At 32.1% G+C, this 66982-nt stretch overlaps 2 protein-coding genes and 1 pseudogene across 4 annotated transcripts; 2 read left to right on the forward strand and 1 right to left on the reverse strand.

Moving 5' to 3' along the window:
- The first annotated feature begins 4320 nt into the window (after positions 1-4320).
- On the forward strand, positions 4321-6071 carry LOC139510929 (uncharacterized; annotated as a pseudogene).
- Positions 6072-6608: 537 nt separating this feature from the next.
- On the reverse strand, positions 6609-8394 carry LOC139510930 (uncharacterized). Its single transcript, XM_071297482.1, has 3 exons — positions 8316-8394; positions 7527-7923; positions 6609-6928 (listed from the first exon to the last, which is right to left on the reverse strand). The coding sequence occupies exons 1-3, from the start codon at positions 8367-8369 to the stop codon at positions 6609-6611; spliced, it is 771 nt and encodes a 256-aa protein (XP_071153583.1). The 5' UTR covers positions 8370-8394.
- Positions 8395-14883: 6489 nt separating this feature from the next.
- Positions 14884-59418, forward strand: LOC139510616 (uncharacterized). Of its 3 annotated transcripts, none has more exons than XM_071297165.1 (4): positions 14884-14999; positions 46539-46683; positions 49269-49413; positions 58762-58841. In XM_071297165.1, exons 1-4 carry the CDS (start codon positions 14985-14987, stop codon positions 58805-58807), a joined length of 351 nt encoding a protein of 116 aa, XP_071153266.1. In that variant the 5' UTR covers positions 14884-14984; the 3' UTR covers positions 58808-58841. The 3 variants fall into 3 exon arrangements, with proteins under 3 accessions (XP_071153266.1, XP_071153267.1, XP_071153265.1); XM_071297166.1 differs by lacking the exon at positions 14884-14999 and adding an exon at positions 24368-24752 and having other exon boundaries at positions 58762-59418; XM_071297164.1 differs by lacking the exon at positions 14884-14999 and adding an exon at positions 43531-43630.
- The last annotated feature ends 7564 nt before the right edge of the window (positions 59419-66982 follow it).

Raw genomic sequence — 66982 nt, forward strand, 5'->3', positions numbered from 1 at the left:
TTTCATCCGAAAGAAATGACCAGTCTGTTGGATAGTTGTTTAATAGCACATCTCCTTATGAAATACGCGGTACATACAAATGTACATCAGTAAACGGACTTAAACTATGATCCTTCAAAAACGTACATGTATAGTGCTAATCTATTTTTTTTAGAACAAACGAAATCTTGCTTTTTTCTCCGTTTTTTGCAAGATTCGACTAAATGGAACTTTACCAGTGCTGATGTAATGCGTGCATATATAGAAAATAATAGTGCATTGACTTGACATATCAACGATATAAGGATGAGACTTAGAAACGGGGAAATGCGAGGCTGTGCCGAGCATTTTCCCCGTTTCGGGCCGAATCCTTATATCGTTGATATGTCAAGTCAATGCACTATTATTGTCTTTATACTGCAATCTAAAAAAGAAAACATTTTCAATTGTTGTTTAGTGTGTTAATGTTATTTATTTAATTTAAATATTGGGAAAAATCCCCCTTTAAAAAGGCCTCATATCACACAGGCGGAGAAATATACAACACGATGAAATGTACATCATTACCATTACATTATGGTGAACGAATTCGTTTGTTTACAGACTAAAATATCAACAATAAACATAAAACATAATGATTTATTGGTTGCAAACAAAAAAATATTAATAAGTGAAATATGTTTTCCCAAAAATTGTAAAAGAAACAAGTTTGAGTCGTTAAACGCATCGTTGTTTACATTGGAAACAAGAACAGGTTGAAGAGGTCGTAAGAATAATTAAATATAATTTCGACAATTTCTATTTAAATATTCATGAGGAAAAGTGATATCAGGTCAGTGAGTGACTGTATATGACATAGAAATATACGGTCAACGCATTTTGACTGCTCAAATAGAACGAGTGCAGTATAAATATAAATTCAGTCACTTATTATAATGTTTGCATAGGATGGATGGTGGATTTGTTAATATACCTCAGAGTATAGTAAATTAGTTATTCCTTGCTGTCCGGTTTGCAAAGAATTGATTGCTGGTAGTTCTATAAAATTCCTGAGGATTTTGAAGAATGTTAACCTCAACGAAAAACAGTTTGAAAGTTGAATAAAACATTACAAATTTTGATCTCGGTGTTTGAAATTGATTAAAAAGCTATAGCTGCCGAGGTTTTTGTTTGTTTTTTTTTCGCACTAAAACCGTTCGTCTTTCTTACAGTAACAGATATTACGAAAAAACTAAAATATATGTACACTTTAAAATAGCTACACTGTCAGCAACCGATGATTTCTAGCGCTTTCTTATATATGTAGTTGTATGAAACTTTTTTTTTGTTTTGTTAGTACTTGATTGTATCTGAAAGCCCAAATCCTATTTTGAAATTTCAATTTAATTCGAGTTATTAGCCTTGTTGGAAATCATTCTGTCAACTTCGAAGCAAGGACCGAAGCGTATGAACTCGTCAATCAAACGCAGGACCTTTAGAAAGTTCTGAGAGCCGGCAACCTTGCTTCGGGTGTTGGCAGTCTAATTACAAATAACTGAAACCAGTTCAGAGCAGCGGTCATACCATAGAAAGTTATATGTGATTTTGATCTTCATACTGAAGATTGGATTCAAGTGTGTTGGGTAGAAATAATGCATGTCTTTTATTAACGAAGGATATATCTTATTCACATATTACATCCATTAAAGGAAAGATCACCAACACAAAATCATGACATACAATGTACGCGTAATACGCTTCTCATTACTAAAGGTATTCAGTGATGAGAAACAGCTCATTTCTAAGATAACATTGGAGCAATCCAACGATGTTCACTTCAAGGGTTTATTTTATATTTCAAAGTTTACCAGTAGCTTTAGGAAAATCTCAAAATGTATGGGCTTATTGACTTTGATATGTATGATCATCTATGTCACGTTACAACATATATATACTATACTCAATTCAAGGATTGTCCTAAAAAAAGAAATTCATAACTATATTATTAATATCTTCGGTCTAGACTTTAGTCGGTTTGTAACCTTTTTATTTAACTTTTTTTGTTAAGCCACAACAGGTTTTCAGTATTATATATCGTCTACAAAGCAACGGATAACGTATATCTTTTTTGATATTTAAATACGAAGCAGCAGGCCAACATACGTCAGACAAATTACAGCAGCAGCAATATCGTATTTAGACTAACATTACATGCAAAGATCTGGGTTCAAATAGACAAATGCATCTACGAAATACAAAGCAAGAAATAATAGAGATGATTCTGTTATAAGAATTACATGTAGAAACTTAACCTTGCTATGTATAAACTTTCCAGCAGCATCTGTATATGGAGTATATATATTCTAGGGGTTGCTTTTTCAGTCATGGAAATCTTATGAACGCTATCAAAATTTGAATGACCACAGTGGAATATCTGTGTCGGAGATGCCAAAACATTGGACAATAACATCACCGTAACAATTAAGTAAATTATAATTTTTCAACAGCCAAAATTTCAAACCAAATCTATGTATCTATGATTTTTTTTATTGAAAGTGTAGAGTAATTTGTGGTAACGAAATGCTGGACTTAATAATTTATCAGTATACATATAGGGACAGGGCCGTAACTATACTGATGAGGCAGACAAGGTAATCGCCTCGCTTTAATTTCTAACAAAACAAATTTAATGACAAGAAGAAACAAAAAGCAAAATTGAGAAACCTAGGCATACAGATACTATCCTTATTTTATATCAAGAAATAAGTTATGCGGATACCTTCAATAGTTATTGATGTTGACGTGTAGCTTTTGTACGACGCTGTGAAGTTTCTGTCTGATTAAAATCGCCAGTAATGCAGCTTTTGGTTCTGTGTTTATTAATTTCTAGTAAAGATGATAATGGAGTTTTTTCTCACATTATCAGTGTGCAAAGTAATTAAAATTTAATTAATTCGAATTCTTCAACTTGCTAGGTCAATGTAATTAAGGAAGCAATCACAACTCGCGCATGAGTATCAAAACGCCCCACAATTTGTGCGATTTGAAATGAAGATTTGAGTTATTTTCAAATATTTTGCTACAAACCTGACTGCTTCTCGTAAACGAAATGTGTATTTCGGATGGACGGAGAATTTGTTTAGTTTAACTCCAAATGGGATTTATTTTGACTATATAATCGAGAGCAGGTTATGAGATTATTCCATACGCTTCGAATGTTAAATGGACAGGACAAGACCATAGCAGACTGACGAATATAAATTTCAAGAAGTATTGTTAGATTACTTCCGGCTAGTGAAAAGAGACGTTCACACAATTAAACATGGTAAAGGTGGCTCGATAGTATTAAATTTGTATGCTTATCGATTCCGAGGTGTTATGCCTTTATAAAACTAGCTAAATAAGTTGATTATTTAATTCCAAGAAATAAGTCAAACGATGAATCATAGTGACACAAGAAAGGTCAAACTAGTTTTCATAGACAGCAACTAGGTTCCACACGTTGGGCTTTAATAAAGTGTTATTGAAAATTTGTGTTATTTTTAATGAAGCATTGATTACACATACTTGTCCCGCTTTTTCTACAATCTAACATGTACCCTACTGTGATACATGTTTGGTAGTACAAAATTCGAGGCAAACACCTATCAGCCGGCTCTGCCTAGCCTAATACAGTTCTTCATATTACTTAACTATAAAACAAAAACTGATGTAAAAAACATATTCCGAACCCTAATATTAGAATGTTCGGTCATTACACGGGGGCTTCAATCGGCGGTCCCAAACCCCTGCTTCGTCTGTTGCCGCGGCCTAGTTACTTTTATTGAAAGAGGAAATTTCATTACAGACAAGGGTATAAAACAAACGAGTTGGGATGTGTAAACACCGTTAGACCATAAAGCCTCGGTCACACCTTACCGGATAGCTAGCTCGAACGGACGCCTAACGGATAAAAAAAAGTTATCCGTTGACAAAATTTTTATCCGTTGGGAGTCCGTTGATGTACTAATGGACATGTAACGAATGCCTTACGGACACACAACGGACATTGAACGTACGTGAAACGGATACGTACCGGACAGAACGGACGTCGAACGTACATCCAACGGACGAGTACCGGATAAAACGGACACCTAACGGAAGCGTAACGGATAAAACGGATGAACAAAATAATCTGAAAATTAAAGGCAATAAACCATCTAAAAATTAAAGGCAATAAACCATCTGAAAATTAAAAGCAATAAACCATCTGAAAATTAAAGGCAATAAACCATCTGAAAATTAAAGGCAATAAACCACATACACGTGACCTTAAAATGATTAAAAAGTTTCCGTGTGACTGGTTTTAGTTTATTCTTAAAAATGCCGCCACGAGGTAGAGGTGGAAGAGGAAGAGGAAGAGGAAAATTCTAATAACGCTGCCTGATAATGATTCGGATGCTGCGTCAAATACAGAATATGATGCCAATATATTAAACACACAAGAAGACATTCCTCCACAGGGACGTCCCTGTCCTCCATTAGAACCGAGAATAGAAAATAAGGAAATACGTGAGGATCCACCCAGGGCAGAAACACCTATCGACGACGAGGAGAATCGCAGAACTCCAATAGAATAGACTCCGTCTGATAATGAGGGCAATACTGCAGAACAGAAATCAAAGAAACAAAAGAAAAGTTGCAGATTACGAGATGACCAAGAGGAAGCCGAAGTCCTTGAATGGGTTGAAGAGCATCCAATATTGTGGAACAAAAAGCACAAAGAATATAAGAATAAGTCGGTAAAAGATAGAATTTGGCAAGATAAGGCAGATGAAATCGATACTGATGGTATGTTTTATCTGTAGTAAATGAACTTTGAGTACACGTGTTAATTGTGTGATACGTCAACATTTTCATTATGTAGAATGTTTCTATGCTCATTTAGACAGCAAACCAGGAATAAAAAAAAAACTAATGAAAAAACGATTATCAGCATCAGGACTACGATGCGAAATGTACCCAGCAAAAAATGAGAAAATTATTTTGTTGCACTTCATAATGGACCGCTTTTTCGTGAATCAATTTAGGTTTGTGTTATTCAGTAAAATAAGACAAGAACATAGATAAAAACACATTAAAATTTTATTAATGATTTTCATTTATTTTAGTCGAGAATTTGAAGAGATGGTACACCGATTTATGAGACTGGAACACCAAACTTCACTCAAGTCGTTCAGGGGACGGGAGCAAAGATCTGACCGACAGAGAAAAATGGGTGATGGATGAGCTCGAATTCCTTAAGACCAACATTCGTCATCGCAGGGCCCCAGTTAAAAGTGTAATAAGTTTGCCTAAAAAGTAACTTTAAATAAAATGACAGACAAAAAAGGAGAGTCAAAAATATTTTCATTTGATCTGCTGTCGTCCATCTTTGACACTGTCAAAAAGATATTGTTTTGATAGATTATAGGATCCATCAAAGTCCAGTGCGTAAATATACAAATTGTGTATAATCCCGGTCCGTCTGTCTGTGTGTCCTCATTCATTTGTCAGTGTTTCTTTTACCGTTTTGGAATCTTTTCTCACAGCTACACTTTTTACTCTGAAGAGCTGAACTCTACTTTATATTTGATTATAGTCTTGAAATAATTACGAATTGATTATTGCAGGTACAGCAGGCACTTGCAGTAGCACGTGGTGATCTTGACGAGGCTGAGCGTATAGCTGCCGAGGACAGACTAGCAATTATATCGACAGACGAAAGCATAGAAGAAGGGCAAACCACAGATGCAGATGTTCCTGTACCCAAGACGAAGAAGCAGAAAAAGGCTATTGAGGATCCAATTATTGGAGAAGTCAAAAAACAGTTTGCTGAGGCACAAGAGGACTTGCGATCGGTGAAAAGTGCTCTTTCTGTAGCAGAGCCTGTAAGTGAGAGAACAACATTCCTTGATTGGGTTCGCGAAGTATGTAAGAACGTGTCAGACGATCAGTTTTGTGAGTTTCAGACAAGTTTCATACAACTACAAAACAGATGGAAACAATAGAAAAAACAACAAACATCCCCGGTAAATACTAGTACTTCGTTCACCGCTTCCGGCCCTTCAGGAATTCGTAGCAGTTGTTTTCAACCCATGCCAAGTCTTTGGAAAATGCCGCCACCGCACCTCCAAGAAGTGTCGCCATGGCAGAGACATTTGTTAAAATGTTGGTAACATGTTTTTTTTATCATATTGAACTGGTTATGAGAAATAAGCCAAAATGTTTTAATTTGTATTATTTTATAAAATGTGTATCACTAAGATGATCTGTTGCTATTTGACTGTGATCTTTTAAGATGTAAAATTATATTAAAATTGGACTATCATACTGACTACTTTGTGGAAATGTAAAGGTTCAGAACTGATGTATGCAACCTACGATCAATAAACATTATGTGAATATATTGCTCCTATGATTGTATGGTTTCTCCGATCGATTGTTTGGTAGTTGCCTCTTTAGAAACAGGCTCTTAACCTGAATTTCTATTACAATAAACATTCATAAACATAATGAAGATGTATTTTTAATTTAATTAATTTTAATTAATTAATCTTGGATACACTCTGTAAACATAAACATGTTTATATGTCTTTTCTAGTGTTACATTATACTTCTAAGTTAAATGCTCAGATCATGTCGTGCTGCCAAGGAACAGAACCAGCTTCAGAATTGATCCAGTGTTTCAAGGTATTGCGTAACTTTTTCCCTTCTCTATTGTCTCTGTTCGGTCCCTGTACAACCTGACAATCGCGCATCTGGCGTCCATTCCGCCATTCTCCTGGGACAATTTTTTGATTTCTACCCTCGTGGTCAACTAGACGGTTCTGTAATCTTGGGTATCTAGTCCTCATCAGATTATGAAGGACTAGAAATGTTGTTACTATCAAACGAATGGTTGATGGATGATGTTGCATTGTACTCATAAGGACCTGGAACCTATTGGAGAGAATGAGTCATCACCTGTAAATAAACAGACTAGAAATTGCATATTAAATTTGTAACTGTTGCAGTGCACCAGGCGATTGTTGTCAATAAAGATCATATCAAGAATCCAGAAAGCAAACGTATGTTCGTACTTCTGGCACTCTCAAAAGCGGAAAGTTATTTGCTATATCCTTATATGTGAAAACATTTATTTTGGGTAGATTTTGGGAGATGCTGTTGCTGTTTATTGTCATTTGCCTTTTGCGAAAACACGGTAAACAGAATTTTACTCACCGTCTGTCCGTCTGTTCGTCCGTCCGAAATTGGCTTCGAGAGTATAACTTGAGAACGACATGCCGGGTTTCACGAAACCTACAGATGAATTGTATTGGGTATACTGAAAAAACTAATTGGTTTTCGGGTCATCAGTCAAAGGTCAAGGTCATGCGAACTTAGTGAAATATATATATATATATTTTTATCCAAATTTGGTTGTACGACGGGGTACATTAAGCACTGCTCTTCTTTACTTTCAATTTGTAGTTGTTGTTTTTTATTTTAGGTTGTTGTCTCATTGATTCATTTTCCGCTACGTACCATTTTCAGAGTAGTACACTTACCAATATAAAAGTACGGTATATCTTCAGTATCATGTGGTAATGGTTCAGCGTCTGGAAGGTCAAGGTCTCCGTCCTCGATTGCAGATTTCAGATCTGATGCATTCCATAGCTGTGCATCAGATGCAGCACCACGACCTCCTATGTCTGCCCAGATAAATTTGTAGTCCGAGTCTACCAGGGCAAGAAGTACTATTGAGTAGAACTTCTTGTAGTTGAAGTAGGTTGACCCAGAGCCAGGCGGACATTTACATGCCACATGTTTACCATCTAAGGCCCCCAATGCATGGGGGAAGTTCCACTTCTCCATAAATCCTTCTGCGATCCGCTTCCAGTCATCCATTGTGCCTGGGAAGGGCATGACTTCATCTACATACTCGTCAATGATTGCCTGGCAAACCTGAAATAATATACATGCAAACAACTGATAGAACCCGACTTGTAAAAAAGATTTCATCCCTAGCGACGACATGAGCGCGTCAGACGGACATGGTATCTAGTGATAGTATATGTTATAATATTTGCTTCTGGGAAAGTGTGGTCAGTAGGACAGGTATCAAGGTCACACGTACCAATCAAATAGAACAATTTATCCGATTTTTTTTTAAAAGTTTTTACACACGAGGGTCACTTTAGTTAACTGGTTTAATTGATTTTATTTTGTATTGCGTCTTGTTTAGCATGTGTGCAAATATAGAGCTACTCTGATTAAAAAAATCAAGGTAGAAGCAGTGTGGTAGTTCAGTCTTATAGAGTTTAAGTTGATTTTCTGAAGTTGTTTATATTATGTACCTCTGGTATGAAAACGGATATGGTGTTATGCGGAACTCTCCATCCGTACTGCATGCTACGATATTTTGCTCCAGAAGCAAAGTGTAATTGCTAACTTGAGTCCTGTTCCAGTGGATTTCTGTAAAAGGTATTATGCTTGGCTATACGAGGTCCAACCCGCTGCAATATCTCGTCGAACATCTCTGTGGGCATTCGAAGGAAGTGTACAAAGGACTGCCGATCCTCCCGCCTAAGTTCGGTCATGAGTTGGTCATATAGACCAAAAGAGCGTCGTCTTTCATGACTAAGCCATGGTCGTGTCCACCATCTCTTTTGTCTTCTCATTCTTCTCCTTTCGACAGCTATAAGGTTTATATTTGCTACATTTAAGTTGAGTCTGGCCTGAATACGAGCTGCTTGGTAGCGAAGACGTGCTCTTACTCCAAGATCCATCACGAATAATAAATATTCATGACACTCAAGAAAATCTGACATACCAATTATTGGCATTTCTGACGCGAAATTTCAATTGGCATTTGTCCGTTTTACATCCGGTAGGCATCCGTTTTATCCGGTATCCTTCCGTTAATGTCCGTAACGGATACAAAACGGACGCCTAACGGACGCCTAACGTCCGTTCAACATGCTCAAAATTTTCCACCGGACAGAACGGACGCTTAACGGACATGCAACGGATATGGATGGACGCCTAACGGATAAGAACGGACGTCTAACGGACATGAACGGATTGAAAAAAAGTTATCCGTTAGGCGTCCGTTCGAGCTATCCGGTAAGGTGTGACCGAGGCTTAACCGTCCAAAATGGAAAATACGCAATATCGAACGAAAATTGATATTCGTCTTTGTTTTGCCTTGAAAACAAACTTTCTTGCTTTTCCATCCTGTATTATAGTTTGAAATTATTTTTTTACCGATGATACAAATTGGTAATTAATAATCTCTACCATTCCTTTTTGTTTCATGTCTTATCAAAGAATAAAAAAGTGATATTATATAATAGTATCATTGTCAATGTCCAAACACTAAAGTAAAAAGATGTGATCGGTTACATGTCAACGTTCGGCCCTTTTAATAAACACAGTCACTTGTCTATGATTGTTTTCATATATGACTTGACATAATCTTTCCTGAAAATTCCTTTTCACTTTTTTTTTACATTTGTATCCTTGTATCCTGCATAATTAAGATGTTGCAGAATACTTATTTTCATCTAGTCTATATTAGTCATATATTTTATTTCTTTTTAACAAACTAAGCCCACTTATTTATTTTCAAAAACCTCCTTCCCCTAGAAAATCAAATAGTTGTCCATACCATCATTTAAAGGGTCATTAGCTGTCATCAAGTTCACCAATTTGTTCTCAGTATTTTCGTATAACATCAGCCTTATTTGTAAAAGGAAACAAAAATTATTGATTTTCATAACGTGTCCTTTGCTATTAAATATTTGTAGGTCCTTCCCATTTGTATCATCATTTAATTAATTAAACAAAAGAAATTGTTTGTCTAAGTGTACACTAAGATTAACAGTGTAGGATTTTTTTGGTTAGCAGTGCCTACATGTATGTGAAAAATAAAGAATTTGATCAATATACGTTTTAAGAACACGTACGCCTTTCAACCCACTAAATCTTATTGCAGTCAATACCTGAAGGATACGTCTTATTTCGTTCTACGTTTTGATTCTTAACTAATAATTATAATTTCAAACATGGTTTTCATTGATCTAAACATTATTTTCGACTTTGCTTGTGGCCTAAATAATAAACCCACCAGTAACTTTTTAAAGATATATTTATGTGTGGTTCGCGTATGATTTTTGAAGTATGTAATTTATTCTATTGTGTTTTCACAATAGTTGTAAACCGGTTTTGGCGGTCAGTATATAATGAAAGTTGCACGAGATTTAACTATTGAGGTTTGGGCAGTGACCATTGTCGTACGTTTCTTTTGTATTGAAGTTTAATTTTCATTAAGAATTCTATTTTTTTTTAATGTATTGAAGTTGTATGTAAAGCATTTATGTGTTTTGTATATATTTTGTAGATGTTTGATTGCTGTCTTTTACCGGTATTGTTGATTGTGCGATGTTTATAAACGGGATTTGTTTTCGTAGATGTATGGGTTCTGTATTCAAAACATGAACTGTTAATGATGTTTGATATTAGAAATATTGTGATCTCTGGATCTATATTTATTAAAATTGAGATGGTCATTGCGCCTAACAGTACCTAAATATGTATTTAGTTTTCTATTATGCCTTTATCGTATAAAGGTACATATCTGAATGTGCTCAGATATGTATGCTTTACAAAATTCTAGAGAGATTTAGAACATAAATACTTTATGTTCGTTTGCACATAGTGAATTTAGAACATAAGTAAATTTTTATTGGACAGTTGTTAATATATACTGAGCAAACTAAGTTTGCTTCCATGTGAAACAGTGATATTTTGTTACCCCATGTAGGAAAATATATAGGCCATCCGCATCGATTGATTTTTTTAGTTCATTTGAACCAGTTTTCGTTTAACCCTCCATTATTTAAAAAAATCAAAACTTCCTTCCTCAATATTTCATTTTATCATCAATTTCAATTACTGACAAAATGAATTACAGACTATCCTAAGCAATCAAAGATTAAAATATTTCCCTCGATATCCCAATGGAATTTGTGTCTTGATATGATCCTACATGTGTACTATTTTGTTCAGTACGTATAAGACAATCGGAAATTGATGTCTTAATATGACGCTACACTTTTGTGTTCGGCATCACCGATATACCGTCTGATACGACCGAATAATACGGACTACCCTGAGAAAAGAAACTTTTGATTAGTAACCATGGCAACTGTGAAAAGTAAACAAACGGTCTTAGATTTCATGAGAAGAATTTGAAAGCGTTGTATCATGTATGATCTTGTTATAGCAAGTAAAAGGTAAACGGACGGCTACGATTTCATGTGAAGAATTTTCAAAGCGTAATACCCATTTGATCTTTCAATTGTCCATTTAGAGGATTGTCGATGAAAGTGTTATTTAATTGCATGAAATGCTAAGGAAACACCGGAAATGTATAATGAAAACATTTTGTCATCAGCTTGATTTTATTACATCGACACTGCTCCAACTTCCGGCTCGTTATTGGTTCCATTTGCGTATAGACGATAGTTCTAACAACACAAACATCGATCATTCATCAATTCAAAATAACGGTTTTATTGATATTAACTCGTATGAAGACACCGCTCATGGTATAACGTTTCCATTGATATGTATGAAGATACTGTCTTATATTCTGTATTCTGTATAATGTTATATTTTGTATACTATTAGTACTTATATTTATAAGATTTAATACAAGGTCACTATATATACCAATGATATCTAACTTCTATGTCATTTGGTCTCTGGTGGAGAGTTATCTCATTGGCAATCATACCACACATCTTATATTTATATATTCTATCGATCTTTTACTCTAAATTAGACAGTTGGTATTCTCGTTTGAATTGTTTCATATTTTTTTAATGTCGAAGCCGACGCGACTGTCATAAAAGTGAGAGGTTTAGCTAGCTTTAAAAGTTTGGTCCACAATTTTCCACATAAGAAAATGTCTGTGCAAAGTCAGGAATATGACAGTTATTCATTTGGTGTGTTTGAGCTTTTGATTTTGTCATTAATTTTGATTAGGGACTTTTCGTTTTGAATTTTCCTCGGAGTTCAATTTTTTGTGATTTTTTTTTATAGCCGACTTTACGTATAGGATTTTCTCATTGTTAAAGGTGGTACAGGGTTCTGTAATTGCTATTTTCCACTGCATTTGAACCCCATCTGCTTATTTTTACACAAATCTTTTCTAAATCTTAATTTGCCAAAAAGTTTAAAAAAAGGAAGAAAACACGCTAAATAAATGTAGAAATAAACGGATAATGATGAATGTTGGATTGGAGTTCTAAATGTATTGGGTTAATATTATTTTCATGCATATCAGGACGAGCACGCATCTCAAGTTAACGTAAAGATTACTGTCAAGAGAAAGACATGACGATCACCCTGCCAGGACACATTATTCTGACTCCGAACCGACCAGTCTTTGCTCTTTTCCATACATGACGCGACGCGGCGTGTTTATTTTAATTCAATTACTACTAAACTTTTAAGCACTGATATATCAAAATGAAATTCTGGTAATACGTGTATGGAGCTTTGAGGAGTAAAACGATTTTTCCGAACAAAAAAAAGATGCGTTATTTCATGTACATTTTCGAAATTGTTGGCTGCTGTTTTGTTATGTCAGACTCTTCAAGTACAAAAATGTACATGTATAATTACATATCTTGAGACTTTCTTGCGTGTGATATGTCTTCAATAAAAACTTTAGTCCTGATAATATCTTGAACATAATTTGATAATAAGATTAAAATGTCCAACTAACTGCTACATTTGTACTACAAAACCATTTATTGAATGTCAGTGAGTGTGAAGAACTTGTTTATGAGTCACGGTTGAACGAATTTACTGCAAACAATCAGAATCTAGAAGGCACTTTTAAAGTTTAAATGATTTATATGTTTCTACTGTGTAAACTGCTCAACAACCTTGAAGTTTCTTAACTTAAAAATGTTCAATGCTAGACTATTTTGGCTTTTTAGAATTGAGAACAGAAACGGAGAATGTGAACAACCGTATCAAAGAGCAGAAAATATCCCACATTAAAACAAAACAACACAAATAATAAAAAAAAGAATCAAGGTTACCGTCTTAAGATATACGCTAAAATGCGGCGGAATGAGATATGTTTTGTGAGATCTCACCGCATCCTCCTCAACCTTTAGCCAATGTAGACTGGATAAACACACAGCAAAACGCCATTCCATTTTAAACCGTAGAAAACCATGAAAAAAAACGTTGATGACGTCACGGTCACATGACTAAATTATGTCTATGGTTTGATAACAAAATAACGTAAGCCAATCAGAAGACGCGTTATATCCAAAATTAAATTATTTAAGGAAGGACTGTAATATTTTTTCTGTCTATGAAGAAATAACATTAAAAATTTGGTGCACACTGAATAACTCGCGTAGCGGGTTATTTAACAGTGTGCACCACATTTTTTATGTTATTTCGAATAGACAGAAAAAATATTACAGTCATTTCTTATAATTTAATTCTAAATTCCATTTTAAACCGTAGAAAACCATGAAAAAACGTTGATGACGTCACGGTCACATGGCTAAATTATGTCATGGGCTCAACAAATAACCTCAGCCAATCAGAAGACGCGTTACATCAACAATTAAATTATTACTAATTGTTTATAACATATACTGACATATTTGAATTTCAATTCTCGTTTCACAACTAAGTACTAGAAAAGAAATCTTTGTGTTTAAAATTTATATCATATCAATGATGGTAGCCTTAAGCGTACAATAAACAAATCCAACCAAAAACACTCGAAAAACAGAAACCAGCTGCAGCCTGGCACCTCAGCACTATACCTGCTGCGTAGGTATTATGTTATCATATGAGTATCTTTAAATTTATTGTTCGAAAAACCTGAGGGTCAAATAAAACAAAACTATATTGGAATAGAAATACGAAATCTGCCAAACGATAAATGAACAGATCAACAATAAGACGGAAATACAAATTTCAAAATACCCAAAAAGATAGTCAAAATGAATGTCATAATTGTTCAAAGAAGAAAGGCGACGAAAAGACAAACAATACAGCACACGAACAATGAAGAAACGAGGGAATGAAAGTGCAAAAAATCGAAGGTGATTTTTAATACATGTATAAGCATTATTTTGAAAAAAATTGGTTGCACTTATATGTTTGTTTTTTGCACTGGTGATGACCTTGTCAGTTAATAATTATCGACCTTTCTCTTATCTTTTTAATTTGTCTCTCAAACTCCTAAAGCATAAAAAATGTATATGCACTGGTAATTTCCCTATAACAATAAACAAAATATCGGGGGAGTTCGTAGTTGCATTAAAAACTTTGAAACTAATTGTAATTACAGCTGTCCTTCGGTTAAAACACATCTTACATAACCACCAGACCAAACATAAACCAACCATTTATAAATAACGATTTTAAAATACATTAAAACTGAAGTACAACGTCTCAGATTTAAATTGTGTATCTTCAAGAAGGTCAACAGGTCTGTGATTTGTAATTATACACGATGATTAAACACAAAAAACGGCAAACATCAAAAAGAAAATAACCGAAAAAGCTGCTTGCGAAAGGAAACTCCGATCCCACTCGAACGTGTATAAATCCTCTCAATCGCAATTACAACTATAAAATTTTAATGAGCGATGTACTTCGGAGGCTCTTCTATGCTTTCTCGGTTTTATTGTACACCATTTAGCCAATTTTCATGTTGCATACAGATATAAATGCCGACTTAAAGTGAGCGGTTAATCGGAGTCTTAAGAGCCGGAAACTGTAAATTTATCGTTACGTTCAGTTTTATGAGTTGGGAATGCCTTTACGGTGACCAATTGTGATTTGACGTATATGGCCCAAGAAACTCAATTCGCAAATTAGTATATAAATATGCATAAGGTTTGAATCAGTCTTTTGAGAAACTTATTACACGGATTAACAACAAAGGTCGTCAACTAAAGAACCATCCAAATTCAAAAATGCATTATACGAAGGTAAGTTTTTCTTGAATGTATTAATACTTTTATCTTTGCTTTTTGCGATCTTATTTTTTGTATATACATGTACAAGCCAATGTATCTTAATTAGAAACCAGCAGTTAAGAAGGTTATTTCCAGATTTGAAACGTGGAATTCAATTATGGTAAATGCGAATCTGTAAACATGTCTGTGTGGTTATTGATCTTATTTGGGACTGTTATACTATTATTAGTTACAGTGTGCAATTGTCCTAATACGAGAATTTATCGGGTCAATAAAATTCATATCGGGTGAGGCGAAGCCAAACCCGATATGAATTTTATTGACCCGATAAATTCCGTATTAGGACAATTGAACACTGTGTAACGAATTTATCCTGATTTTGTTATATTACATATTATTATATTCAAATTCAATAATAGGACAATATCAACCAAATATATTTTAGATATCTAATCTAAAACTGTGAAAAATTAAAAATATTAGGACTATTTAAAGCAACTCAAATTATATATTTTTTATTAGGTCAGTGGTATAAGGGAGATAATTTCAATTGACGTAATAAATAAGGGAGATAATTCCAATTGACGTGATAAAAAGTTGTACTGAAATTTATTAGGACAATATCAGCCAATCAAATTGCGAGAAATTACTTTAAATCAGGATAAATCACAGTCCCGGATCTAATTATTGGTGAAAATAAAACCGACACACTAAGAATGAAAAAGTTACAGCCGCATTATTTAAAAAATTCTCATCTTATCATTCGCAAGCCCTTGCTAAATGATTGGTGTATTTTCATATACAACTTATGAATATAAAAAGAATGTGGTATTATTGCAAATGAGAAGCTGTTTTTTGTCAGATACCGGACATTATCCACATAGCAATGCATTCTATGTTAAAAAGTGGGTACACCAAATTCCAATGTTTCGGTTTCATTCTAAACCTATGACTTCTTCAAATAAAGTTAACGTTATACTGGATCCTCCCAGTCAGTGTGGGTCAGGTATGGAAGATGTTCATGATATATTTTTCGTTTACTCAAAATACACTATGTGTAGAGAAACTTTACTAAATTGGCTTTCCAATAAATAATATTCTTAACTGTTGTCTTGCAGACACTTTGAGCTTTCGAATAAACCAAATCTCGTAGTTTTCAAACATGTTCATGATTTAATTAATTTGGTACTTCTTGCACGGTCCATCATCATCGTCGGCGTCATCATCAAAACCTAAGTTTTCATCATTTTTTCTCCTTCCTTTTCATGTCTTCTTCTTATCTTAGTTTGTGTTCTATCCAATACATTTGTTCGTCTTCAAATTACACCCATCATTATAATTATAATATAATGATATGTTATCATAGTGTATATTGATTCAATAGTTTATCAAACTTTACGTCTAAACACTTGTATAACATTATACATTCCAATATACTACATATAAACCATTGCGTATAACATGAAATATTGGATAACATATTATATAACACATATTGTATATTAAAACTAACAGTAAAATAGCATTAGCTTAAAAATACAAAACATATGCAAGTGCCATTCTATTAAGAATTAGGGACGACATCAAAAGATCGATGTAGGATAAAAAAAACTTAAATCAAATAGCTTGGGGGTGGGGTCAAAATTCTGCAAGTTTTGTATATCTAAAATCGATTTTTACATATTTCCCTATCCCCCCCCCCCCCCAAATTAAGTTAAGAGAGTGGTGGTGGTGGTAAGGGGGGGGGGTTAGTGAAAAAACTATGTGAATTAAGTTTTTTTTATCCTACATTGAACTTTTGATGTCTTCCTTTATGAGAGACTAATATTAAAGAAGGTGAAGACTCAAGTGTACTTAGATGTAGCAATAGGATATTCTAAAACTAAAAACTAAAAACAAATGTATGGAGGCAGTTTCAGTTCAATTACATGTAATAGTTCTAGTACATGCATATATGTAGTTGGGTTAGAACTCGGTTAATATAAAATAATGTTCTCGGATAAATGTGTAAAACTGCGGTTTAAACTATTTGTAAGATCGATTTGTAATCGTATACATTAGAGTCTGTCAGAATGGTGTTTACAGACTAGAGAATAATGGGGGGAAAAGCATGCAGAATAAAGATCATACACATAAAGAAAAGAAAATAATAGAATGTTAAAATATAATGTATATAAAATTGAGAATGGAAATGGGGAATGTGTCAAAGAGACAACAACCTGACCATAGAGAAGACAACAGCAGAAGGTTACCAACAGGTCTTCAATGCAGCGCGAACTTCCCGCACCCGGAGGCGTCCTTCAGCTGACCCCTAATGTATATGTATCTTTCTTTTCAATAAATCATCATTTTGACAAGGTGTAGCGAAAATGAAAAGGGAACTCATAAAAGATAGAAAAAAATAATAATAAAATAAAGAATAGAGCAAAATGGTCGGAATAAATATGTTTAATTAAATGACTAATATTATAATAGATTTCGTTCAATACTAAAACAGTTAATTCATGTAATGTTGTTCATAAATAATTAATGTCATCTTGATTGTTATATCATAATCAAGTACTTATATTATATATTGAATAAATATTTGAGTAGAACTCTTAAGTTAATAATCATACATGTAACAGTCAAAGTGTTATGAATAGCCGAAGAAATCTCAGTCACCTGGTCTAATTGAAAAAAAAAAATCACAAAAAGACTGAACTCCGAGGAAAACTAAAAAAGGAAAGTCCTTTATCAAATGGCAAAATCAAAAGCTCAAACATCAAACGAATGGACAACAGCTGTCATATTCTTGACTTGGTACAGGCATTTTCTTATGTAGAAAATGGTGATTAAAAACTGGTTTCATAGCTAACTAAACCTATCAAATGTATGAATAGGTCGCATAAAAGAGATATACCAAACGGATAATCAAACTCATAAGTCGAAAACAAACTTACAATGTAATGCCAAAAAACACAACAAAAGGACAAACAACATTATACAAAACACAAAGTAGAAAACCATGGAACCTTTTCAAGAATTTGGGCTGGTATCCTGGGCTCTAGAAGGGTAATCATATTCGGCTCCCCATGTGACACCTGCGAGTCGTGTTGCTCAAGTACTAACCCGATGAAAATTCGGTAGGTCTCATTCGAGGAAAAAATGACGGGATTGTGGTAACGGCAGTTAGAACATATCCGTTGTCATCTGTGTAACAAGTATTCCATAACGGTCAAACAACTAGTGATGGCTTCCGTAAATTTGAAGCGTCAGGATAAGATTGATATGTTTTTTCAGAAGACTTTTTCATTTAGTGACATTAGGGTAAAAATAGGTACATTGATATGACGATATAACTATACATCTATTCCTTTGACTAGTGGACGTAAAGGTTCCCTTAATTACAATCGTTTCAATGCTCTTACAATAAAGCGTTTTATTCTATTTGCAAGCAAATATATAATGCAACTCATTTGAAAATCTTACGCAAAGTCAAGACGGAATCTAAAAAAAAGAAGAAAAAACCCAAACAAAACTGATTATTTCATATTGAGAAGATAATTCTATTTGACATCAAAGAATAGGATTGTCAATCAACTGTTTAGGAATACGAATAAGATATTACCACTGTCTTTGTAAAGTTACACTCGGCAGCATGAGTTGGCTTGAACAAACAAACTTGATATCGTCAACCTGTGAAGGTAATAAAAAGAAGTGTTATGTAATTTCAGACTGTCTGTCTGACAAGTCGCATAATCTATTAAGCAAAAATATAATATGACAACAAGTAGTGTAAATGACTTTGTTATATTAGAGATAAGAGTCGAAGACAAATAGAACGAAACGTGCGACTAGGTTATATACGATACGTAGAAACTGATATTCATATACATGTACTATAAATAGCTTATTTTTGTCCATCTGATGAGTTAAGCCTTTTCAACTGATTTTTATTGTTCTTTTCTTATGTTGTACTGTTATACCACTGTCCTAGGTTAGGGAAGGGTTGGGATCCCGCTTACATGTTCAGTGGCGGATCCAGGGGGGGGGGGGGGTTCCGGGGGTGCGCACCCCCCTTTATTTTTGCCGATCAATGCATTTGTATCGGGACATATGTTTTGCACCCCCCCTGCACCCCCCTTTGCCCTGGGTTAGCAACCCCCCTTTCGAAAATTCCTGCATCCGCCCCTGATGTTTAACCCCGTCACATTATATATGTATGTGCCTGTCCCAAGTCAGGAGTCTGTAATTCAGTGGTTATCGTTTGTTTATGTGTTACATATTTGTTTTTCGTTCATTTTTTATATAAGTAAGGCCGTTTTAATTGTTTTACATTGTCATTTTGGGGCCTTTTATAGCTTACTATATGCAGTATGGACATTGCTCATTGTTGAAGGGTGTACGGTGATCTATAGTTGTTAATTTCTGTCTCATTTTGGTCTCTTGTGGACAGTTGTCTCATTGGCAATCATACCACATCTTCTTTTTTATATAGAATGATGGTGCTTTTCATGCTTATTATGAAAGGAAAGTCACTCGACCTGTGTTGAAGTTTCAGTGTATACGCTTCTCTTCTGTGGTAAAGACCAAAAGAAAAACAATAGTACACACACTACAACATAGAAAAATTAAAACTGAGCAACACGAACCCCTTGTAAGTTTGTGTACCTTCCTTATCCGTGAATTCTGTTGATATTGAATATTTATTAAGATCTGACTTACAATACAAAAGTTTAGTCTATACATGATAGTGTGATTGTAAAATAAGTACTTTTATTTCATGTATAGGTCGCTTCGTTCTGCGCAGATTTGATCTTGTACGGTTTCCGTTCCTCTATGGCAGGCCGTTCTCAAAACTATGTTTAAACCATTTTTCGAAAAATTTACACACTGAGAATTACAACAAAGCACACTTAGATTTAAAAACTTTAAAACACACACTGAGAATTAAAAATTACACATTGAAATTTCATAAAGTCGCACTGAGATTACAAAAATGAAAAACACACACTCAAAATTGAAAATTACACACTGAAAATTGAAAATTACACACTCAGAATTGAAAATTACACACTCAGAATTGAAAATTACACACTGAGATTTCTAATAGACACACTGAGAATAAATAAACAGAAAACACACGCTGAGAATAAAAAAACAGAAAACACACACTGAGAATTTGAAATTACACACTGAGAATTTAAAATTAAACACTGAGATTTGTGCGCTCTTTTTATGAGCACATATCTAATTAGCATACTTAATCTGAATCTATTACAAGCTTAAAACAACTAGGGGACAGAACTCGTTAGTCCTTCGATTTAGTTCCAAATCATTTATAAAAAAAACTTAAGAAATACAAGAACAAGAAAAATACCCATTTACTCTTATTACAAAATATAACCAAATTGTGAAAAACTTTATTAAAATTATAAGAAAACATTAGAACAATCTGCAAAAAAAACAAAGAATGCAGTGAATTTTTTACTCAAGTGTCTATTATAGCATATAAACGTAACAAAAATATAAAATATTACCTTGCGAAATCAGGGTAACAGTTGGAAGACCCATGTTTAAACGGTTTTAAGTAAAAAAAAATCGCGATACACTGGTAGTAATGATCTGAAATATAGGCAACAAACTTAATAATATAAATATGAGCGATGTTAAGTCTTGAAATTTATTACGAATGTTGGATGAAGGAATCGCATTTCATTATAATGACAAGAGTTCTTGAGATTAAGATATTAATCTGTTGAATTATTCACTCTCATAAATATTCATAAGTAATTTGCATATTAATCTCAGTGTGTAGTTTTGAAATCTCAGTGTGTAATTAACAATTCTCAGTGTGTTTTTCAATTTATTTCTTCTCATTGTGTCTTTTTAAAATTTCAGTGTGTAATTTTAAATTCTCAGTGTGTGTTTTTAATTTTTTTAAATCTCAGTATGTAATTTCGATTTCTCAGTGTGTTATTTTAGATTTTTAAATCTCAGTGTGTATTTTTTTTTTGAAAAGGGATTTAAACATAGTTTTGACGAGAACGGCTTGCCATATTCCTTGTTATCTTGATGCTCATAAGTGTTTTTTATGTGATCTTGATGCTCATAAGTGTTTTAATGTGATCTTGATGCTCATAAGTGTTTTCATGTGATATTGATGCTCACAAGTGTTTTTATATGTGATCTTGATGCTCATAGGTGTTTTTATGTGATCTTGATGCTCATAGGTGTTTTTATGTGATCTTGATGCTCTTAAGTGTTTTTATGTGATCTTGATGCTCATAAGTTTTTTTATGTGATCTTGATGCTCATAGTATTTGATCTTGATGCTCATAAAAAGGGACGAATGATACTAAAGGGACAGTAAAATTCATAAATCGAAAATAAATTGACAACGACCTGGCTAAAAATGAAAAAGACAAACAAACAATATAAAACTAAAGAATAAGCAACACGAACCCCATAAGTGTTTATATGTGTTTTTCCCTGGCGAAGGGTACTGGTGAAGGTTTGAAACAACACGAAACACAAATTAATTGATGATGAAAAGAAATCCTAAACACATGTAAGATCATTTATTAAGTTGTTAGACATTTAAAACATTTCAGAATAATTTTGTTTGCATGAATTTGTTTTGATGTTTCCCTTGTTTCCCTAATATATATTAGAAACTTTTAGTCTATAGCATGGCATTTAGAAATATTTTGGATTTTGAAAACTGAAATCGTTATTTTATATATACGTATTCCTCCACGTTCAGAGTACAATATTAAAAAAAAGCCATTTATCGATACACGGGAGGCTATCAAACTAAATGACAGTCAATTTGCCTGTAGAATTTGTTACAACAGTATATCACCATTAAACTTGAAATAATATAAACAGGAACCACGTGTTTCAACCATTTGTAATAAAATAATAAAAACAAAACGGTTTTGCCGCGTTTGGAACGCCTTTTCTGTCACCCTAACACAGGAACGACCAGGACGGAAAAAAACCTACTTAGATCAAAAGATTTTTCAATGCTGGAAATGAATTGCAACATTTATTTGGGATGTGAAAATAAGTTTATGACACACATTTTCATCTTTTAGTGTCTAGGATTTACTAATGTGCACTGTTACTTGGTATGGACTAATAAATAATATCCATTTTCACTATTTAAGTGTGCTTTAATGATGTGGGTTTTGCTCATTGTTGAAGGAGGTACAGTGACCTACCATTGCCTAAATACACGTTATTTGGCCTCTGCTGGATAGTTGTAGCATTGGCAATCATACCACATCTTCTTATTTCATATACTATATGCTTTGGGAAACCAAGCAAAAATCTAACACTTAAATATAAGTTGCCAGATTGGCAATCACACCAAAGTGTCCTATAGATGCTTGCATCCATATCAATAGGACTGTAGTGTGTAGTTGCCAGATAAGTAATCAAACCAAAGTGGTAAGTTGCTCGCGTCCACGTTTTTTGGACTGTGGTGACTCTAGTCGTCTCATTAGTAATCCTATTCGTACAACATCTATTTATTTTTATATTGTAACAGTCGAAAAGACAAGTAGAACTTAATTGATTTGTCATATAATTATTGAGTTCTCAATTAAGTACCAAATAAATATAGCTTAATGCAGTCGAAATGGAAAGAAATTTGACATGATGACGTTTGAAGCATGTTTAAAAGATATGAACAGGAAACTGTCATCTTCAAGAATTGTTTATAAGCCATTTAACTAATGAGATAAAAATATATAAAAGACAAATTTAATGCGTCACTTATATCATCTTCGTACATGAACATATGATGATTTAACTTTTTTTTTATTTTGATAAAAACACTGTGTCATTTATAAACTAAGTCAAAACTGTATGAAATAAAAATTTTAAAAATTTCTAAAACTATATCGTGTAAGGATAACGTTGTTGAAATCATATAGATGATTTCACTTTGGCAAACAATTATAACACATTTATTTCAATATCTTTCTTTAAATGATGCACGTTAAAGACATCCTTGTGGATTTCGAAAAAGAGTAGGCTAATGCCGCTACAAGGCAACACTCGCACCCGCAAAGTGGAAAGGGATTAATATAAGTTGCAAAACTTGTTTCCCAATCCACTATAAGTAAATATGTTTAAACTAAAGATACTTTAAGTAAGTTTTGCAATATCTATTTCTGAGCTAAACTAACCAAGACTTCTTTATTAACTTATTGTCTACAGACATATATTTAGTTGTCTCTTGCCTAGAGGCCATCTTATAACCTTAGAACTAGCACATAGTGAAAATGGCTTCAGCCTGTCATTTACATATGTACCAGTAAACTGTCGATGAAAGCTTAGGTTTTCTTAATTATCGATATCTTACCAGTTTAGATAAATGTTTTGAGGTTAAGTGTAAATTATAAAACTGTATATGTTAAGCCTTATAAAATTTTCTCCACAAATGAGACTTTGTACAAAGGTACTTTTCGACAAGTTCATTTAATTAAAAGTTTGAGGCAAAAAAGCTAAATGTTAAACTACATGCTTAAAATGCAGACTTATCCTTCAACGGTATTTGTCAATCATTCATTTTAGACATATTTAAATAGTCTTTAATTGGAAATCGTTTTGCCCAAAATGGCTTTAAATTGATTCCAAGACAAATTTAATTCCGACCAAAAATTATTTGTACCAGTCTTTAAAAAAGATCATTATACCAGTTTTGAAGGTAAGATTTTGAATTTTTAATAATCCATAACTCACTGTTGTTTTACTGAAAGTTATGACCAAACATGTACATTTCCAAAAGGCGTGTTGCTTTCATAGCCACCGGTTTTGCTAAACTTGCGTAGATTAATCAATTTGTTTTATTCTTATTATTAACATGAAATGTTATTTATGTAAAATGGTAGAGTAATAAATGTAAAACAAATGTAGTATAAACTGATTTATATAAAAAAAAAATTCAATACAAATGTAACATAGCCTTAAAACACTAGAAATGTTGATAAAGTTAAAAATAAAAATACCGATACTTTAGTTAACATGTTTGTCAAAAAGTAAACTGACACTTGTTTAGAAGAAATTATAAATAAAGGAAACAAAAATACTTCTTTGAATGTACTTTTTTATCGTTTGGTGCAGAAAACGATGAACTTAAAGGTTCAGTTTTAAATTAATCAAATTCAAATTTAAATTTTAAACAGGAAGTGAAAAAAATATTTTGAAAGACAGATGTAAAATATCCCAATGGTACTATGATCAATCCAGTAAATTTCCATTGAACAAAACTGTCAATGTTAACATTCGAAATAATTATTAATATATATACATCATTTGTATAATCAATAAAACCACCATATAGCTATGATATCCGTAATTATTTTTGAGTTTTGGTGTTATATTAGACTTGTGATTATCCAAACTTTTTACACGAAAACTGAACGTAATTAATTCAAGACCAGTTTTCATTGTAGCTGGGCGCGTGAAGTAACGTCACCGTCGGAAATAGAAATAATTAAATGCGTAGGATAACATTAGTTTATATACATAATTCAAAGAAGACAGTTTGACTTTTTATTTAGTGATTTTTTTACTGTTAAATTTATTTTTCTAATTCACTGGTATTTCTTAATCAAAAATTAAGTTTCGGCGAACTGATTTTTTGGTTTCAAAAAAGATATAAGAAAAAGTTAAAATCTTTGCATTTAAAAGAGAGGAACTAGTTTTTTTTAAAATCTCGAACAAAGAAGAAGATAACACTATTTTACCATAACAGTTCTTTAATACAAGGTAAGCATATTTAAATTGTATATTACTGATACTCATACACACAGAAAAATAATTTTAAGTTGTTATAATTGACAAATATAATCTATTATATCTTGCTTAATCGCCTTTTTGATTTACCGGCAGAAGATTAGATATTCAATCTACATATAAAGGCTGTCGAACAAACACAAATGTAAATTTTCAATGGAAACATTGCAGTCTTACAATTTGCTCATCAACATCATAGGAAAAATATAAATATGATGATGGATTAATTGAATCATGTCTTAAATTTGTTCTTACATTTCATATTGTCTTTTTCGGTCATTTGCATCATATATTTACTTCAATTTGACGAATCTACATTAATAAGCTTACACTAGCTTGTGCTGTAAAAGAGGGAGAATAATGTTATATGCAAGTTTTCTTGAGTTTCTGCGAATTTGATTGTACGATACTATAAAAATGACGTATTTATCTGTTTTCCAAATATGTTTAAATGTTACGGAGTATACAAACAACCTGTTGCCGCTTTGATACACGAAGTTTTCAGATGCTTTTGTACATTCTGTTTTATTCTTGTTTATAAATTTGATGAGGCTCTCTCTTCTAAATTCAGTAGATTGAATTCTTTTTCATTGATGGAAGGTGTTCCCATCTTGTTCCTAAAAAAATAAAAACTGTTTAGCTGAAAACTGAGAAGAATATGATTGACACTAGAGAACCAATCATTTTCCCTCAAATAAGTTAAAAAGTATGTCTAACGAAAAGCAATATACCATCATGACCAAAGGACACACAATTAATGATTTAATTTATACGTATAAGGGAGTAAGGTTCCAACTCCCTTGGTCAAAGTTGAACTTAGATGGATTCCAGTTTAATTTTTAGGTCACATAGCTCTTCCCGTGTTTCGGTTCTGATACGTAATTGGTTTTCAAATATTTTTTTTGAATTGAGCGTTCTTTGTGAAGGTAGTCTCCGAAAATGCTCTTCAGACGCATATAATTTATATTGTTTACCCCTAACGTTTGTTTATATTGACATGTAGATTTCGCGGCTATGTTTTGTTTTAGCAAACATTTTACGGACGCAGATTTTTGTGTATATGTGTGCAGACGATAACAGACTCAACAACATCTGAAGTATTGTATGCACTATGATTTTTATATGTTGCTGATGTTATTTTGTTTTTTTGGTGTTTAGTAAGGTCTATGGTAAGTATTAAAGTTGGGTTTGATAAATGAAGTAAAATAGTCAAATAGCAATTTATCCAATTATCATGATATAGATCTTTAGAAATCTTGTTTAAGTTATGTAAATATCTACAAATTTGTATTAGTTCAAAATGTAATGATAAAATACATAAGCTCTTATGCTAATATGTTACAAGTACTTTTCTTAATATGATTATTTAATCGCTAATCACAATTCATTAATAATTCATATGTTTGTTGCTATCATTACTAAAAGGGCAGCAACAGATGATTTTGTCTGTCGTCTTTAGGTGTAATACCACCATAGCACTGTACGTCACATCAGGATGAAAAAGGGTGGATTAAAATATTTTCTTGAATTTGTCATGTGTGAGAAATTAATCCTACATTTCAGTGCAGTAAATTACTTCTGAGTAATAAAGATATATCTTGGTTATTCAAAGCTCCATTATTTTTTAATTGGTATTTCTATGATATATTTTGGAAAATTGAGGTTACATGGTTTCTAAATAAAGGCAACAGTAGTATACCGGGGTTCAAAAATCATAAATCGATTGGGATAAAACAAATTCGAGTTACAAACTAAAACCGGGCGAGACACATCAACTGTAAGAGGAAAACTAAAGCTTGTATACAGGAAAGAAAGGGGTGGACATTTTATAAGTTAACTTCCAGTGATGGTTATTATCTTATATAAAATGAAGAGTATTTGTGAAAAGTACTGGATGGGATAAAACTTCATGCCACAATGTTTCGGACTAATAGCGGGAAAACAGTGGTGGTATAAAGTAAAATCACAAAAATGCTCAACTCCGACGAAATTAAAAACGGAAAGTCCCTAATCAAATGTCAAATCAAAACCTCAAGATTTTTTTGTTTCAATGCTCCCAGATTTTTATTTATCGCCCTATCCTGAACATACATAAAATATTTGTTTCTTGCCGTTCAGCAACCAAAAAGTAATCAATCAGAGACGGTTACTTCGTTTTGATTGCGATCCTCATGGTTTCGTGTTAACGGGACAAAGCATATTCAAGAAATAAGTAAGCAGTGCACTGAAATGAAATCTTCGTTTTATTTAACAATATCAGAGGATCTGTAACTCAGCTTATCGACCACGAGTTTCGTCTACAAAAGACCCAGTGACGCTATTATCTAAAGCCAAAAATATAAGTAAAGTACGACAAAGTTAAAGAGCATTGAAGACCCAAAAATGCCGATAGGATTTGCCAAATTCAACTACGGTATTCGATTTCTGGGGTAGAAAATTAGTATCGCGAAGAACTCAAACTGCTCCGAGTAAATTCTCCGTTGATGCAACAAATACATGATACAATCTAATAGATTTTTTTCGTTTTCAAAATCTGAAAAAGTTCACAAAACACTTTGTTGGTTGTTCTATAAATACAGGTTTCCATACGAGTTCAAATCGTTAAAATAAACAAGTTGGTTTCACAAAAAAAACCTTATGACTTAGATCGTAATTCATGAACAATTCAGTTAATTAATCTTAGTCGTAAGGTTGTTTTTTTTGCACAAAACCTCCTCCTGGTCATTTCATTTATTCAAACTTTTGTTGTATTTTCCATTTATTTTTTAATTGATGATTGCTGTTCTCCTTATTGCGCATTATTCGTACAAAGTTATATTTTATATAATTCTGCTTCATACTCATACTTCATACGAAAATCGTGTCTTGAACAAAAAATGATAGTACCATCATATAGATACCACAAAACGAAACATTTTCTTACACGGAATTCTAGGTGCTCTTGGCTTGTGAATTGGATACGGTGTTTTCTCTCTATTCGTTAGAAGAAGAAGTTTTTAGTGACAACCATAAATATGTTGTAAAGCAATTCATTATGTAGTTGAACTCCATCTTTTTGTCTCTTATATTCCTTATTTTTTTCGTCCTTATTTTACCACAGAAAATGAAACAAACCAGTATTTGATTTCGGGAGAAATGACTGCATGTTTATGAGAATATGTATTGTAAAAAGATAAAAAAAAAAAAAATAAAAATAAATAAAACAAAATCATTATTTTTGTCAAAATAGATCCTTCTCCATTATTCCGTGTACTTTATCACTAAGAACGTCTACAGAAGCAAAATGTTTTTGTTTTCAAATATTTTATAAATGCAAATTCGTATAAATTTGCAATTCGCAGGTTATATTTTGTGACCCATTTGTATCTCGTGTTTTTTTTAGTGAAGGGCAATTATTCAAATTACATAATATATTATGCAACGAAATATACATCAGTCTGGGTCTCAACTCCCTAGCGACTTGATCTCGTGCCTCTGTTCTGAGAGTAAACCAATAATGTTCTATCCATAGTCGTGTATAATATGACAATAACTATTTGAATTGAATGTAATACTGACCAAATCTGGATCCGCCTGGTTGTTTCAAGCAAAGCAGGAGACGCTTACACACTTGAATCCACCGTTTTGAGGTGGCGACGTTCTATGTTTTCCTTTGGTAGGTTCCAATGGATTTATGATTATTAGAATATCGATAATCTACGGTCTTATCTTATACATCAGAAGTATATTCTACTGATTTTTTTAAATGTGGAGCAGGAATGGTATTCCCTTCCGGATGACCTAGGTTCATCCCAAGTTTCAATCAGTTAGCGTAGCTCATCCTTAGATTATGCGGATTGTTTTTTTTTTTTTTTTGACTGTTATTTAAGTATTGTATTTTTTTTGGATTGCCATAGTTATTTCCATTTTTCTTACACAAAAGTTTTAAATTGGTGTCTTCCTTTCTTACAAGGTTAAGGCTTTAGTATTAGAAAAGTAAAGTGTTTTGCATAAGCATACATGCTAGCTAATATGATACTCCAGATGCACATTTTACAATTTGTTCTGATCAGTATGGGCTTAAATCTACAAACTTAAAATCTGAAAGTTTCAAATATTGAAGAAGTGATAATATAGTTCAAAATTACCAAAGATGGAAATATCGTAATTGATTTAATACCGCATATGGTTATTTCAAATTGTATACAAAATAAAACATGCGGTAGCGGCATTTGTATAAAATGAAGGGCAATAAACCAAAAAATAATTTCAAAAATTGAGAAATAATGATATTAATATCTTTTTCAGATATTTTTTCATTAGAAAAGATTGAGGGAATATTTAGTTATTTTTCTAACTTCTGCGAAAACATATTAAAACTCATTATATATTCCAAGGTAAATATTGTGTACGCCAGAAGCGCGTTTCATCTCCAAAAGAAGTTTAATCATCAGAGACGTTCCATTCAAAAAATGTTAAAAGGCCAAATAAAGAACGAGGTTGAAGAGCATATACAATAGATCGACCCATATCTTCTAAATATTTAAGACTTTTGTTTTTTTTAAGGCTGTTGTTTCAATCAAAGAGATAACGTTATCATATCATCATGATGTAAAAAAACACACCAAAGATACCAGGCTTATGATTTGATATGCCAGACACGTTTCGTCTATATTTTACGCGGATTTGATGTGTATGGGCCAAATATTTTTTCGAACACCCGTCTCCTCTTTTTCAGTAATTGGAATACAAAAAAAAAAGATTCAGTAAAATCGACGAAGCAAAAATTGACCCAAAAAGACTTATAGAATAATATTATTCAATCATATATTTTAAAAGACAATATTGTATAATCACTAAAGCACTCCTGGTGAGTTTTTCGTGTTGCTCTGTCTTTCTATGCGATATATTTGATTTTGGGATGTTTTGGGTTTTTTTTAACTCATGAATTTCGGTGGTGAACATGGTTTATATAAGTTATATATATTCGCAAACAACATTTTAATTTCAGCGACAAAATGAATATAATAAATAATTCATTTGCAATGCTTTAAAATTTCTAGGTTGTGGTTTGTTGACTCTTGCCTTCGTAGACTCGTCATTCTTTGTTTTTATTTATCATGACGTTGTCAGCTTGTCTTCGATGTATGAGATTATTTAAACCCTTTTAACTAATTTAAAGAACTACTCGCAGTTATGTTTTTTTTTTTTTATTTTGGGTGAGATATTCTTGTTAACAGAACTCTGTGGTCCATTAATTCCAATATATCAATATAAGCATTTTCTATTTAAGTCTATTCTGACAAAATCACAATCAATGTGTGATTGCACCTTTGAAATAACATTTCAAAAATAGGAGTGAAATAGAAAATAACATCATAGATGATTATGGTATTTTCATAATCGTTTTGAATTTCGACGGCATAAAATCAAAATAAATGTATTTGAAAAGACTGGTGTTTAATCAGTGGCCCACAAACTCTTAACAACCACCTATATCCGGCGTCCACAGAAACAGAATGAGAAATTAATGAATCTCCCTATAATCAATCCTGAGAAAAATGTAACTTAGTGTCATTATAAGGAACTTAAAGGTTTTTGATAATTTGATCGTAATAAAAAGCTATTGTAGTTGCGTGAACGGACCGCAATTTGCTTTTTGTGCTAATAATTTGGCAATGGCTTAAAGAGAAATTCATAATTGGTTGACAATAATTTTTCCAATGCCAATTTGTCTTCCGGGAAATTAAAAACGAAGAGAAACGTTAACATTTGACATAAAATACAAATAATGATTCAAACCATTTAAATTTATAAATAATAGTAGTTTGAACATTTTGTAGTGTTATGTTAAGGGTGTAGTCAGACATTAGTGCACCAGTAACATGTAATGGCATTAAAGCTTTGAACTATGTACTGATTGTGTACTCTTTCTTATTTAATCGAAGATGATAAATAAAATGATTAAAACATTTCCGAAAACTTGTAATTATAGATTAAATGTCACCCAAAAGCATTTGATAGTTTTGAGAATTGAATAAGTTTTTACAGAAACTTACAAAATAAGAATAAAAGTAAATTCTATTTTTTCCTGGCATTTTCATATTCCAAAGGGGTTATAATCTCTTCTTTAATACAAGACAAAGAAGATACCAAGCGGACTTTCAAAAAACATTAGACAGAGAGAAACGGACAATTATAGTTGACAAACACAAATACGCAAAAAGACAAACAACAGTCTACCAAACACTACACAGAAAAAACTAAAGACTGAACAACATTGAAGCAAAGACGGAAAGCTTGGGCGACTCTCATGTGCTTCGGTATGTTGCTCAATAGAGGAATACACCGTGTTTTTCAAAGCATTTTTAAATTCAATGATAATTTTTGATGTGATGTCACGATCGAATGAAAAAAGAATAGATATTAGGCTGCGACAATTGTAACTACCCCGTTGTATAATTCATAACAGTTAAGCAAATCATGATTGCGTTGTTAAAACCTTTGATATGACTTCAAAGATTAAATCACAAAAATACTCAACTCCGAGGAAAATTCAAAAACGGAAAGTCCATAATCAAATGGCAAAATCAAAAGCCAAAACACATCAAACGAATGGATAACAACTGCCATTTTTCTGTCTTGGTACAGGCATTTTCTTATGTTGAAATTGGTGGACTAAACCTGGTTTCATAGCTAGCTATTCAAATTTATCCTTTGGTACCCTTTGTTCAAAAGCTTCCTTGTACGCAGTAACCCGCGATAAAAGGAAGCACGAAATGATACACAAGAATATCGGTTTAACTAGGAGAGATCGAGGCTCCAAATATATAGGCGCTACTGGAATGTTGCTACTAAGAAAGTGAAACCTAAAATCATCACTTTTGTGGTATGGTTTAGTTTACAATCAACCATCATTGACAATTTCGAGATCTTATTCAATATATGAAGCAGATTTAATTGTGTCTGTGACAAAAGAAGTCAATGATCCCTTAGTTAAGTGGTATCTTTTTATGCTAAAAACATTTTACATTTGAACAAAACACTGTCAGTGATATTAGAATAATAATACATTGAGTGCCATACGTTTACTTTTTTGAATTAAGATTGGTTTGTATGTGCATGCTGTGTGTGGCTTTAAATAGTAGTGTGATTAAATAAAAGCTAACAATTCATGTATTTCATGTAAATGATACCAGAATTCTGAGGAACATTCAGCAAACTTCTGTTTAAAGTTAAAGATGTAGAGATTACAATGTATGTAACAGACTTGTTCCTTAAAGTGAATATTCAATTGAAAGTCTCATAAGGAAAGAGAAAATAGTTAATTCAATCATTCCATCATTGACTTTAAATCAGTTTTAATTAATCAATATTTAAAAAGATAATCTGATACGCTATTCTCGATTTTGCTATATAGTTTTAAAACATGTCATAACTAGTACGTAATCTACATGACCCATGAAATACAGTAATGTGCAATAAGCATCAAACCTATTCCATGTCTAATATTTTGCAAGATTACAACATAATCTTTGCTCAGATACTTATCTCGCCTTTCCTCGAAATCATTTTCATCTGTAGAGGATGCACTTTCATATTGGACTCTATAATTGTAATAGTTTTACAGTTTATATGTGCAAAAAAGCTATATCATATATAAACTCATCGAAAATGCCAGGATTAAATTTTGTATTTACGCAGACGCGCGTTTCATCTACAAAAGACTCATCAGTGACGCTCGAATCCAAAAAAGTTAAAAATGCCAAATCGAAGAGCATTGATGACCAAAATTCCAAAAACGTTTTGCCAAATACAACTAAGGTAATATATTCCTGAGGTAGAAAAGCCTTAGTATTTAAAAAAATTCAAAATGTTTGTAAAAGTTAATTTATAAATATTACGATATCAATGATAATTTATGTCAACACAAACTATGGAGTGGTGATAATTCATGTCAACACAGACTATGGGGTGGTGATACTCTCTGAAAATTAAAACACCACCAACAGTGGCATCGACCCAGGGGTTGTAAATAAACTTATCATAGATACCAGGATTAAATTTAGTATTTACGCAAGACGCGCGTTTCGTTTACAAAAGACTCATCAGTGACGATCGAATCCAAAAAAGTTAATTGAAGTATGTTCCATTTGTATATTTTTGTTCACAAATAAAACAAGTAGTATTTTGAATAATGCTATTTCTTATAGACAAATAAAATATCGGACTTGTTCCAGACTTGAAACAGAGATGAATTGCTCAAAAGGTCGGAAATTGAATCTTTCACATAAAATCATAAATTTGGCATCCTAACTTGTCTATTGTTATGTTTTGATTGAATACCATCCTCTAACAAGATGACCGACTTGAAATAAGTCTGGGATGACTCTTGAATTACTTGTAATGAAGGTCTCTGGAATGTTTTTGTTGTTCTAATGCAATTTTCTGTTGCGTTTCCGGGGAAAATTCGCCAATTGTTCCAGATTCAGTCTTGTAAACATTGAAGTTATTTGCCGATGGGATGTAAAAATTGTCTTTTAAAGCCTTAAAGAGGAACATATTCGTATACTGTTTTAAATTGAAAGTAATGTTAGATAATATTCCGGGATAAACCTTTCTTGGCAAAAAAGGGTAAGTAAATATGAATATTACAGATCGCGTATCTACCCCTGATGAATCGACTAGTTTCAATTATCATGATTTTGAAAAACCTTTATATTCTTAATGTTTTCATATTGCGTTCATTTAAAGTATGGCTATAGATCCACATTTTTTTTAATATTCAAAATAAACTATTTAATTAATATAGACAAGAACTTTTTCATATCTTTAAATATCAGCTGTACGAAGCTAAGAAGCTGTTGTAATGCGAGCTTCGTCGAACTATAACTCATGTTTCGAGCCGAGTACAAATAAAGCTAATATTTAAAGATACTTACACAGTTTATGTCTATGTCTATACCCTGCAATTAATTTTGTACAATTATTTTTCCATTCTTATATTCGAATTTGTCTATAATTGAAATCGACATGATTTAAACGCGGACCGCAATGAGGACACAAAATTGAACTATGACGTAAACAGTACCATTGACGTAACCGTTCAATCCCAACAGAAGCAGGATACCAGGAGACGATAAACGTCTCTTATACGTTTATCTCGTTGTGTTATCACCTGTATTAGTATTCTAGAGAGGTCGATTACAGGATAAAACTGTGTATCAGTATTATTTGACAAAAGCCAGAAATTACAATTGTTCCCCTTTTGGTATATTCCGAATCTTTTAAAATGTATGGCGTCCGGTTTGTTTCAGGTGAATAAGAATTTGAAACTGTCTTCTTATTTAAAGACTTTTCTCACGTTCCCCTTTGTACTACAACGATTACATTGTTTCTGTTTAAAACAATAGTTCGTTTGCGGATTTCTTTTTTAAAAGGAGCACCATAAAGCTCTTAAATCGATTAGGAAAATTTCAACAATATTGCATACACTTGTTTTTATTTACAAGTTCTTTTCAAAAACATATAATATATATAAAAAAAGAAGACAATAGGTTGTACACAATGTTGAACTAAATATAATCCCCCCGTTTTTCAATAGACAATAACGAAAAAGTCCATTCGCATTTGTTTAAATAAAAACTCAAATGTACCTTTAAACAGGGAGAAACATCCCGTCAGCTCTAAATATTGCGTACTTTATACAACTGTAAATGATAAAATCCAAACCAATTATAACAAGTCATTCCTTTATACATATACATAAACCGAATTGTATGTTACGAAATAATTCAAAGAAAAAAGGTGTATATTACAAAATCAAACTAAAGTTAAGTAAAGTAAGAATGAACTGCCTGGCAGACCTGAACATTGTTTACACGGTAACTCAACATTATAAAGTTCTAAAATAAATATCAACTCATGATAATTTCTTGAATCCCCAAAAGCTGACTGATGTATGACAAAAACAACAGATGTACAATAAGGCGCGCGGAGAGACTCATGGGCTCAAATGGACGGATGGAAGAACTCTTTTACTCTGCCTTACTTTATATTTGACATTACTAAATTCTCTTGACTAGTAATACAAATTTATCGCACACCTGATGTTACTGGCGTGAAATAACCATTTTGACCAATTTGACGACCAAGAATAATATTTTTTTGAAAAGCAACACATTGTCACTTACACTATCTAGTAATTGTGTCATGTAATTGTATCTCCAGGTGATGATTGGGATGCAATCTAAACCATATAGACCATTATCTGTTAAAGAGGGAAAATGAGTGTAAAGAAAAACGTATATTTACTTATATAAGTATATATAGTTGTAAAAAAACATTCTATTTAATACGTCTTTACCACGTCAGACAGTTGATGATACATTATATTTGTTAAAGGGAAATGTTTCAAATATCTTTTGCCCCTCTGTGTTCAGACATTGTTAAAAAAAAGCCCGGAGGTATTCTGTGATAATCTGAAGTTTGTAAGTACGTATAAGTAACAAGATAATAACAGATTAAGTAAATTATGTTTTAATTCATATCAATCTCATGCTAGTTTAAGAAAATGTAGCTTAAAATTACAAAAATATCTATTTACAATATTCGTACAGTGTAGGATAAAATTGGACGAATTCAATGCCTACTTCACACGTACATTTAGTTCGAACTGAATTCGAATTGAATGCGAAATGAATTCGCTAATCGAGTTCACACACTCTTCCATTTAATTCGAATTGGCTAATTCGCATTAGAAATCCGTTTTTGATGATACGAATTAAAAGTTAACGTCGTTTGGACAGTAACGCAAATTTGACGCCAATTGCTATTCGAATTAAAATTTACGTTTGAACGAAATACGTTTTGGATGTGGTTTAAACTAGTTCGAATTAATCAATGCGAATAGAGTTCGAATTACGTGTGGACGAAGCATAAGAAACATAGGGAAAAGCGTTGCTCGTTGAGTCTTTTCTCCTGTTTCGTAGAGTGTACATTTAAAATGTTCCTACACTACACGACTAATCTTTTTATTCTGCAATTTAACATTGAGCTCAAATGCACAATGCTTCTCTCATATAAATCTTTGTTGTATTAAATCAACATGATTGAAACGCGGACCCCAATGACGACTTTAAACTTAGAAGGTTCGTTATTTGTATATAACCGTCCGCTCGCCACAGAAGTAGGATACCAGGAAACTGTAAACATCTAGTATACGTTTGTCAGTTCATGTTTCCTGCCGTATTTGATTAGTAGGAAGTTCGATTGCAGGATAATTTAAGGATTTTTCAATCAAATGTTTACCACCTAATGATAAGTTCTGTCTATTGTTATATTTTCCCTCGTGATTGTTCCATGTAATTTGGTGTACAAATATAAAAAAGAAGATGTGATATGATTGCCAATGAAGCAACTATCCACAAAAGACCAAAATGACACAGACATTAACAACTATAGGTCACCGTACGGCCTTCAACAATGAGCAAAGCCCATACCGCATAGTGAGCTATAAAAAGTTGATCTTTAATGATTTTTGTAAAGTTTACTCAGTCATTGTTATAACAAAAAGTTCTTATTGTATAAAAACCTTACTATTGTTGAGCGCCGTATGTTAACCTCGATAATTTTGTTTGTTTTATTGACATATACCCCAGATTTGTCATATTCTTATGTGAATTATTTATTTTCCTTCTTTTATTCTTTTTTTACATATCAGTTGGTATTTTGTTCACTCTTTAAACGTTTACACACGTGTTTAGAGTACCAGAGTCAGCTGTTTTATCGCTTATCAGCCTGACTTCGGATTAGCACCTTATTGTATTTTCAGACACAAAAGTACAATTCTCTGATATTACAAGGCCTATCAACACCATATCTCGTACAAATGTATGGATATGATCATGTTATAAAACTTTAATATATAAATATTTTGATCAAGGTAAGTAGGCCTTGATATTCGCAAATACTCAAGGAATAAAATTCGCAAATATTCGTTCAACAATACTTTATTTCGCGAAGCAATGGAAAAACTTCTGAAATATCAAGAACACCGTGGTTGACTGCGTTTACGTCATTATTTACTAAAAGAACAACGAAATAAATTTTAAAAAAACAAAGTTGAAATAAAAAGTGAAATTACAAAAATACTGAACTTTGAGGAAGATTCAATACGGAAAGTCCCTTATCAAATGGTAAAATCAAATGATAAAATATATCAAACGAATGGACAACGACTGTCATATTCCTGACTTGGTACAGGCATTTTCAAATGTAGAAAATGGTGGATTGAACATGGTTTTATAGCGCTAAACCTCTCACTTGTATCACAGTCGCATCAAATTCCATTATATTTACAATGATGCATGAACAAAACAGACATAATAGGTAAAATTGTCAAACAATCAAAGGTTCTGAACATGCACGTGGTACAGGCACAACAAAATGTTGCAGTGGTAAACTATAGGTCTGTTAGGCTTTTTATCTCTCTTCGTTTAATTTTGAACAGTGCAATTACTACAAATAAAGATTGGAACACAAATAAATGTGTTTTGAAAAAAAAAATCTCTTAATTAACTTATTTATAATATAAGTATTTCAGATGTGATAATGCTAAAAGGCGGTTCAATTGTCCGGTTAAACACACATTGTTCATGGCATCAAAGGACACCACAATTTCATTGCGTTTCATGAAAATCATAATTATATACATTATTTTATTTGGATTTTTTTAACCTTGTACAGAAAAAAGAAAAAGAAAATTAACCATGCTATATGACTATCAAAAACTGCTTTTCAAAGGTGAAAAACAGAGAAAATTAAGTTAATTTTTCTCCCACAATAATCTTTTTTTAAATGTTAAAATCATGTATAATTACATGAATGGTTTATATAAGATAGAAGGGACAATTTTCATTCTTCTTTAATCTGCTGGAAACACGTGTTTCTTATTCCTGCGTTGTAATCGGAAGGTTGCTATGTGGAATAGTTGATAATAATTTAGTTCTTGTGTTCGTGTACTTGTTAAAATAACGCAACGAAAGCTTTGGTAATTATTTTTCTGGAAATGACAAAAATGTTGATCTGATCCAAATTTTTGTTTTGAAAGAAACATTTATTTAAAAAAAGAAGCCTTTTAAGAGTAATTAAAAAATGTTTATATACGGTATATTTTTAATAAAAAGCATATATTTTTGCTTTAGTGTATTATTTCCAATGAGGATGAGATAATCTAATAACAGTTAATATATTTAAAACCATTGTTTTGAGAGTTTATTTGTACATATACCACAAGAGATAGATGTAATGGTAAATACTTAAAAAACAAAACATGTGATACTCAAAAATGAAAATTACCTTCGTTAAATCGATCGAATTTCTAAAGCATCTGATTGACTATGGTATAGAGATACGGAAATATAAAGTATAAATGAATTGCATTTTGATAAACCTATTGAAAAGTAATTTCTTATAAAAACAAGAAATCATACCTTTTTTCCTTTTTATTAAAATCTGTTGTTCTACATCAATGATACATTTCACAGAATAAAGTACGATAACATTAAGATCAATGCAGGTATATGATATTGGATAGAATCAATTACCTTCGGGTTAACGAATCGGTCATCGAACAAATTAATGAACTACGTGCCTTCTTAAAGCCATTAACCACTAAGTTACTGCATCCGTGTACTCATTGGGAACATTTATCAACACAAGGAGGGTGTGCAAGAACTTTTAACCAGTTATAGTATACATGGTAATGATGTATGTGTCATACACTTCAATACCAAAGAATGCATTACAGCAGTTAATTGTTTGTCCATAATTATTTCCCCAGCAATTCACCCCCTTTGTTTACGTATGACCTCACATATAAAAGTTTAAGTGAATTCAATAAAACAACTCAATTCAAACCTGCAGCGACGAATATTAAAAATTAAATGAAAACGTAATGATTTTGAAAGATTTTGTATGCAGTATATGCAGCCACCTCTCCATCCTTCAATGCAATAGGCCAAGATATGGTCAGATAGGTTGGTTATGTAGAGTAATGTCATTTTGTTGGAAATAAAATTGAGAAAGGAAAAGGGGAATGTGTCAAAGCGACAACAACCCGACCATAGAGCAGACAACAGCCGAAGGTCACAAATGGGTCTTCAATGTAGCGAGAAACTCCCGCACCGGTAGGTGTCCTTCAGCTTGCCCCTTAAAACATATGTATACTAGTACAGTGATTACGGACGTCATACTAAACTCCGAAATATACACAAGAAACTAAAATTAAAAATCATACAAGACTAACAAAGGCAAGAGGCTCCTGACTTGGGACAGGCGCAAAATTGCGACGGGTTTAAACATGTTTATGAGATCTCAACCCTCCCCTATACCTCTGACCAATGTGGAAAAGTAAACGCATAACAATACGCACATTAAAATTCAGTTCAAGAGAAGTCCAAGTCCTATGTTAGAAGATAAATCTCTATTTAGAATTTCTCAACATACTAGTTATCAAATGTACCGTGCTTATAATTGAATACGCCAGACGCACGTTTTGTCTACATAAGATTCATCAATGACGCTCAGATCAAAGTAGTTAGAAAGTCAACGAAGTACAAAGTTGAATAGCATTGATGTCACAAAATTCCAAAAAGTTGTGCCAAATACGGCTAAGGTTATCTATACATGGAACAAGAAAATAGTTAGTTATTTGAACAATTCATACTTTTGCAAACGGTAAATTTAGAGAATGTCCATATAATTTATATTCATGTCAAAGTGAAGCACTGACTACCGGGCTGGTGATACCCTCGGAGACGAAACGTCCACCAGCAGTGACATCGACCCAGTGGTGTAAATAGTATCAAAGGTACCAGGATTATAATTTAATACGCCAGACACGCGTTTCGTCTACATAAGACTAACATAACCGTCCTTGGAGTTCACTTAGAATAACATTATGATCATTTGCATCAATGCACTAACACTTTTGCGAGTTACATTTTTTTTAAAATCACGTTGGAATTTACTCACAAAATTCACAAACTGTTTTATAATTCGTTTCACGCAATAGAGCAAGACACCAAAATGTTATGTTGCACCATGCTTAGATTAAGTTTTGAATGTCTAGACTGATGCTTGAAACTAAACATAAAAAACTACGAATCGGTCATTAAAGATATATAATACACCAAAAAAAGAACAAAAAAAGAAAAAGAAACAACAACGCGACCCTCAAACCAGTTAATAATCATTGCAGTATTACCCTAAAATAAAATTGTTACCAATCTTGTAATTTTCAACTAGAAGAAGACTACATAATTTTGAAGACTTTTGATAACGGTATCAATAAGATATTGGCATCAATTCACCCTTAAATTCACTAATAAAGAACCCGCTTACATCTATAAAGATCTTATGGTACGAATTGCTATTTGCTGGTTACAAAATATACACATGGAAAAAAGTATTGCAACACCTTGATTTTTTTAAACTTGAAAAATCAGCCTCTTTTTTTGGATGAAATATAATAAAATATTTGTATAATATTATTGAAACATGGTTTATAATAACATTGGCATTTAAACGAACAAAAAATGTTTGAAAAAAAAAAATGATTTATATAACCACAATTTTAATAACAAAATGAAGTGTTCTTTGTACAAAAAAACGCATTTCACAACTTTTACTGTAGTCGAACTTTACAATGTCAGACATTTCAAAATTAATCTTCAGATGACTGTTCACATCATGGGTGATCTTTATACGCCAAAGAATTAGTACTTTGTGCGCAGCCTCCATTCAAACGGATAACCGCATCATAACGTCTTTTGATTCCTGCCATAAATCTACTAATTTGTTGCTAAGGTAGCAGCAACCATTTCTGAGGAAGGGCATTGTTTATTTCATGATGTGTTTGAACTGGGGTGTCCTTTCGCGCACTTTCCGCCCAAAAATGTCCCATTTATGATCGATATGGTTCAAATCCGGGCTACGATCGGGCCAAGGAAGATGAACCGAATTCCATTGGAACAATGGATCTTCCTCCACGATGCTAATTTTCAACTTTGGCGAGCTCTACACTACATTGGATACGGAAAACTGTGTGTCTGTTCGTAAGCAAAGGTCTCCGAAATGGTCTTATCGCACGATAACCAGTAGCGATGAGTCGATATCGATCAGTTCTTGTTAAAAGGCTCCTGTATACCCACCACTCTCTTTTTAGGATTGTATTGTATGCAATGGGTTTCCTTCTGACCAACCTTCATTATGCTTGATTTTCACTATCAAATGGTATAGGGGGTCTTCTTTATCTCAGAAGGTCTTTAACATCGTTATTTGCCTGATTTTTATTCTCAAAACGACTTATAGTGAAATGGTGATGACCAACAATACGTGCAGTTATTACAGCGACATATTTGCTTCTCTCATGCTGATAATCTGCCATCTTTCTGCAGTTAAGAGTTGTCGAGGACCCATTACAAGGTGTCACATAACTTTAAAAACTTGGTTATTTAAAGTGTTGAAAACAATGAGGATAAAAACATCTGTTTTGCTGTTTACGGGTACAGTAGCTGCAAGTGCATTTAAAAACTTATCGAGTGAATATTTATTTATTAAACTCAGGTGATACTTAAATAATGTTTAACTAGTTCTATTTTACCAAATTATATCACAAAAAATAAAGAGTGTTTTTTTAATTTCAATTTCATTTTGGTGTTGCAATACTTTTTTCCATGTGTATATGTTAATGGTGCCGTGAATATTAGTACTCATAGCAAACTCCGAATGTAAACTCAAATAGAATAAATTAAGAAAAATAGATTTTATCAATCAACGGAACGAAATGAAACTTACTGTCATATTCCTGAAGTGGCAAATGCATTTTCCAAAAAATATGGTCGGTTTAACCTAGTTTTATAGCTAGCTCAAACTTCAAATTGTATGACAGTTGTTTCTAATTGATATTAACGTCATATAGAGCTGCCCTTCGTTCACTTACCTTCATCTTAAACTTCAAGAACGTGTCCTTCTAGTGTAATACTATAATTGTTTTATATCGTGGGCATTAATAAAATATAAAAAAAAAATTCCTTCAGTTTTAAAAGGTTCTCATAATGATGTTTGTCTTATGAATTCTTTACTCTCTCTTACACAATGAGTTTCCTGTTGAACGGAAATAACTTTCTTAACGATTGTTATGCAGCAAATATAAGTTTTCCGATTTCTGCTTCGACAATAAATGTGAGTTCATTTGTTAATTGTCTCTTTCTTTCCGGTATCAAGGTATGCAACTATATTGTAGTATATATATGTAGTAACGTAGTAACGTATACACGGTAAGGTTTATGCAGTGTAAGCGCACTAAATTTAAGAATTCAAATTTGATTCGAGACTATAGATACAACTATATGGTAACGCCCTTGAAACACAAATACTGAAATGTATGCCCGGCATGAAAAATGTGACGAATCCGATATTAGGACGTATATAAAAACTTAAATATATAAGAATTAGACCTTTTAAAAGAATTTATTGATATATTTTCTTGATACTTTGAACTTTTCTTTAAACTGAAATATTAACAAATTTCTTAAACTCCTACCTTATATAAAAGTCTGGACGGGGCTAACAGAATAGAAAATCATGGATCAATACTACACAAAAATGGGATCTTAAATGCACAAAATAGCACATTATGCTAACATAAATTAAAGAATGGGTAACATTAAAGGGGTGCAGAAATATAAAGAAAAGAGAAAAGAGAAAAATGGTTTGAAAAATGAAAGAATACAGATTTGAAGGACCCCCGCCCATCTAAATCCTATTATATTATATCAGATAACTATGCAGTATTTATTTTATAAAGTTAGAAATTCACATATTTATATCGACTTCATTATTGTTGATGAAATATTCAAAGTGATAAAAAATAACTTAAGTTACAATGCATTTCTTTTATCGCAATTCCATAACCATATATTTGACATACTTTTCTATTTCAACCTACCTTGGAGAGACTGAGGTGAATCAGTTGATATAGAAACATTAATAATGGAAAAATATCTGCTCTAACAAAATCAGTTCAAAATTACCCCTCCCCTCCCCAAAAAAAACAACAACAACAGCAAAACACAGCAAAAGACACGAACAAAAAAGAAAAATCAGAAAAAAATAAATCGTAAAACAAAATCGCAACTATGTTTTAATCAAAAACTTAAAACAAGAATCTTTTATTATTATTCAAATTTACTTTTTTAAAAGAGAAATACACATAGACTTTATACTATAATACTATAACAAAGGAATTTTAATACCGTAAATATTCTGTTGCAAGTATAAATTTTGAACAATTTTACTTGGTTAAAAAAGACTCTTACGTTATTATTATTTGTACGGGTACCAACAATAGCCTTGTTTTTATTTTTACTATAGTTTTATATATTGTTGGGTGGGTGGCAATATTCAGTATCCTATTTGTTGTGACATACCACCGATTCCTTTGAAATATTATTAATATTTACACAAGAGAGATTATTGTTTGAAAGATTACAAATGCAATCACGACAAAATGACGTGGCTGTGAAAATTGTATTTTATAAAATGTTCTTCCGATGTTTGCACAATTGCAAAAGACAATGAATCCATTTCCTACGAATTTGTTAAAATATTGTTTTAAGCCAGATGTATTATTAATAAATGAATCGGAGACATTTATTAACAATAAATATCAATTTATAAAAGAAAAATATTTTGCATAAAATGACATTGGTATTTAAACCGTAATAAAACGAATTCTAAACGGTAGATCAGCCATTCTAGATATCAGAAAAAGGACAAACAACATGAAGGGACAATTTCTTCAAAATGTAAGTTCTTCTCAATAATATTTTCTGTATTTTCAATTGAAATGCGCATTGTGATTATGCATACACATATACATAGAACGTTTAGAAATGTATTAAAAGGACAATGATAGCAAAGAACAAAAGACATTTTTTTATATAATTTTTCATCTACCTCTACACCATAAGTATACGTTAACAAAGTATGTAAATTATATATTTTCGATTTTTATTTTGAATCTTAAAATTAATATTTTATGTGTTCTGACATGTTGCAGCAGATTCTCAATTAGGCATGGAGAATTAAACATTCAGTATAAATGTATCGACTTTTGACAGGCTTTTTTTATTATTATTTTACCACGGACGATTATTTTCACGAACATCCAGTAAGATATTTGCGCACTATTTTTCAATCGTAGACTTCATTTGTTTACGACTGCTAAATAGTTAAACAACACTTTCCGGAAAATGTTTCGTTCGCCTCTCTCTTTACCATACTGCTACAAAAGTCTCGGAAATGACAAATTTAAACAATCCAAACGAGAAAACTAACGGTCTTATTTATGTACAAAATGATAAATGAAAAACAAATGTCGTGTTCGTGGTTCATGTTCGTATCTAAAAATAATGCTATATTAATTGATCATCACTGATCTGTATTTCATTAATCAGATAAGTGTTTTTGATATTTTCATGTTATAAAACGTGATTATCAAAATAAAATAATTAAAAATTCACGTCAATTGACACTTTGTTTATGTCAATGACGCATTTTATCGCGTTCTATGTGACGTATTGAGTACCTTAATTCTAAATATGGCGACCATTGTGTTAAACTGATATTGGAATAGAATATACAATTACTGCCCGTAGAAAAGGTGAATATCCAAAATTATCAACACTAAAAGTTGTATTATACCGAAGTAACAGTGGAAGGGCCTTTTGAACCATTGAACAAGCATTTACCTTACCAAAGTACATGAGTTACAAACACTAAGCTATACTTGAAATATTTCTAACCAAAGTTTGGCATACCATGAACATATAAACAGTTGCCGCATGTAGAGCAGGATCTGCTTACCCTGTTGTTTACAATTCAGGAATATGACAGTTGATTTACATTCGTTTTATGTGTCCGAGCTTTTGATTTTGCCATTTGACAAAAGAACCCTCTGTTTCTGTATTCATTGGTTTCGGTATTTTTGTTATTTTACTCTAGTGTTTTTTCATGGGTTTTGTGTTGCTCAGTTTTTATTTTTCTATGAATTGTTATGTGGACTCTTGTTTGTCTTTTTTTTCTATTGAAGGCCGTACTTTAACATATCATTGTTATCTTTTATGTAAGATCATTATGACTTTGATGGAGTGTTGTCTTATTGGTACATATAAAACATTTTTCTATATATATATATTTTAGTCTTTAATTGATATAAGTGTAGCCATTATCTGAAACTACTTTCACATGGACATCTTGTGTGCTCGTTTTCACGTTAGTTCGACAATACGGAGATTGTTGTTGGTATATTTGAAGGCGTCATCACATCTTATGGTTTTGACACAGAAATGCCAATCAAAACGTACACATCACGTGTGTTGTATTAGCTATTATGTAACGCATTTAATGCTGTTACTTGTATGAACCAAAAAGAGGGACGAAATATACCAAAGGGACACTCAACTTATTTCCGTTTGTAATATTATCTTAATCTATTTTTTAAAGCATTTGAGCGGATTACTGTAATTTTAGGAAAACTCCTATAATATTTGACATTATTATTGAAATTATCTAAGTTTATGTTGTTGCTGTCCATTATTTTGTGTTCAAAATAACTAATCCATTATTTTATCATTGTCGTAGCTTTAGTAATCTGGTTTTGAGATGGGGGAAAAATCAAAATTCTTGATCTCAAACGAAATTGTCAAGTTTAAAGTTGTGTTCACAGGAGAAGTATTACAACTTCAAAATGCATATCTGAAGTAATTTCACTTAAACAAAAATTTCTACAATGTATTACGGCTCAAATAGTCCTTTACCTGAACTTTCACATCGGATATTGTTCATTTAAATCATTGAATACAAATTCTATCTTTTTAAATTTTGAGCATCACAATAGAGTGAATAACATATTAATACATTTTGTAGTCTACCAAGACCACTTTAGACAAGAGTTTTTGTTATCAAAACGTCAAAGGAAAGAACCTGAAATATTTAGCTCGGAAATCCAATGCCCCCGCATTATCGATATGGACTATCTGCACACGTCCATCTTTAAAATGGGTCCATATTCAAATTATTTTTATTACTGAACTCATCAAATGTGCACTTTTTTTAGGGAAAATCTTTGCAAACATTTGAAGAGTATCCGATAATCAGCGCTTTACCAGCAAAAAGGTCCTTATGGGGTATTTAGAAAAAATCCCCTTCCAAAAGACAACTTTAATTACCGATTTGGAATAACGTGTTTGATTATGTTAGATTTTACGTCTGTTTTGAGCCTTCCAATATATATGTGAATTTATCTATTTGTGTGGGATTTTTTTTATCTTCAATTACTTCTTTATTTTTGGTTTTAATTTTCGTATTTCAAAATATTGTGGGAGTTTGCAAAAACAAGATATGTCAAAATGCGTATCGGTGAAGTTCTTACCAGATATTCGATACAGTTTGCTGGCCTTTTAAATCGTTTGTACCTATTTGTTTGAACAATTCAAAATCCAAAACAAGTATTAAATAATCGGTGACAGCATATGGTGTTAGGAATTGCAAATATGAATTGCATTCAAAACGCAATCAAAGTAGTTACAGCAAGTAGTTTCTTTGTTTGACTTTTAGCGTTTGAAATTGGAGCAACAATGCAAGTCCAATGCATATTTCGTATCGTTAAAAAAATCTTTCAACACAAGTATGATACTGTTTCTTATTTTTCAGGTAATGAAACTAGCAGAAATAATAACAATTTTCTCCGTCGTGTTTCTTGTCACCATAGCAACAGGAAATGGTGCTCCACAATGGCGACCGCAGGGTAGATTTGGAAAACGGTTAGACCAACGGTTCCCTTCGTCATGGCAGCTTGGTAAGAAATCAGAACTTATTTGACTAATTTTTGAATTCCTTGGTGAACAATAGTGTTTTGGTTAGGTACAGAAAAATTTGCAATAAAAGATGTTAAATTATAATGAATGAATACCATTAGCGGTGGAAAGGAGAAGGCAATGTCCAACCATTGATGAACATAGAAATATGAAACAATGCACGTCCCCGATGTAGTTTGATTTAAAATGTTCAACTTCTCCCATTATTGTAAACTATCTAGAATAAAAAAAAATCTAAATGATACACCCACAACTGATCTTAAATCCTTATTTGACTTTTGTGTCGTGACATCACTTTAAGAACAAGGCATCATTTTTTTTTTTAAATTTTCTCAAACAATGATTTCCTTCGTCAAACGCTTTATAGGCGTTTGCTTTGTGCCAATGATGCTTCACAGTGTTGTATGTATTTTGATTCTAAAACTCTTCCTTTATATTTTTATTTTTAATTTTAAATACGCGAATTGCCGGTTGTATGTTGACTGCAACCAAACTGAAAACCAAAAATATGAAGGTCAAAACACAGTCTTTAACAAAAGATAGGTGTATTTATCATATAAACGAAGTAGTCCATAGTATTGACTGTTTAGATGTAACACAGATTACTACATGTTATTATCTAACGTTAAATTTCATAGAACATAAAAGCATGAAGATTTAAATAAGGAAAATACCGACAAGGTTCTCAACGTCATCAAACCGACCTATTGATGTTAGGTTTATCGAAAGCTGGAAATTTGTTATATTAAAAGATGAATTGTTATATAGGAAAATATTTTCATACCAAAGAAACGAGCTTGACATGTTATAAAGTAACACAAACCTGTTTGTTTACCACTTATCCGCGCGCTGAATACACAAATTGAGCATTAAAAAATGTAGTTTAATTTATTTTCAAAAGATGACTTCTAATGACTAGATTTCATGCCTTACGGTAAAATAAAACTCACTTGTTTTGCATTTTTTTGTAACGTTTAAAACACTATCTAAGTTTAAGAAAAAGTACAATTTAAAGTTATTACAACAACAAAAGAAGTCCCAAGTCTCATGTTCAGCATACTTTTCATGTTTTATCGGTTACGGTCATTAAAACATTAAAACTAGATCTCATATAGACAAAAATCGTTCTTAAGGTAATAGTTTAATCCTAGGAGAGAGAATAAATACTAGTACCTAAAAATACTCAGATTTGCTAGAGAAAGTTCGGAAAAATATTTGCAAGCCAAATGCATTAAACCTTTATCACAACCTTAATCAAACTCAAACTATATTCTGCCAATGACTGACATTTAGATGTATTCTTCCAGAATGCAGCAGATTTCAACACGACAGTTTATTTATCGTAAAATACATAAACAAAGATTTATTGGCAATATAACACCTAAATTACAGACATACATTTTATCCCGTCTACAGCAGAGTATAGATTAAAACTATTACAATTTGGTATAACTTCATACAGCAGGAAAGGATCTTTTACAGATTCAAATAGCTTGATGAGGATTCTATTTTTGGAATGCACCAAACCAAATTGAACAAAAAATTAACTGAATCTAGAAAAAATAAGAAAATTTCCTCTCCTGTTTCCTAATGTTAAAAGATCAAACTGTGAACCACAATGTTCACGTATATACATTTGTATGTGCATTGGCACTACATTATGCAACGATTCCAACTAAGAGCATTGACGTTATTTATTTAGAAGCAATTAAGCATGTATAGAATAGATCTAACAGAAAATTTTAATGGTTTTTAAATTGTCGAATTACTTTAACTGTTTCTAAAAATTGAAAAAACCCTCTCTAAGCTGTTGACAGCAGACAAAAATACCAGTGTCGATATCATTCGTTTATCTGCTCTGCACTTAACACTGAGAGAGCTTTAGTTAGCTCAAAAGAGTTCATTGCAGACACTAAAAGTTGATGGAATGATACCTTAATCATCATATTAGTGCCAATATCAAATATCTTTTAATTTTGTCCTTATATCACCTGAAATGCTGGTCAAATTGATCTGAAAACTTGTAGTAAAACCTCTGTAATTAATGAACATATTTACTACAGAAAAATCTTAAACCCACGAGAATTGAAAGAAAACACCAAAGTTACATTTGTTAAACTGGTAATACCATATCATTTATCAAGAGTTGCAATGTTATTACTGAACACTCAATACCAATTACCACTAACAGATACAATATCTGATGAAACAAATCGACTTTATTCTTCATTTTATTCGTCCTTTCGTACACAAATTAAACATACGAATTGAAATTGTTATGTTATCGTCTTAATTCTTTAAAACCGGTACTTCTGACGTCTGTAAGTTTTTTCAAATAAATAGTTGGTTTATTCATACGTGGAGCAGGATCTGCATTCCTCTAAGGGGCACTTTAGGACACCTGTGTTTTTTTTCTCTCTATCATTCAAAAGGCCAGTGATTTAATTAACATTATTGTTTTGCTTTTATCTGTAATTTAATCCAAGCATAAAATTATTGTTTGTTTTGAAATTGATTTTATCTTTTTATCACCAATATATGTATTTAGAAATCGTAGTTTTTGCAGGAAATGGCGACAAAAGTATAGACATGTTTCCAGTGATAGAGGGTCAACAAACACAACAAGAAAGTGCTTCAGATGAACAATCAATTGACTTACTGCATAAATTATGTGTAGAAAGCACTATACCTGGATTATATAGATGTTACAGGTAATGTGATGGATTAAGAACTAATACACAGAACTGTATATAGTTGCTGTATCACAAAAGGTCAGGTTTTTTATAAGTTTTTTTTAGGTTCCTCGTCGTTGTTTTTTGTTTTATCAACAATATATTGCACGATATTCTTATAAATCCACTGCCCAACATTGGTACCGAGAGAACAATAACAAAAGCTGTTATGATAGAATGAAATTCATAACAGTGTAGCTGTGGCCATTGATTGGCGCATTAAATTAATCCATTGACTGGGACAGATTAGGTGAACGTTTGTCTGTAACGACCACTGTTCACGACGTAACTACGATAGAAATTTAAACTGTGGGGTCACCAAAGGTTCTGCACGCCTAAATAAAATAATTCGAACAACTAATCAGGAATAACCTTTACGTTTTGATTTATAATATCGAAAACTTAAAAAAAAAAATCTTCACTGGTGTGTTTGTCATGTTTTGATAATCAATTAATATGATATTGCACGAGAAATATTTTTTTTAACTGGCTGTAAAAATTATAATGCATGTGTTTCCGGATAATTATCTTTTTTCGGACGTTATAGGGATTTATCAATTGCGGTTGTCGAATTCTGTCACCTTTTTAACTTGTATCTGGTCTGAAATTTTATTTTAGAACGAATGCATGATCAACTTTCAAAAGTTGAGCAAAATCAAAACATATAGACAAAATGTACTTCTGCTTTGTCTTTTTCGTTGTTCTTGCAAGTTATCGGATAGTAAAAAAGGTATTTGGATCAAACCTTCTGAAATTTGCATTTACATTATTTCATGCATACGCAAAATGTATAATTTGGTGTAAAGGAAACTGGAACTGTTCTGTTCACTACTATACTTGTGAAAAACTCTTGGCAAAAGAAATTCAAGGGTTGTCTAATTGGCAATCATACCACTTCTTTTTTTATATCAACTTATTTTTTTTAAATCGATCCAACTTATTACCAATGTTATTTCAACTGATCGGGCGGAGCATACGTTTTAATTTGCATAGGGACAGTCTATTTGAAGATGTGTGTGATAAGTATGATTGCCGTTATAATTATTACGGATTTCGAATTACCTATCAGTGTCTTCAAAGGAATTTACAAAACAATGACTGGACACTTCATTGATGAGTTTATCCTAAAACACCTATCTATAGATGGACTGGTTTATTATGAGCAAACCGGTTACACTCCGCCTAGTCAAGTGAAATAAATTGAGTAATACATAGTTATGGACGACTTCGTATATTTTATGATAGGAAATAAATTGGAGCAATATTCATTCTTCAACAAAAGAATAAATCACAAGAATAAGATATGGAAACGCTTATTTTTTTTTATTACTTAATGATATCAGCTATAAACATTATTTACATAAAAATGAAACTGTTGTAAGTGATGGTATAAAAATTATTTAAAACTAATTGGTTAAAAGCTTTGTGAAAGGAAAGTTTAATTTAATGTATCGAAATGTTTAACAAGTGTTTATTTAAATCCTCACTAGAAGGCCTCTGATGCGCTGAGTGAGCATAAAATCATCGCCAATGAAAAACAAGTTATAGGTAAATTTTACAGTTCAATTCATAACAAACGTTTTACCGTCGACCACACTGTTATGAATTTGTTTCTATATACAAAACAAGATAGAGAGGTTACAAAGGTCACTAGTCACTAGGACAAAAAATGAACAATTACTTTTGTTCATATTTTAGCTATTCAAAATCAGCTGGTTCACTGTAATAAATTTCTGCACAATCTTATGAAAATTCCTGATTATTCAAAGTACATTTACCATCAGAATAACGCTTAGTGTTAAACCATTTTTGTATCAAATTTTTAAAACAGTATTGATTTCAACATTCAAATTTCTCTCATCATGATACTGATTTATATATAAATGCCATTGTTATTACTTAATCCGTAATGAAAATGTAATTTTGCTATATTTATGTATAAAAGAACAAATAACTGTTGATGGTTGTCATAACATTATTATAAATTAATGTAATAGCAATGGAAGGTTGGTACAAAGTGTTTCTACCATTACACATTTTTCTCTGTCGCCAAAAGGTCAAAATAAGTTCATGTTCGACAGTGGTTCGACAGTGAAAGAATAGGGGACAACAAATTTAATTTACTCATGGAACTTTAAACAAGGTCGAATACCACTTTGTAAAAGTAGACACTGAGAAAGAATTTTATATTTGGATTTGTAAATTTACTATTATCTTACTTGGTACAGACATTTCCCGGGGAAAAAATAAACCAGCATTAGATAACCTTAGCTGTTTTTGGCAAAACCTTTATAAATTTTTGGTCCTCAATGCTTTTTTAATTCTGTTCTATCTAGCCTTTTCACATATTCTTATTGAAGTGTCATTGATGAGAATTTTGTAGATGAAACGAGAATGGTGTAAAACAAAATATAAGCCTGGTATCTTTGATGGGTCTAGTTAGAATAACGACAACGGTTGTAGCTTTTCTACAAACACAATTGTCAGATATTTAGCTTCTAACGGATCACTTATAAAGCTCTAGTATTGCAATGGCTATTTAAGGCTTATATTCATTGGATCTTACGCCTTCAGTATGATGCAACGTGCCAGACTATTTGCACATCTCACATCTTCAACCAGACGCCTACTACAGTTCAATTGCTGAACTAGACATATTCGGCGATAAAATGTTACAAATCATAACTGGTGTTTATCACATTTTATTCTGTAAGTTGTTACAAATGTTTTGGCATTATTCATACTCATTCCTTAACATTAATCTATACGATATAACACAGCAAAGGTGCGAAACTTTTTAGACTCATATATAAAACCGAAATGTCAGTACTATCCGTGGGAAAGAAAAACAATTTAATGTAAATATGAGTGCAGACACCAACTTTTCAATATCAATTTGAACGATTCCATCATAGTGACATCTTTTCAATGTTTTGCATACTACAGAAAAACAGAAAAAACAAACAGTCTGGCTTATGATTTACATTCAATAATAGTCGATTATATTTATGATTATAAAGCTTGTCATAGGGGTTGTGAGGATGAAGATCTATATGCGTCTTCGTTATTCTCAGTGGTATGTCTTTGACGCGTCCTATGATAGGACATTATGATCAATTTACACGTTTAGTAATAATGGTTTAGATGGAATTATATGAAAAATAGAAATGTAATAAGAGATGAAAGCAAAGTAAATATAATTACACCTATTCGCAGTAATAAGAATGTCAATACAACATAACTGTAAAACTAGACAAAGGAATTTACAGGTCAATGTACAGTCTTCAAGAACACATGTATTATTTTTTTCCATTATGACTTTCTTTTAATTGCCCCTTTCTATGCTATAACTCAATTATTTCAAATTATATCTAATAATTGATATAGTTTATGAGAAAGAAAGAAATGTTTGAAATTTATGACTTTCAAAAATCTCATATATCTAATACCAGGATTAAAATGTTGTAGGTCCGACGCGCGTTTCGTACAATAAAAAACTCATCAGTGATGCACAAAATAAGTAAGTTAAAGTCCAAATAAAGTTGAAGAGGTTTAAGGACCCAAAATTCCGAATGGTTTTGCCAAATATAGCTTACATATAGTTTGTATATCCCGTGGTTATTTTTCTGCTGGAATTGCCTTTACCAAGTACAATATATATGTTAGTTGTTTTTCACTAAATTTTGGAATTTTTATAGAGTTTCCCCTTTTTTTAAGTCAAGAAGCTCGGTATTTGACTTGACTTTTTCTTTTTTGAAAAACCGTAGTTTTTTGTAAGACTCGAAAAGTCAATTTATAATTGTGACCATGTTTATGATATCTCATGAACAAAAGCAATTAACCATATCAATAAAATATGACAGTTGTTATCCATTCGTTTGATATGTTTGAGCTTTTGATTTTGCCATTTGATTAGGGACTTTCCGTTTTAAATGTTCCTCGGAGTTCGGTATTTTTGTTATTTTACTTTTTTGTATAGTAATTGAAAGCTAAATCATACTTTAGGTGATGAAAAATGTATCAGCATGTTCAAATTTGAATCCTGGAAGAGTTGCATCTCTGAAGTTCTGGTAAATATTAAAAAACGTGATACAAATACATTTGTAAATAAACTATTTTTTCTTTGTGCTTGTGTTTGTGATCGTTTGCAAATTGTTAAACAACTATTTCTCGTCATCGATTAAAATAGTTCACACTATTCTCAAAAGAAAACGTCAACTGTGGCTATATCAGTCAGTTGTCTTTTACTGGTAAATTCATTGTTTTTTTTTGTATTTCGACTGCTATATACATATTGTATTATATGTAGTATTTATCGGAATTATATAATGTTTCTCAATTTGATGAAATACATTTTCATTAAAAAATATATTTGATATATCCAATGATTTGAGTATAAATGCATGGATTAACTAAAAACAAAAGTGAATCAACATTTTCATATGATATATCTACAACACATGCATGTTCAACATTATTTTTGTGCAATGAGATATGATTTTAGTTTTTTTTTTTAATTCCGTTTTAAAATTATTTAAAGGTAGTAACAACATCAATGAGGTATATATAATATGAAACTTAATGGAACAAAATTTTCAATAACATAAATAAAGTCTTTTCCTAAATATATCAATGTTAACAATTAATTGGCTTCACAGTTGAGACATATCAAAATATGTATTTCTAAAAATTAGCACTTATCAATCTCCCCATAAAGATATTTGTGAATGCGCACCCCAAGTAATTGTGTTTGCATTATGTCACAGGCTATGTATTAACGTGTTTATGGCTGTAGTACTCGATATTTATCCTTCTTAAAAATTCAAATAAGGTACTAAATGCCTAATCGATACAATATTTTTGAAGATTTGAGATTGATGTTTTGATATGTTTGTGTCTAGAAAACTCAACAAAATTGACCGTGGTATAGTTCAAACCTTTCAATTTTGACATATGTACACATCTATGATTTTCCAGACATCGGGGGCGAAAAATAAATAAATTAAAAAAAAAATTGCTTATTTATAATTGATCATTTACAACTGTTATTTAAGAGATGGACTAGTTTCTGTACATGGATTTGTTGTTTTCATTATTTTACCAATGGATTTTTTTATTCAAGTTAATGGATACTGAATTTTGACATTCTAGGTGTAATACCACCATTGATTTTCCCCTATTAGTCTTTGTTAAATTGGCACTTTTAAAAAAATTGTACAGTATTTACCTTTATTTCAACCAAAGAAATACTTTGCATGAATAAAGTTTAATCCTTTCCAGTGCTACAGTGAAAATTTCACACTACATTTCACTGCATATAAGAAAGTAACCAACACCGGAAGTAAACAACCCAATTTTTACACTGTTATTTACTGGTTACCTGCTTTGGTAACTATGTAACCTTAACTTTCCAAAATATTTTATAAGACCATCAAATAAAAAAAGAATAATGCTTTCAGACACCCAACATACATGTTTATGACTCAGAAAAATTTAAGTGCATTGAAATGCAGGGTTAATTTTCTACAACTGTCAAGTTCAAGGGAATACTTTTTTAGACCTACTTTCGTATGCAACCGGATGTGACGTGCCATGATTTGGTGGAACTACACCTAAAGAACACCTAAATGTCAAATAAACTTAATGTAATTTTTTTCCCTCCAATTGCAAGTTATTTCAAGCATAACTGCCAAGTTTTGTCTCAGTCAGATCTATAGTTTCAGAGAAAATCACTATAATGTAAGGCCATATCCTACGGCGATTTCAGTCTAATTTCTTCGAAAATTCCTAATTTCAGTGTATCATTATAAAATGCAGTGTTGACTCATATCTGATCATATACTCATGATCTAAGCATTCAAACAATTAAATAGGATACAAAAGACAACTTTAAGATGATATACAATTTTATTGCACCTTTTAGAGTTCATTTGAAGGTCTGTTTTGGTCTGTTTTGGTCCATTTTTCCTTCTTCCTTCTTTTTCATCAAAACTTGATATCTTTTGCCTAAAAAATAAAACAAATGTAATTATTTTCCCAAAAAAATGAAAGAAATGCAATGTTAAATCAATAATTAAAGTGTTTTAGCTGAAAGAACTGTCTTTATAAATGTCAACAGTCTCCACCGAAGTTTCTATAAGCCCTTATGTGTAACTTGAGTTTTTGGTCTGTTCCCCAAGTGTGACAAATAACGGTTCCCTTTCAGTCAATAATTTATTGTTACTGATATGAAAGTCACTTCATTTACTTATTGCAGTATATTTCTAATAGATTAACAAAAAAAAAGTCCACTTTCTTGTATTTTACATTAGAAAATGAGGAGAAAGAGTGATAAAAAATACCTCAAAATGGTTTAAAAAAGGGTTATGTCCCTTTGAATGCTGGTAAAAAAAAAAATTTGGTAAGAATTATAAAATTTAAGTATGTGAGACTGGATTCTGATGTGTATAAATCCAAGGCAAGTGTTTAAATGATGTTTTGTCGGTGCAAAATACAGACCGCACAATGGCAAATTGTAAACTTTTGCGGCCAAAACAAAAAGAAAACATGACATAAGTTGATACATACCTCAATGCTAAAGTGTCATCTGCAGACCAATTCACATATAAGATTTTTCAACAGAATGCTCGTCAGATCATGGTTAACACTGAAATGAAAAAATCACATGTTGTATAAACAAAACTGTAAGGGTGATTTAAAATTTGACACAGAGGCTCACGTAAAATGGGGATTAGCATGGCAAGCTATAAGAAAGGTCTCAATGTAATATATGTATCTGGATTCAAAAGTGTATTTCATAAATTATATCATATGAAGAAAAAATAAGACTTCTCTTTAAAACCATTATTGTTTTACCATTTTAAATCAAACAGTCTTGGTAGGGTTTGTGTTTTCGACACCTTGTTGGGTGTGTACCACGACAAACGTGGCGGTCTTGGTTGATTTGAGGCGGCTCGAAAGACAAGTGCTCAGGATTGATGCATCTCTTCTGATAACATAGATGAGACACATCAAATTTCTCAGTGTGCAACATGTATGCAAATCTGTGACCATACAATGTTCTTTTTTCTGTCCCAAGGAAACCTAACACTATACACTGAATACAGCTTTGTCTGTCCACCCATTTGACTTAGCAAACACCCGTAAACCCCCATTTCAAGACAATTTTTCCTCAAACGTGCTTTCTGTGTCTCAATCCATTCCGAATAGTCCATTTTTACAACGTATGAACTAGTTTAGTAATAATTTTTAAAAATGAAAGTACAATAAGGTCACCAGTGCATGTGTAGTTTCCCTAAATAGGTGTAATACCACCATTGATTTTCCCCTATTAGTCTTTGTTCAATTGGCACTTTAAAAAAAAATGTACAGTATTTACCTTTATTTCAACCAAAGAAATACTTTGCATGAGTAAAGTTTAATCCTTTTCAGTGCTACAGTGAAAATTTCACACTACATTTCATTGCATATAAGAAAGTAACCAACACCGGAAGTAAACAACCCAATTTTTACACTGTTATTTACTGGTTACCTGCTTTGGTAACTATGTAACCTTCACTTTCCAAAATATTTTATAAGACCATCAAATAAAAAAAGAATGATGCTTTCAGACACCCAACATACATGTTCATGACTCAGAAAAATTTAAGTGCATTCAAATGCAGGGTTAATTTTCTACAACTGTCAAATTCAAGGGAATACTTTTTTAGACCTACTTTCGTATGCAACCGGATGTGACGTACCATGATTTGGTGGTATTACACCTCTACATGTAGAATTTATAAAAAAAAAGGGCAGTTTTCATCAATTAACTCAATACTTAACAGTAAGTCAGGGATGCCTCAAATTCATTATTAGATATTAAGACAGGATTTATTCAATTAATCTAAATAACTTTAAAATTTATGTGTTACACAAATATTTGCTCATCAATTTTGGCTATACCTGTGAAAATCTTATTTTATATCATCAAATATATCAGTTTCTAGTAAGACAATTGTTTCGTCTCAAAAGGATAAAACAGTGGCTAATACAAACAGTTGGAAGTTCAAACCAATTACGAGGATGAAAAACATTGAGCAACGCAAATTATAACCAGTTGTGCAAAATTTTGCTATGTCGTTTATGGCTGGGTTAAGTGTTTCGAATTATCTTTAACATTTATGAAAAATAATTTTGAGTATAACGACAGTTCTGTGTCAAGGTCAACACATGGATGCTGATTACTGGGCAGTATAATGTCGATGACAAAACGTCCACCAGTAGGTGCATCGACCTAATGGTAAAAAAGGACACAAACTTAAAGCTCTTAAACTGTTTCGGTTTATACATCCTTGGCTTTCAAGTTTTCGGCTTTAAGCATTTCTGATGAATGTAAATCTAGAAAAGTGCATCGGAGTGTTGCTTTTATTTTTAACTTCAATGACTATTTAATTTAAGACGTAGTTCTAATTTAAATAAGCAGAATATTTTACTTAATTTTTAAAGTGTTATATTTTCCTGTTATAACATTTAGTGTTCAAATATTGTCATTGTTTCAACCTTAAATTGTGGGTATGTACCGTGAAATCCCTAACAATGTAATGTTAAAACGGCGATTATGATTTATGTGCTCGTAATTAAAGCTATTTCACAGAATCTGTTATCAATTATTCAGAGCTACAGTGTTTTCTTGTCTTTTGGGATAACCATTAACTATTTAATTGTTTTGTATGTTTATTTTGAATGATTGATTGTTGATTGCTAAAATATTGTGGTAGATATTGCATGCATATTGAGGATGAGACAAATAAAATATGATACAATAAGAATGTCCTGTAAAAAAGGCCGTCATTGGAACTTTGTTTGCTACTGGAAAATGAGGGTATATTGGATAGGGAAAGAAATATGTATTACTTTGAAAGAATAATCTTTATTGGTGAATATAAAAGGATGTCTTAGTAATCTTATACAAATCAGAGTCCTCGAATTGATCGTTACGACTCTCAAAGTTTTAGTCATAAAATAAGCTCGGACTATTGTTTTTTTTTTATTCTGGTTATATTCCAACGTGGTACAGGCATGTAATTTAGGAAAAAAATGGTGAGAATATGGTCACAATGTTCTTCTTTAAAAAAAAGAGGGACAGTCAAACTCATAAATCGAAAATAAACTGACAAAGCCATGGCTAAAAATGAAAAAAGACAAACAGACAAACAGGCAAACAATAGTACACATGACACAACATAGAAAACTAAAGAATAAGCAACACGAATCCCAGAAACACTATCTTATTTAGTTTGTGTTTATCTGTAAATGTGTCTAACATGAGTTTATTTTTATTTCCAGACGAAAAAGAGAAGCATTTCCAAGAGGACTAACAGATGAAGAATAAAAGCAAAAAAAAAAGAAAATAATACAGAATCGTATTCATGAATATTGATATCAAAAACATTTTCGTGTATAAATCTTGAAATTATGCTTTGATAAAAAGGTAAAAACATATCAAAATCATTTACATGTAAATTTGTAGATAATTACACTGTTGTCTAACATTTATGTCTAATAAAAACTCACTTTCAAAGTATGAAAAACTGTTTAAAGTCGGGTTACTCAATACAATACTCATTCTATCAAATTTTTCTTTAACTATTTTTGATAAATTTTTCTTTATCATGTTAATGACAGTTTTCTTAAATTAACTAACTATGTTTGTAATTCTGGTTTATCTCACATTTAGTCTATATATGGTGCATGTACTTATTATGCATACAACTGTTTTTCTAGTACAGTAATGTATGCCTAAACAATGAATACATATTAAAAGCAACGGTACAGACATATAAATATAAAAAAGCAATAATGCTTATTGAAGGCAAAATAATTGAGTTGTCAATCTTGATTCAAATAAATAAGGAACTATTTTTGAATTGATACATAAATAATATTTATGCTGTATGGTTTCATGAAAAATACTTCTTTTGAAATAAAGTTCAAATAACACAAGTTTTGTTGTTCAAATATTGTTTATTGTGTCCAGAGTTATCGTCTAGAACTGTATGAAACATGACAACGTAAAACTCATCAAAGTATGAAATTTAAAAACAGAGATTGGGAAGGAAAACGAGGAATTTGTCAATGAGACAACAACCGACCAAAGAGCAGAAAACAGCCCAAGACCACCCAAAAATGGGTCTTCTACACAGCGAATATAATCATGCACCGAGAGGCGGGATTCAACTAGTCCATAGAAAAATATAAACTAGTTCAGCGAAAATGGACAATTCACTAAAATCCAAAACATATGAGTAAACCAGAATTAAAAAAACCAAAACAACATGCAAGTTTAACAAAGATCAGAGTCTACTGACTTAAGACAGGTGCAAAGAATGCGTCAGGGTAAACATGTTAAGTGAGATCTCAACCTCCCTTATATACCTAGCCAATATAGAATAAACAAACACACAACCATACGCACAGTAAAATTCCGATTGAAAGAAATATGAGTCCGATGTTAGACTAAGTAACATAAGTAATTAAGCAAAGTGACAATGATTAATAAATTAACAAAGGACAACTAGCAGTTACTTACATTCCAGCTTCAGAAATCAATTAAATCAATAGAAAGATTATGTCTTCATCATATGAAAATCAAGACAAATCCACTCCCGTTAAGGGTTTAGAATCATACAACCATAAAAGATACGAAAAGGAACATAACCCCTATCATGAAAACAACTGGTAAAATTGAGAATGGAATAATACATGTGTTTATTTCCGATGCAAGGACCATATATGTGAATCGATATCATTTGCAAAAATACCATCTTTAATTACCTGACAAGAGTATCGTAACTATATCCCTTCTTAAAAAATCTGTTAAAGGGTTGGCTATTATAATTATAATATACAGCTTATTGATAAAGAAAAAATTATAAAACTGGAAATCATTAAACTTACTCATTTATTAAGAGGGACGAAAGATACCAAAGGGACAGTCAAACTAATAAATCTAAAACAAACTGACAACGCCATGGCTAAAAATGAAAAAGACAAAACAAAAACAGCACACATGACACAACATGGAAAACTAAAGAATAAACAATACGAATCCCACCAAAAAACTAGGGGTGATCTCAGGTGTTCCGGAAGGGTAAGCAGATACTGCTCCACATGGGGCACCCGTCGTGTTGCTTATGTGATAACAAATCCGGTTAATAGTCTAATTCGGTAGGTCACATTCATGAAAGGGAAGGGGATTGTAGTTACGACGTAAGGAACATATCCGATATCATTTGTGAAACGGTTATTCCATAACGGTCAACCAACTCGTGATGGCGTCCGTAAAATTTACGAAGAGATGACTTCAACTTCACCATTTTGAACTCTTGGTTTAATAGCTTTCTTGTGAGCAGCAACCCTCTATCAAGAAAATCATGATAGGAAATGCAAGCACGGGAATATCGTATCAATTGGGAGATATATATCCCCGTATGCAGGTGCTGCTGCAATGTTGCTACTTCGAAATGGAAAGTTCACAATTGGAAAGCTGAAATCATCTCTTTTGTCGTAAAGTTTTGTTCTCAACCGACCCTCATTGTCAATTTCTAGATGTAAGTCAAGATATGAGGCCGCCTTAACTGTATCTGTGGTATCCTTTATGTCTAGCTCGATGGGATAGATGCGTTCCACATAGTCACCAAATTTTGAATTATTTAGTGAAAGAACATCATCTATATAGCGGAAAGTGGAGTTAAAGGATATTGCTAACTTCTTATCTTTCTTCCTAAGAAGTTCCTGCATGAAGTCAGCCTCATAATAATAAAGAAACAAGTCGGCAAGTAGAGGGGCACAGTTTGTTCCCATTGGAATGCCGACAGTCTGTTGAAAAACACGTCCTCCGAACGTAACAAATATGTTGTCAATCAAGAAATCAAGCATCTTGATAATATCAGTTTCAGAGAATTTTTTGTTTGAATCAGAGTGGTCCTTTACAAAGTAGGATTTATCCCTCCCTAAGACAAGATACAAGATCTACGTTGGCCATTCTTTTTAATGAAGCAAAGCAATACCAACTCTTTCAATTTGTCTCTTAGTTTGGAATGTGGAATACTAGTGTAAAGAGTAGAAAAATCAAATGTTTAATACTGTTACAAGATGAAAGAGAGTTAGATTGTATGTACTCTAAAAGATCTTTGGAACTTTTAAGTATCCACCTCTGATTCACGCCCCCTCTAGAATAGGCAGTTTCACAATAACTTTGAAGCCCGTCTTTGATTGCTGATAAAATAGATGTTAATAATTTAGAAAGAGGTTTCGTGGAGCACTTGGAAGACCCAGCAATATACCGTTGTTTGTAAGGACACTTATGTAGTTTAGGTATTCAATACAGTGATGGAAGATCCAGTTCTTCATCTTTGGTTGAAATTCCAAAGGAACACAGAACAGACCTATGATTATCCAGGATTTCCTCTTTGGTAAGTGTCGTGAGGGTATATGCTGAGTTTCCAAGTGAATTGTCGATACCTAATTCGTTTATCAAGCAGTTAATGTAATGAGTTTACACACAAAAACGATGTTGTTTGGGGCTTTATCTGCGGGGACAACAACCGTAACATGAATCATATATGTTTTTCAAAATTACCAAACTTAGAGACAAGGTCAAACGGGAAAGTTCATATAAACTGCAAAATAAAGACAACGGTTTTATACTGATGTTAAAAAGTCATAAATCGTACGAGATAAAACACAACCGGGTCATAAACAAAAACTGAGGGAAACACACCAATTACAGGAGGAAAACAATGTAACAACAGAAACTCTCAAAATCATACGCTATCAATTAACGGAACAAGTGAAAAGCAACTGTCATATTCCTGATTTTGTACAGGCTTTTCCCGAAGACAATGGCGGATTAAACATGGTTTCATATCTTGTCAAATCTTCTACATGGATGACAGAAGTTCCGTTTTATTGCAAAATAAATATCTTAGGTAACGTGACAATAATGGGGACCCAACAGCAAAAAAAGTGTAAACATGCATTTCAGACATACAACACAACTGAATTAAAAAAAAAAAGCATACAAACAAACGAATTAAACTAGCAAAGACGCAAACACTTGTGTTGATAGTATTTGGCAATTACGTCAACAACACAAAAGTGTTTGTCGTTGATAACTACACACTGTATATAGTATATGCATACATTTCAAGATAAATTTTAAAAAAAAGTAAATATAATACAATAGTTAACAAAATAAATCAACACTGTAAAATCCCCTAGTATCCTAATCGGGAAAAGGATGCGAAAGATACCAAAGGGGCATTCATACTCATAAGTGGGAAATAAAATGACAACTCCATGGCAAAAAAAACGACCAAAGACCAGCAGCAATATACTTAACACAACAGAGAACCTTCAGACTCAAACAAAATGAAACGATGTACAATGCCAAAGAAAACGTTAGAATATAATTAGTACTCACAAAACGAGGAAAAGCATTACAATTATCGTACACTAAGGTCGTCTGCAAGTTCTTGTATCTTATATATGTAATTGTAGAAAGAGTACATCAGTATAACCTCGGCTTCCAAGTGTTCACTTTGGAATGATTTGGAGTTCGCCATAGCTAACTATAATACGCCAAAGTATCCGCTTCCGTCCATTAATACAAAATTAGGATGTAAATGAAATTTTTCAAATTCTTTATCATATAATGCACCTCATTTAAATTTTTTCTCATCTAATTTAATTTTGGAATTTCCTTTACCGGATTTTGCAAGAAACGTGTTACAATATACTCAGATTACTTATAGTTAATTGGGAGGCTGCTTCAAATAAAACAATTTCACATAAAGTAGAATGTGTGACTTATTTTGTCGATACTTTACTCAAACAATCTTATTTAACAGATCATAGTAATTTAATAGATTTATTGGGGCTTTTTTTATTACACAATAATCTGGCCGAATTTTCCAGGATGATGAAATTCTGATTACTTTACAAAGACATGCTTGTTAAATTCATCAATTTTGAAATAACCAAATTAAAATATGACGAGTTCCAGTTTTTGCAAGCGATTAAAACTTGAAACATTTTCATTTTGGGCAGAAAACCGATTTGTCAAAAAAAATGAAAATATTTATTAATAACGCTTATTCTTTCTCAAGAGAGAATTTTTAAAGTTAAAAATCTTTCACACAACGTTTTGGACAAATTGTCATTGGAATTAAATGATTATAACAAACCTAAATGATTAATTTCTTACAAAAAAAACTAACAATAACCTGAATTAATGAATCATAAAAAGAAATAATTGAACTTCATGTACACATTTTCTTATTTTCTCTTTATTTTAAAATCAATAAATTTGACAACATTCATCATACATTAGATATTGCAAAGTCGTCGAAAGGTACAGTGGAGATCACTTCTAACCTCTCATTAGAACTGTCAGAATATTCTGTCATAGAACTGTTCTACATGAGTTTTGGAGGTCAAACTGTGTTGTACAAGAATCTATGAGTTTGACAGCTAGTGTCACTTTAAATTGAAAATCAATCCATAAAGTTAACCTGGATTTTCAATGTATGTCCTTATGGTGTTGAAGCTCCAAACATTTGCGAAATTGATATCAAATATTAAAGTTTAGTTTTAGTTTTGGTTTGTAATCCGGATTTGTTTTTTGTCAATCGATTATGACTTTTGAACACGGTATACTACTGTTGCTCGGATTGTACAATCAGTCTGATTATACGGATAGTGCATTGGCCGCAATAGAATGTTTGCTTATCTACCAAATATAAGTTGAATTTTAAAAACCATAACAAAAATCTTGTATTTCCGTCTGAGTGAATTATATTGCTTATCTTGTAATCTGTGTCTTACATTTTGAATTCGTGTTGTTATGATTTTACAGGTATGATACAGGGTTTCATTAGAAGAATACAAAAAGGTCGGAATAACCTAAGACTACAGGTTCCAGATGCTCTTTCCTCGAATATTTTATTTACATGTTATAACTTGTGTCTATCTAAGTTTTTTTTTAAACAAAATTAAGTAACACAAGAAATGTTAAACAAATGATGTGTTTCTATTGCAGTTGCAGACCGGTAAAAATTTCTTTTTGTTAACAATGGTCATGATTTCTTTAAGTGAAAATGTCTGCGTGCAAGTAAGTATCCGAATGAAAGTAAATAGTCGTGTAGTATCCAAAATATGCTGATTTTTATGGAGACTGTGAAATGAAATCCAAAATGAAGATGCGAACTACGAATTGGTTATCTTTCTTTATATAGGAAGTTGAAGAATAATTCACGTAAAATCACGTGCAAAATTAACACAATTCTCTAGTTCAAACTGTGTTGTCGATGAATATTTCAGGAGTGACTGCATTATCTTTTGAGCATATTCTTTATAACACTCTTTCAATTGCATGTACATGTACATTGACTACAAATTCACGAAAAAGTTTTGAGTAATACTACAAAGTTTATCAAACGCGAGGTAACTCTAATGAATTATTTTGAAAGAATCATTCATCGGCGACGATTCAGCATCCTGTGAGAAGTGATCGAGTGCCTATTTGTTAGCATATTTAAACATTATAAAAAATCATTGAAAGTTATTATCAAAACATATTTAAAGTAAAAGTATAGATACATGGTACACGTATTTTGTAAATTAAGGCATTATTTATATGATTATATAAAATGCCTGAAAATTGAAGACATTTTTTTAAATGCCTGAAAAATGAAGACATTTTTTTAAATGCCTGAAAAATTTATGCTTTAAATTCACCTAACAAAATACTTTAAAAAGATTGTGACTTTTAAAAATCACAATTAACAACAACCCGATCAAAGAGCAGAAACAGCCGAAATTCACCAATGGGTCTTCGATGCAACGAGAAAACCCCGCATTCGAAAGTCATAAGTCAATTGAAAAAAAAAAACAAATCCGGATTACAAAAACTGATGGAAACGCATCAAATATAAGATGGAACTACGACACAAAAGAAACACAACATTAAAATGTAACACACACAGAAACGAACTATAGTATAACAATGGCCATTTTCCTGACTTGATACAGGACATTTTAAGAAAAAAGATGGTGGGTTGAACCTGGCTTTGTGGCATGGTAAATCTTCCGCGTTTGTGGCAATGTTAAATATAACATCAAAATGACAACATTACATGACAGGACTACAATACGAATAGATGGGAGAACATATAGGATAGAGAAACACGAATAATAGCTAACAAAAGGTACCAGGTTTTAAATTTGATACGCCAGATGTGCTTTTCGTCCACACAAGACTAACCAGTGACGCTCGGATGAAAAAAGTTTAAAAAAAGTACAAAGTTAAGGAGCACAGAGGACCAAAAGTTCCAAAGCGTTGCAACCAATACGGCTAGGATTTTCTGCCTGGGTTAGGAACATCCTTATTATTTAGAATTATTCAAACTTTTGCAAACAGTAAATTTTATAAAATGACTATATAATAGATATACATCATAAAACTGAAGTGGTGACTAACTACAGAATAAAACAGGATACATTACATAAATAAAGGCAACAGTAGTATGCCGCTGTTCGAAATTTATAAATCGATTGAGAGAAAAAACATGACCGGGCTACAAACAAAAACTGAGGGAAACGCATCAAACTGAGCAATGTATGATTAACTTGAAATGCTTTCACCTATCATGTTTTCAGAACGAGTATTCATATAAATGCGTTTAGGAACACATTTACATTTGATAACATCTCTACACGGGATGTTTATGATAATATTATATATAGAGACAACACACATATTTACGATATGTTATGTCTTTGTCGGTAATAATATTGATTTTGTTCTTAATCAATTGAAACATATTTTTTTACAGTGGTCCTTCATCCTTCACTGTGCTTAAACGGCTGTGGGTAACCCACAGCCCAAGATGGAGCCGCCTTGTGTCGTTTAGGGACTTCTCTTCAATAGAATAACAATACCATGGATGCAGCAATTAGACCACTGAATTAAAAAGTTGTATTAATCGTTTAGGGAAACCCCTAAACTTAACAGGTGATTAAATTCTACAAAATAAACGATCACAGCACGATTTGAAAAAACGCTTAGGCTGTCCGTAACTTAAAAAACAACTTGTCCGTAACTGTTTTCCTTATACCAATAGGAATGTCCGTAACTTTCAAAGAATCGACATACGTGGATGTAATGTTTTACTTATGATAGAGATTGCATTGAATACATAATCTGAAATGACGTTGATCTATTGTATGATATAATTCATTTGAATTAGAATGAAGGACAATATTGGGAATAATATGAAAAAAATAACAAAAAATCCGTTAAACTCGGGTCTGATTTTTTAGAACGTCGGGATATCCAAATCGCCCAGTTCGGAGGGTGGTTTCCTACCATTGCAGATAATCTGTTGAAACATCATTGTTGATTTTTATATTTGAACAAGTAGACTACACAAGTATTTTTTACACATGCATGTGGCGTGTATGCACTAACTGAATTCTGCCAGTAATGACAAGAGTAGATCATGCG

Source organism: Mytilus edulis, chromosome 2 (assembly GCF_963676685.1).
Source record: "Mytilus edulis chromosome 2, xbMytEdul2.2, whole genome shotgun sequence".
Taxonomy (NCBI): domain Eukaryota; kingdom Metazoa; phylum Mollusca; class Bivalvia; order Mytilida; family Mytilidae; genus Mytilus; species Mytilus edulis.

Coding starts and splice junctions, on each gene's coding strand:
- LOC139510930 (XM_071297482.1), bottom strand. CDS start 8,369: ATGCAGTACGGATGGAGAGTTCCGCATAACACCATATCCGTTTTCATA. Junction 7,924..8,315: donor TATCCGTTTTCATACCAGAG/GTACATAATATA, acceptor ATATTATTTCAG/GTTTGCCAGGCAATCATTGA. Junction 6,929..7,526: donor TATACCGTACTTTTATATTG/GTAAGTGTACTA, acceptor GATGACTCATTC/TCTCCAATAGGTTCCAGGTC.
- LOC139510616 (XM_071297164.1), top strand. CDS start 43,607: ATGAAGGGACAATTTCTTCAAAAT. Junction 43,631..46,538: donor AGGGACAATTTCTTCAAAAT/GTAAGTTCTTCT, acceptor CTTATTTTTCAG/GTAATGAAACTAGCAGAAAT. Junction 49,414..58,761: donor GGATTATATAGATGTTACAG/GTAATGTGATGG, acceptor TTTTATTTCCAG/ACGAAAAAGAGAAGCATTTC.